Source organism: Triplophysa rosa, linkage group LG22 (genome assembly GCF_024868665.1).
Source record: "Triplophysa rosa linkage group LG22, Trosa_1v2, whole genome shotgun sequence".
Taxonomy (NCBI): domain Eukaryota; kingdom Metazoa; phylum Chordata; class Actinopteri; order Cypriniformes; family Nemacheilidae; genus Triplophysa; species Triplophysa rosa.
Window position 1 is genome coordinate 8517634 of NC_079911.1, and position 72089 is coordinate 8589722.

The window sequence follows — 72089 nt, forward strand, 5'->3', positions numbered from 1 at the left end:
AAATCAAATGTAAAAAAGCCCCCACACAAAAAAAAACTTGTTTATTCAACTTTGGATCAAGTAGTTTATCCCAACTAAATTTTCTAAATCAGTTGAACCAATTTGAAATAACTGGACAGCAAGCAAATTTGTGAGTTCACTCAACTATTGATTTAAGTCCACACAACCCAAAATATTAAGTTTTCTTATATTATTTCTATTACATGTCAAACATGGGTCTAATCAGGGCTTTGCACAGGGGGGTGGGCTGGTGGCTAGAGCCACTGTCCCGCTGCCCTCATCGTCTGAGGTGCCCCTCTCAACCCCACCCCCGGGCAGGCATCCATTCAAAATCCCTGCTAAAAGACTTTAACACTCCGCTAAAGAGCCACTAATTCCGCCAGAGCGGACTGGCCATCTGGCGTACCGGGCGTTTTCCCGGTGGGCCGCTAACGTATGGGGCCGTAACGGACGTGTTTGCCGCTAACGTATGGGGCCGTAACGGACGTGTTTGCCGCTAACGTATGGGGCAGTAACGGAGGCGTTGGCCGCTTATACGGACGTATTATAAATGCGAATGCACGCAACGCGAATGCAAAAGACACGTATGCATGCACACGCGTATGCAAATTTGACAGTAGATAACTGTCAAAAAATAACCCAACATTGGGTAATTTTTAACCCAGCAGTGTGTTCTGTCCAATATTTACTCGGCATGGGTCAAAAACAACCCAGCACTTTTTAGAGTGCACTGGAATAATGCCCAAAATGAATTATATAAAGAATTTTGTTATGGTTTTAATGGAAAAACCCATGGTTCATAATTGTATTAAGAATTTGAATTTCTGTGGTGATTTCTATATGAGTTTCTATTGTTTCTTTCAGGAGGGCCAGCAGCTGGGTTTGTCCCTTTTTGACCCACTGCTGGGTTTGACCTGTGTAACTCGTCTCAATATCATCACAATTAAAACAACATTCAAAATAAGAGTTGTATAACGGTCAACAAATGCATGCCTAAAATGCTCATAGAAAAATGTTCCATATCGAAATGGTGCATTAATAAAACATGACATAACTAAATAAAACGTGAAGGCAGATGCCTCCAAAACAAACAAATATGAGAAAATTTAGATGGTAGAGAGAACTAAATTTTGCACAGGCTGTTTTACATACAATATTGATGATAAGCAAGAAACGAAAACATTCTGAGGTGCCCATGTCAGCGTGTTTAATAATGATTGTTTTATAATGAATCGTGTTCCAAATAATTTACCATTTTATTTGTGCAGAACGCTCACATTATTGTGTGCAATGTTTGTGTTTAACAGTAAAGTTAACTTGTAATTGCCCAAACCAGTTCCAAACCGTTGTGGAAAAAAAACAGAAATGCTGTGCAGCATTGTGTGTAGTGTTTGTGTCTGACAGTTTGCCTGTAATTGGCCCAACAACTGTTCCAAACATCCAAATGCAACGTCATCCAAAATGGACAATGCTCCCTTTAAGAGATCAAAAATCGACTAGCTAAGCCTATTAGTAGTCTTTGTGCTAAAACCATACCACAAAACAACATCTTCGGTATTAGCAAACCCCAACATCTCTCTCGTAAACAAAAACACATAAACCAAAAGAATACAAGTGAATCATGCGTCAAGCATCGATGAAACTGCAGTAGCTTTCCATGATTATTAGAAGTCAGGTTTTCTCAGACATAAATTTAGGCTGATGAAAATCTCTTGGCTCCGACTTTTGTCCTTTGGAAGGTCACATGTTGGTCTCTCTTGCTTTCCATATTAATGCATTTACCTTTAATCACGTCGAGCCCATAAGCGCGGCTCATTCCGGGGACGAGCAAGAGGGCAGACAACATTAGTAATTAAGCCTTTGACAGGTGACTATTAGGTCATGTACAGGTGACTCTCATTTCGCTCCCTTCAGCTTTGTTTTCCATCCTTGCATCTTTTTTTGCTATTATTTGATTAGCATCAGAGTTATTGCTTTCACAGTGTGGTATGGAGGGTGTTACGTTTGCTTGATCAATACGTACAAGACAGCAACAGAGCAATGCAATTAATGTCTTCCGTGCTATTTCAGCAAGCTGTTGAGAGCTGTAAATATCCTCCTTTTTCCTCTGCCAAGTTTAGTTACCCCTCACAGCCCGTGATAATTTGTGTGCGCTTGCGAGCTTGCTTTTACACTGCGAAGGCGGAATAGAGGCTGCGTTGGGTGTCATAAGCTTATTTACACTGATAACTGCACTTGCAGAACATTGCTGTAAAATCAATGTTAAGGAAAATATGAATTACAAATTTAGAAACATGGAGTGAAAAATACATTATGAGCTATAAGAGTGGTTTACAAACTTCTTGATTCTTGGGAGTGGAAATTCCTGCAGATGATTTCCTGACAAGGTGCACATTAAAAAACACAGGCGCAATATCTCATTCCCATATGATCAACGCAATCTACTATGACCAGCGCAAATTAGTACAGGGTTTAAGACATGCTTTTTTTGGCGTTAAATAAAGCTGCAAATACTGGTACAACGACAAGCGCAAACCTTTGTATATCACATTGCGTGATTCATTTAAATACTCTCCTTCCATAAAGTTTGTGTCTGAAGAGAAAACTCATACTAATGCATAAGCAGTAAGATCGGTCACAAAAACAGCTGTGTCCACGCCTTTTCAGCGCTAATTTTCGGTGCATGTCTTAGTAAATACAGATAGTAGTTTTTTACGACTTCAGTAAACAGACTTTATTGCAGCCGCGCAAACACCACTTTTGGCGTGCCACTCGGCGGCCATTTTTGCAACGTCTCTGGGCAATTATTTATGTCATAGCAATTCCACAGTCCAATCTACCTGAATTAGGGAAGGCAGATATTTTTGAAATCTCTGGCAAAAATCACAATAATTATCAATGTATCAATAATTACACCTGACATGATCTGTCCCATAACTGGTTTTCTAAGCTTAAATTGCGCTAAAAATCACCTTTTTCAAGGCCGCTTCATCTACTGCGCATACGAACAGGCTGGCAAGCGCCTCACGAGAGCCCCGCCCCAGAAAATCGTTCATTTCACTGTAAGGCGGAACTTCCTTCGCTACAGCGGCCATATTGAGCGTTGCATTCGAGTATTGACACCAATAGGTGTTGTGTGTATATGTAGTGTTATATGTTACACTTAATTTTTATTTCTGTGTGTCAGGTAGCTGCTCCCACAGGGAACTTTTCCTGGTTCAAACTTCCATTCCGGATAACCGTAAGTTAAAGGGATACTTCACCCAAAAATGAAAATTCTGTCATCTACTCACCTTCGAGTTGTTCCAAATCTGTATAAATTTCTTTGTTCTGATGAACACAGAGAAATATTTGGAAGAATGCTTATAACCACACAGCAATATGAACAAAAAAGCATGTTCGCTTCTTGAATCGATCTTTGCTGTTTGGGTGAGAAAAGTTTCACGGGCGTCGAGGGGTCAGTCTTTTTATGTTATTTGACTAAAACTAATAATATTTTAAAGCCACAATATGGAATATTTGGACCGCTAGATGGTGCACTTTCGAAACGACAACAAAAGTCGAAGCTAAATGATGTTATGTAGGAGAGTGGAATTATGGGACATGTCTTTTTTACCATCCAGAGGCGTATGTAGATCGCCCTTCATGTTCACGTACGATGTAATGAATGAATTTTATTTTATGTCATCGTAATGAACTAGAACATATTCTAGTGCAAAGTATAATACAGTTTACTATAGTAAATACAAAATGTTTAATCTAAATCTGTGTTTTTTGTATATATTTGAATTATATGGCACAGCATCATGATACTACTTGGATACTTCAGCTGGTATAGTATCTTAAGACATGTTTATGGTACCGTGACAACCCTACTTTAAAGTACTATTATTACAGTATTTACAGTAGAGTGGCTTCAAAACAGTTATCAAAACACTGGATAAACAGGTTATTCTGTTTTTATCATCCTCCAAATTAAAATGATAAATTCAGTTTTTTTGTTATCATTATCATTTAAAAAAATGAATAAATTTAGAAGAGGGTTAGAAGATAATTATATTTATATTTTATTAATTTAAGCTCAGGTGGTTGTAAACCTCTGAAAATGTTTTTGGTGTAAATTGTTTATATTTAATTTCCTGAGAAACATATATGTATTTTTATAGCTTCTGAAAGACATTACTAAATGAAAAAAAAAGATATATAAACAAAACAATAACAATTTACACCAGTTGTCATTTTCAGAGGTTTACACCCACCTTTGAATGAATCGCGTTGCCTTCATGAGCATCACTGAATGTTTCTTTCTATTGTAATAGTTGTGTATCAGTCTCTTGATTGATGTAAAAAGTTGAATCTCAACATTTAGCAGACGCTTTTATCCAAAGCGACGTACAAAGTAGGGAAAACAATGGAAGCAATTTGTGCAACAAAAGAACAACAATGCATAGGTGCAGTAAAAAACTGGTCTCAGTCAGCCTATCATAGTATACTAAGCTAAGACTTTTTTGGGGGTAGATAGGAAAGTAGAAAAGAAGTAGAAGACTGTACTACTGGGTCAGATGTTGACGGAAGAGATGTGTTTTTAGCCGATTCTTAAAGACAGCTACAGAATCTGCTAATATTGTGGCAATAGGGAGATCGTTCCAGAGTTGTGGAACACATCCGGAGAAAGTGCGTGAGAGTGATTTTTTTCCCTTTCTGGGGTCGAGCAGTTCTGAACGAGCAGTTCAGTTTTTGCAAGGTTCAGCTGCAGGTGATGGTCTTTCATCCAGAGTGAGTTATCATTCAGGAATGCTGAGATGCGCTCAGAAATTGTTGGATCATTAGGCTGAAATGACAGGTGGATTTGTGTGTCATCCTCATAGCAGTGATAGTAAAAGCCATGTTTCCGAATGACAGAACCTAGGGATGTTGTGTATATGGAGAAGAGCAGCGGTCCAAGAACTGAGCCCTGGGGTACCCCTGTACTGAGATGCTGGGACTCAGATACCTCACCTCACCTCCCCTGGATACCCTGAATGACCTATCCGACAGGTAAGACTCGAACCACCGTAGCGCCGCTTCAGAGACACCCATAGTCTTGAGGGTTGACAGGAGGATGTGGTGGTTGACAGTTTCGAAAGCGGCAGATAGATCCAGGAGGATGATTGCAGATGATTTAGAGGCCAAATCTGGCCTCAACATTATACAGTTACTGCTGGACATGAGTCAAAAACACATGAGCGCGCACACAGACCAGAAGTTGTTGGATCAGTTCCAGTGAAGTCATGTCACATTCACCGGTGATAAAACATTACAGTACAAAGTGAATTACATTACTACAATAACGAAACATCTCCAGGTACCTGCTCTCTGTCCGCCATTCTCCCGCTGCCTGCACATCGCACATGAACGCGCTGATGACATATGATGTCTGTGTGAACAGGGTGCACAGTGGGATTCAAAATACGCTGACTGAAAATGTATACATGATGTATCATTGTCCTCGGACCGAGGACAATAATTGGGTCCAACGTTTTTTGACCCTACGCCTTTCACAGAAGATATATAATTATAAAAATACCAATGTTTCGCTTTACTTATTGATTGCTATCAGGATGTTAAGAGACTTCCAACCAGCATGACAAAAAAAACGTTTCTGGACAGGATTGCCTACTCAGCCTTTAATAATGAGGGGAGTGTAAACTTTTGACCTGGGCTAATTTTAGAAATTATTGTTCATATAGTGAACTTTGTTAACATTTCTTTCGTAAAATAACTTGTTCAGGCGGGACTAAATAAACTTAAAAATAAACCTTAATTTTCAAAATTCCTCTTATTTTTCCCCAAATTTTCAGCATTTTCCAGATTCTGCAAGGGGGATGTACACTTTTGACTTCACCTGTAAGTGCAAATAAAATATTTTAAACTTTTAAACAATAGAGGGTATGCACGTGTCGTCACTTTCCCACATGAACTCGCCGGAACGCGCCTGCTTGAGTGGTAGAACACTGGGCAAAATGAATGGTTACAATATCAGGAAACGCAATTCCACGCAACATTTGAGTGTCTAAGAACCCCTGATTCCTTTGTAAGTAAGGATCACCGTCGAGTCCAGCTGCTTGTAGTTTCAGCAAATAATTGCATGTTTTAGTCCCGGTTCTTGTTCCTCCTATTGAATGCAGCCATTTTGCCTTAGTTTTACCACTCAAGGGAGCGTGTCCCTGCGTGTTCACGTGGGAAAGTGACGTCAATGCATACCCTCTATAGAATGGTCTTTTATGTTCTGTTTCTTTTTCAAAACTGCATCATGGCATCATGGCATTTGCTGCTGTATCAATACAGAAGCATCCGTGTTGATACACGTATCGGCAAGGAATGCATCACGATATACAGAATTGCTTTATTGTTTTGAGCTCAGCCCTATTTAAAGCCTTGTTCCATGTGCCCCTTTTATACTTGAGCACCTGCCCCTTTAAAGGTCTCTGCACGGCCCTGAACTCTAAGGTGAGTAAATGATGACAGAATTTTCATTTTTGGGTGAAGTATCCCTTTAAATACGCTCCGACTGTGTCAAGACAGACAATCTGCTTGTCGCTGGAATCACATTGCATTGCCAGGTGAGGACGATGTGTTTCATAGAATATGAACTGGCGCAGAGCCTGCTTAGAGCAGCATTACCTCAGCTGGATAAGAACGCCTTAGGGGCTTTTTGCATGATATAGTGTGTGTTGCAGTATACAGTATATATGTCATTCTGCAGTTTATAACACAATTTCCACGAGTCCACAGACGGTGTTTGTTAAAAAGAGATAGTCACTCATATGGAGCAGACAGAAATGACCAGTTATGAGAGCTTTGGTTTGATCACTTTTAAAATGTCACAGGCTTATTGAATGGATCCTCAAGGGAATAGATGTTTTAATCTCCGAACAAAGAAAATCACAGGCTCAAACTTCTGGCGAAATTGCAGCAATGCTATTTTAATGTGCAAACTTTGAATCCCGTCACCTGTTATGACGAGTTGTAATCATGCAATATTTATGATGCCCGGAGAATTACGGAGAGGAAAGTAATTGGCTTACATCAGCTTATCCGAAGCTATGCTGTTGTTTCAAGACAAATGGTTGTCAATTGCTTTTCGTGTCTGGGCTGAGTTTCCAAACACTGATTATCACATCCGCTCACTTTCTTAATAGGGTTATAGACACCAAATGCTGGCAATTTGCATTACATAAATCAAAAACTAGTCATGACAGGACATTTTTTAACTATGAACCAAATGTGCTTAATGGTCCCTTTATGAGGATGCAAAACTCATGGGTTTGACTATAGGGAACACACATGGAAAAATTGTATTGCTTGAAAGCTTAGTATAATAGCGACTGTGAGCATGAAATGCGATGTTAAATGTATTCAGGATATAGATTGTAGTTATATAATAAACATTTAGCGATTATGTATTAGGTGAATTACATTGACTCATGTGTATTATCTTAAATAGCAGTCTAATTACAAGACTTAAAGGGATACTCCCCCCCCCAAAAAATGAAAATTCTGTCTTCATTTTCTTATCCTCAAGTTGTTCAAAATCTGTATAAATTTCTCTGTTTTGTTGAAAGACATTTGAAAGAATGTTAGTAACTGGCAGTTCTGGGGCACCATTGACTACCATAGCAGAAGAAAATTATTGTATCAATTATTTGTTCTGTTGAACACTAAATAAGATATTTTGAAGAATGTAGCAAAGCAAACAGCTCTGGGGCACCTTTGACTACCATTTTAATATTTCCTATTATGTCAATGGTGCCCCAGAACTGTGAGTAACATTCTTCCAAATATATTTCTTTGTGTTCAACCGAACACACAAATTTATACCGGTTTGGAACGACTAGAGGGTGAGTAATTCAACTTTAACCCTTTAACTTTCATCTTAACGAAATTTTTATCCTGCCTCTCAAACTAAAATACATTTATTTAATGCCTCTCCAACTACAGTACAAAGCTGTCTGGGAATTTGAACATTTCTTTTTAAAGTCGTCTTGAAGTCGGTCTGTTATTCAATTTGTGAAAACATTTTTCTTTCTACCCAGCACTCCACACCATGATATAAATAAGCGGTTCTACTTGCAAATGTGACCTTGTTGAGTCTTTGTCCATTTCTTACATTGCCACCAGCTACTAACTGTTTGTGCCTAACTGTACTTGCACTGTTTAAACTGCTGGAATTCATTTCATTGCTTAAAATGATCTGCATGTCTTCAATGCGGTATGAGATCAAATAGAGCCAAATCGTCTTCTGTCCACTCATATCAAGACTGCCAGTGTGCAGAAGCTCCAAGAATTTGCTTATTATTGTGAAAGTCTTGTCTGAGACAGCCAAGATGGAGCTATTAACTAAGTTGTGAACAAATTATAGGCGCAAAAAATATTTAATTGCTCTACAGAAAGACCCACAGTCTGATAAACAGCACAAAAACCACATCGAAAATGTCAAGTTAACAGAGCATGTGACAAAAATAATTGACTTGCAGAGCATAAAATGAGACGGATTCTTGGGTTAGGGCTGAAGAAACCTTATCAAAATGCATTTCATGAACATGCATTCATGTCGTTTACCCACAAGGTAAAAAGCATCGAAATATTACATTCAGAGCGTTATATTTCTTTTAATCAAATTATTCACAGTCGTGAGTAGAGGGCACAGGTTTTTCTTTGTGGCTTTTCAGTCCTACATTCAATCTTGTAAAGTACACTATGGTAGATAAGTCCAGATCACATGAACATGAACAAACCAGCTTGTCAAACCAGAAGATGAATCAGAATAATTGGTTTCTTTAGTTTGTCAAATGGCAATGGAGTTGTGTGTTAGATGTTTTCTCTGTACATTCAGTGTACAGTCCTATAAGACACAGCAGGATAGTTTGAAAATTGTAATACCAACAACTTAATTCTCCACTATAACCACTTCACAGATACAATTTATGGACCGTCCATTATCCAAAACTCCAGCTTTTGCTCCAATTAAGGTCATTTACAGGGACAATTGCCGTCTTGAGACTTCATGAAGAACCAGGAGTACCAAAAATGAGGAGCTGCTGTGTTGTTTACTGTTGAAGAAAATGAAGTGCAAGAAAATGATTTTTGCATCCTTGCAGTGGACTCTTGATATGTTGCAAGCACTCTGGATCACCTTTACTTTTTCTTGGATTTTATTTTTTTATTATAGTCTGTCAGACATTTTCCAAAAAATGTACGGAATACCTGGACTCATACAATATAAATGCACCTTTTTAAAGGTGCTACAATAGATTCTTCATAGCGATGCCACAAAAAAACAACGAATTTAGTCAAAGGTTCTTGTAAGAACAATTTCTTTGGATTTTAAAGGTTCTTTATGGAACCATTCAGCCAAAAAATAGTTCTTCAATGGCATCGTGAAGCACCTTTTCTTTTTAAATAATTCATGACATTGGGTGGAGTATCCCTTTAAAACACAAAATGTAGAATAAGTAAAATATAAATTTAAATACTATATACCATCATTCGAATGTCTTGTAGGGGTTGTTCACAATCTCTACAATGTATGTACTGCATTCTGTGCTTTAAAAAATAAAAGAGAGAGAGGAAATGGCATTTAGGAAAGATGCATTTCTATCTACAACACTTATTTAAGAAAACAAAACGTTCCTACATTAAGTTATAGCAATAAATAAGCTTTTACTTGAATAATAAAACCATTTCATTTAGATGTTATTATCACATGAGGCATTAATAGTCCCCCACACACACTGAATTGCTGTCACCACTATATAGTGATAGTCAGCATGTCATTTACATTCATCAACAGTGTTGAGTTGACTATGCAGGGCAGTTGGGCAGGGGGTTGTGCTGGCATCCTGCTTAGTGTTTACCGCTGCAGGTTTGCCTTCAGCTTACCTCTATTACTGTGGAAGACCTGGGGGCGGGAGCGCGCAATCTCTATAATATTTCTCAGGGACTGAATGTGCTGCGGCGGGTGACACACATTTCCTCTCGCGCAAAGCTCACAGATGTAGTCTTAGGGCTCTTTCTTTTCTTTGCCTACCCCTGGTAGTATCGGAGGGTCGATACGCATGTGCATGAATTAAAGATTTTTTTCTCCAATTATGCATACGAGTACAACTTTTGCTGGCGTCTTCTGAGACTTGAGAATTTCACCGTATTCTGTGTGAACGACGGATGGCCGTCAGGTTATTAAATGCTGCGGGATGTTTACCGATGCGCCTTGTCGGATTAAGTTGGAGTGCCAGCAAATAACGCGTTTTGAAGTGTTTTCCGCCACGGAGCCAAATCTGAACCGATGATGGTTTTAGTTCGTCTGTAATACTGCTCGGACTACAGGTAAAAGTCTTTGTCCACCCTGGTGCCGTGGAGTGGATCCTGACAGACTGAAGCTGCGCGGTTACCGCAGGGATCAAGTGCGCGCAGCTGATATGGGTAATCGCACGATATAGGCTACTGGAAAGTTTATCGATTGCTAATCACATGAATTCATAAAAAATGTTCCCAATCGATTTTATGCGATTCACTGAAATTGACGATAAACGAAACGCGGTTTAAAAAATGGAGCTTATTTAAATCTGTCTATAACGTTAAAACGAGTTGATTTTTGTCTTTTATTCGTTACGGAGGCTATAGTTCACGAGAGTGAAATCGTCTTAAGCAAATGCATTCGCAAAACCCACTCGCTGATGTTTTGGACTGACTTATGAAACGACTGTTATTTCTTATAACGAAGTGAAATGAAAGCGCAAAACTCAATTGCTGGTGCTCGCCAGCAAGAAATGTCCAGAAATTGTTTGGTTTTGTGATGTTTCAGTGGACTGTCGAGGAAATTTGGCAGATTTGACTTTGCTGTGAATGCAAAGAAACGTCTTGCACTGTCAGATTCGGGCTGTCGGGTCAGAAGGAAGATAGATTTGATTAAACCTATACAAGCTATAAGCATGCATTTCGTTATTAAAACTATTTAATATTTTGTCTGAAAGGCTCTTTTTTCTTGTTCTTTAACTGTAAGCAAGTGTGATTTTTAGATGAAGTCACCCTTCTGAAGATCTAGCATATCAAATCATGACCTAAACAATTCCTCCTGTAGCCCAAGGACTAGTGTGCTTGCAACATAATGTTCATGGGTTCGAAACCCCAGAGAATCCATATACTGACAAAAATGTATAGCTTGAATGCATATTTTTGACAAAAGCATCGTCATGTAACGTCAACTTTTGTATGTTACCGCATGAAGCTCAGTTGTTTACATGGCACACATTTTTCTACAGTCCATGATTTACAGAAATACTCTTATAAAAGTGCATGCTTAGTTGCACAATATACTTAACATTTTAAACATGTCTGTTGTAATTCATCATGATTTCCTTCATTGAAACTCAAATGCGGATCTGTTTCATGTCTATTCCTATTCTATGTTGAACCTTGCTAGTCTGATTTTATATTTATTTCTGTTGAATGAAGATCACATCGGCAATGACAGGGCGGAATGATGGATTGCACTAAGAAATTGCCAGTTGTCATGAATTTTGTTTACATCAAATTCATTTTGAGGCTATTTGATCAGTAGTCTGGGCTTCAAGAGCCTGCCAGGGATATCTGATATTACAACTGCTTTATCATAAAAGTCAGCTTTTGATACATTTTATCTTGGGTTCATATGAAGACATGTTAATCCAAGACTAAAATCCAGGTAATGACCAAAGATCTACTGTAAAAAACCCTGAGAGATACAAAAAAAAGATAAAGTGTACCACATCCATTACTTTCAATACTTGAACTTGTGGTTTGAGCAGATATTCTCGAGACTGGAAATTTCACTTGATCACATCAACACAGGTTTATTAATCAGTGTGATAACTAAACTAAATGTAGTCTAATTAAAAAAGGTGTTAAAATGGCCATAAGCACAATAAACACTTTGGCTAAAGTATGTGCAAAGTGCCTTTTGTTAACTCGAATGAAGGAAGCTAACTGAGCTAGGGCTGAAACGATTCCTCGAGTTACTCGAGTAATTCGAATACAAAAAATCATCGAGGCAAATTTTGTTGCCTCGAAGCTTTGTTTAATCCATTTAACTACAGTACACACGGACCGTTATTACTGACGCACAGCCCGCTAAACTCTGTTCATGTTACAGGGCTTTCAAGTCTCATGCATTCACCGTGAGAAACACTCATTTTAGTTTGTTCACACGCTCACACGTATTTCTCATGCTGACAAATAAGTGATAGCTTATTGAAATGGTGAACTGCTATTTTACTGTTTTAGTCTATTTTGCGAGTTAAACTTGTTTTCCGGCTGCATTGAGTCCATAAAACTAGATGCGGACTAGTGGACGCCAGATCCTGTTATTTACACATGTCATCTGGCTGTTTTGTGTGTCTGAGTGAATGAACTGCACAGTTTAACTTGCTACACGCGTGATGCTCATAAATTTGTCTCCGTCTGCGCTCTATTAGGACATGAACACATGAACTTCATCTCCAGTTGCTCTGAGAGTGAAGAAACAGACATACTAAAAAATAAGCGTCTTCCGACAACCTGCCAAAATAAAAGTCATAGGCTACATATTACTATTTAATAGTAAAAACAAGAAACTAAAACTAATTTATATAAACTAAATGCATCATGCATAAGCTGAAGTTATTTGATTACTTTTGAAATTATTCTTTCTATTTTTATTCATGTTTCTTATTTATATATTTGTATTATATTGCATTTTGAATGTAATATGGTAATGGAATGTACTAAATGGTACATTTTGATAAATATGTACACAATGATAAATTTTCACAGGTATTAATGTATGCAATTTCAGCAATAAAAATTGTTTCTAAAAAGGAAACAAATTAGTTGTTTTACTCATTTTAAGAGACCTGTCTTATTTTCTCTTGCATATTTAGTATTGCTTTTTAATAAAGAAAAATTATTTATTATCCGAATACCCAATTAATCGATGGAAAAACAGTAGAATACTCGATTAGTAAAAGAATCGATAGCTGCAGCCCTAAACTGAACTGTGTGTGTGTGTGTGTGTGTGTGTGTGTGTGTGCGTGCGTGTGTGTGTGTGTGTGTGTGCGTGTGTGTGTGCGTGCGTTAGTGTAGTCCAGTGTAAATTCATGTGTTCTGTATGATATTAATTCACACATATTTGCTTTCGCTATCAACAAGCAACCAAGACTATCATACAGTAGCTCTGTATGAATAATGTTCAAATACCAAATAATTAAGTCTTTTGATGTTATCATTTTTTAGTAATACAAAAACAAACATTTAATGCATCCTGTTACTACTAACTGTTAGTCAGATATTGTTCTTCTTTCATCATTTAATCCAAACTTGTATGACTTTCTTCTGCAGAACACAAAAGTAGATATTTTAAAGAATGTTGGTAACCAAACAACATTGGCCCCCATTGACTTCCACCGTATGGATACAAAACCACTGAGACATTTTCGAAATATCTTCTTTTGTGTTTCACAGAGGAAAGAGTCATTATACAGGTGATGTCATTAAATTGGGTGAACTATTTCTTTAATAGTCAACCTTCTATTAAAAACAATCTGTGTAAACAGTGCAGGTGTAATAAAAGATCACTGACAACTAGTGTACTCGCAGATTGTATGATTTTATGTTTAATTCTAATTCATTTCAGTTAAAACCGGATCTGAATGTTGTGACCCAGTATGACTGACTTTTCTGTAAAAAATACAAAAAGTGTCATTAAGCAAAACGTTAGTGTCTGTCAGCCACAGTTGGCATTCACTTTCTGTCTTTTGAGAGCGACTTAAGATTGAGTAAACGATAGCAGAAATTGTCAAATGTTTTCAAGTGCAATTCACATGTATATTTGGATTCCGCACCTGCAGTTTTTTTAGCTAAAAGACTTTCCTGCATCTACTTCATTCATTACTGTGGACAAAGCTGATTTTACAATCACAACTGCTATAAATAAAGCTTTTAGTATAAATCACCCTTTCTGTTCTGCTCTCCACATCCTTTGTAAGACACAGTTACGACACTCGTAAGTCTCAGAATGAATGTGCGAAATAATGCTCACAGGAGGTCCGTTGTTTCACAGCTTCGGTTTAACCGAGTAAACTGTCCTCCACCTGCGGCCTTGTGCGGTTACTGTCAATGTTTAAAAACGGGATGGGGTCCATTCTGCTGAGTGATCAATGCACATTTAAGCACCCTTAAATTACATTACCCTAAACTTTTTAAGATCTTGGACCACCGTTAAGAGCTGCCGACATTGTTATTAAAGAGCTAGTGTGTCCTTCATCCAAACGAGAGTCCGCTTGCAGATGTCCCAGATGTAATCAGAAACAAGTTAACAATGCATGAGTTGTTTTATAATATAAAGATGTCTGTGAGTTACAATAGCTCATACTTAAAATTTTAAGTATAATAGCATGGAAATAAATTGTACATTCTTTTGAGTGATGACACAAATTATTCATTGAGTCTAACTCGTGTGTCAATTCACTAGAATAGATAGTTTGAACTGATTTATTAAAATAAATCATGCTTACATGTATGCATTTGGTGTATACTTTCATCCAAATCAACTTATAGGGCGTTTAAAGGGATAGTTCACCCAAAAATAAAAATTATTTTATCATTTACTCACCCTCTTGTCATTTCAAACCTGTATGACTTTTCTTTCTTCTACGGAACACATAAGAAGATATTTTGAAGAATGTTGCTAACCGATCAATGGTGCTACCCATTCACTTCTCAGTGGTTTTGTGTCCATACAATAGAAATGAATAGAATGAAAAGAATATTTCTTCGAAATACAGAAGTGAGTACACCCCTCACATTTTAGTAAATATTTTATTATATCTTTTCATGTGACAACACTGAAGAAATGACACTTTGCTACAATGTAAAGTAGTGAGTGTACAGCTTGTATAACAGTGTAAATTTGCTGTCCCCTCAAAATAACTCAACACACCGCCATTAATGTCTAAACCGCTGGCAACAAAAGTGAGTACACCCCTAAGTGAAAATGTCCTGTAGACATGTAGAAAATGTTCTGTAGAAAGAAAGTCATACAGGTTTGAAATGACACGTGTGTTCCTTAGTGATCAAACCCATGACCTTTGTGTTGCTAGCGCAATGCTCCGCCAACTGAGCTACAGGAACACAACTTAGCATGGTAAACACGTTTGATAGACATCTTTATCCAAAGTGACATACAAGTGATCTTGACACTGCTAGTGCTATATTAGCTGATCTGTAGGAACTACTAAAGATTACAGATATTAATACAATATCACAGTTCTGTCCGCTTGTTACAGTAAGTCTGAAAAATTTTACTACACTCATGACGTGCTGTCAAACTACTGAAACCCACAATCCTAACCTCCACAACGAAATCCCAGATGGTCAGACAGCGATTCATTTTTAATCAACTATTAAAATATCGATGTCGGAGATTCAGTGACAGAAGACTTTTTATAAAGTTTATAAAGGTTTAGCTTAAATGTGTAATAGGAATAAACAGTGCTCATGTCTGTTTAAATGGTAACCACACTTGGAATGAGTGGAGGTCTTGGACCTGGAAATGGTACTCCTTACGCCACAAAACAAGTGGATTACTGTGAATGGAGAAAAGCCCAACGCTCAGTAAGGGTTCCGTATTGATTGTTGTGAACTGTTGTGATTGTTGTGAAACAATCTTGGCTTATGAAACAACATTTATGGTACAGTTGGTTTTAGGTATAACTTTTGGTTGTGGATATGTTTTTTTACCTTAGCAAGCAATATTAAAGATATCACCTATTCAAGTAGAAAAAACTTGATCTTGCGAGACTGAAATAGCTGCCCGGAGGCTTTGCAAATATGGACTTTGAGTAGGATGACTTGCCTCAAAGTGACTTTGAAACTACCTTGAATCAGCTACCAACTTATTGTATACCACAGCAATTACGTATTTTTGTAGGCCAACCCAGGAGTTAGCACCACACTGGTTCCCTGGTAAGTAATTACTCCGTGAAAGAATCTCCATTCTCCTTTTTATAGATTTGTGCCTATGTAACTTTATGTGTGAGATTTATATGCGTGATGACTTCTACCTTCCCCGCCAGAGGATGCAGTCTCTTTTAGCAACTTGTTGGCAACTTCTGTTTTTAAGGCGTAATAAAGCTTTAAAAATTCATGAGCGGATCATGTTTTATGTCATAGATTAAAACATGAAAATATTTAGAGGTTTTGTTAACCACAGATCTTATTTCAGGCGATTTACCAGAAACCCGTTTTAAAAAAGCATAGACTTTGGGGCGATGGAACCGGCTGTGCTAAAATGCTAACTCGCTTCCAGGGTTTGCATACAAAAATGCGTCAAAAAAGAATATTGCAAAAGTTTAAGCTGTTAAAACATATCACTCTAATTTCCATGGGTCGCTAAACAGGGAGGATCATGAATCTGAACTATTGACGTAGTCTTTACGAGACTTCGAAATCTTTCCTATATTTACATAGTTGTGACTAACTCGACAACCAAATCATCGCATATATTATAAATCATACATTTGATATACTGTATCGACCAGCCCTAATTTACTCTTGACAATTTTCCACCTTCAGTAGTTTAGACTAGAGAGATGGGACATTTTGAGTGCAGTCATTAAACATTTATCCAAACTGTCAAGCTGACTGCATTCAAATTTGTGTTGACCTGACAGCTGATTTGTGCGCACGGTGGGATGCCGGTTATAGATTTTTCCTTAGCCGTAACCTCTAAGTGAAATTGATATACAGTAAAGGGGTGTATTCGTGGGTTAAAACCATTTGATTTCATCTTGAGCATTGCTCTTACACATGTTCACATTTTTTCTCAGGTTATGCCATTATCTTGGTACTTTGGGTAATAGCTTAAGCTTCAGCACACTGTAACAGAGTAGCATTTAAATGAAATATCAACTTGTCACCGTGCCAACCAACACAGCAGCTGACTCTGCTGTAAGTGCCAACGTCCTAGAACCTGTTTGAAAGGGGCCCGCCATAGTCATACAGTTTTTTTAAATGAGTGGCTTTTAAATGAACTAACCTTGGATGAGCTATGGCACTTTGGCCATTAATGTATTTTAGTCAGCAAAGTAAGAAAGTAGTGTCCGGATCAATTTTTATTTGCGGTATTAGTCACATCTACCGCTCTGCAATAGATCTTTGATATATTCTACTTTGAATGAAGTTTGCAGTCAGATGCTGTGGCGATACCTTGGTAAAGTGCACTCGTATTTGTTTTCTTGGTTTATGAGTCATAAGATGACATGCGGTGCAGGGATTTGGCCTAGGACGAGCGATCTAACATGTGTCAAAATATTTCGACATCATTGCTGCTGATTGGCAGTGCCTCTGTAGATACGGATTACGCATTAGAGAGTTATTGCTATCAGCAGTCTTCAACCGGCAGTTTGTTGGTTTGAATGCCAAGTGTTGCACCTGGAATATGGAATTCTGTGATACCAAAATGCTGCGAAATCAGATCGAGGTTTATTTGTGAACCTTCCCAAAACCTCTGTGCTGCTCTTATCCTTTCATGATGGGTTAAAATGTCCATTTTTCTAGGACCGTGCTTTTTCACCTGTAAAAAAATCCTGATGGTGAGTGAGTTATATAGATGTAAATAAATACAACGATTGTAATTAATAAAAAATGAACTACAATCATGAATTGAAATAATTCATTAACCCATAACCAGTGTTGAGGGAAGTCATTAAATTACAATTAATAAATGATAACCTTAAAAGTTGTAGTAAAGTTAAAAGTAAAGTATTGTAATTTTTTACGCTTTTTAGTATTACTGTAAAATCTGACTAGATATATGCATGTCTCTTAACATTACAGGTTTTACACACTTTAAAACTTTTTTTGAAAGTTTGAAGTATGTGAAAATGTGTTTTGTTACCTTTTTTTGGTAGGCTATGGCCTCGAGATTGCATTTTAGAGGTTTATTTAAAATATAAAACACAAAAACCCCTGTGTGGTTGATAAGCGCAATTGTCTGTTACCGGTGTTGTAAATAATGTTGCTGTATAAGCTTTCCCGTGGGCAGTGCAATACACGTGAATTTATTTCCTAAGCAACCGGCAAATGCAGAAACGCCATTTGGAAACCATCTCGCATTCTTCCTCAGGCAGGGGATGGGCGGGGCTGTGTGTACCGACCCAAACACAGAACTTACAGAGTGTGGTTGTAGCCGCTATGAGGCTGCTCAGGTTGCAGTAGGAGTAGAGTTCATCCAGTTAAGAGTTGTTCTTCCACTGAAATAATTTTAGAGACATTATTTTAATGTCGAAAAACTACAAAGTGTTGCTTTAATGAAGTTATGTTTGACAAAATATGGCAAATAGAGATATTTTCATCAAATGTAAAGCTCAGGGTCCTCATGTACAAAGACTTGCGTTGATTCCATACTAAAACATTGCGTACGGACAAAGCTGTAAATGTGCGTACGCACAAAAAAAACTCATGCCTGACATGAAGTTGTCATGGAGGAACGCACATTCTCACATTAATTTCACTGTTAGTACATCCGACCGTGAGCGTGAAAGCTGGCGTACGCAACGTTTTTGTGCTTATGCAGCGTTGATACATGAGGCCCCAGACCTTCAACAATAAGGACTGCCCAATGGCCTGGGGCCAGCATGAGAGATCCTCGTGTTGGGCCATTGCTCTATCATAACGAAAGTTTGAGAATATTTAAATAGGCAAGGCATAAAAAACGCGCAAATTATAAAAAGACGCAACAGAGAACTCGATTCTGTTTTCACGGTGTGTTAAATATGCGCGCAGCCGGGAAGCCATAACTCGGACAACATGCAAAATACTGGACTGAGTTCTCTTTCACGTCGTCTTACTCTTTTACAGACATATGCACATAAAATGATGCCAAAATTCCCATATAAGCAAGTATCCTTGTAAAGGTAATACATTGTCTTAAATGAACGTGAACCATTTGGAAACAAAACGCATGTGTTACAGTATATTAAATCTGTGCATCTCTTAAAGGGGCAGTTGGATAATTAAGATCTTTTCAATGTTTATCAAACAACAATGAACGACGACAAAAACACTCGTGATCGAGTGTCATGATTTAGTTAGAACAGCTCCTGACTGATTAAATTATAATTTATAATAAAATATAGTAAGATCTAATCTACATTTCATCCAAAACATTGATTATTTGTATTTGTATATTTGCTACAGAATTCTTTGATTACTTTTTCTTATTTTATCGCTTACGGGTTGTCCTCACCAATATTAGAAATTTCTGTGAGTTAGGCTATTGTTTTTATGGTATAATAACATTATTTATGGAATGATACTGCGGACTATATTAAAAAGGAATTGCAAACTGCATTTGCAAATGCGTTTTCTATTTGTTCGTGTCAAAATTGTGACATAATTCAAACGCAATTGCAAACCGTTTTCATTTGCATTTACGCGAACGTACAATGTCTGCCAAATTTCAAAAGGAAAAGCAAAGTCTATTTGCAAATGAATTACCTGTGTCTTACGAGTTACGACCCTGCCAAATTTAAATCGCAATAGCAATTCCCCATATGCTATTTCACTTCCTCTGGTGTCGCGTATTAAGCCTGCCAAAACTCAAATGAAATCGCAAATTCCTTTGCATTTGCGTTTCCTCTGACTTGTACAGAAACCTGTCAATCAATGGCGGGGGTGGGCTTATTCAACGGGGTGTGTTTGTATCGGGAAGTGACATCATTCACCGTCGACTGGAACTTAAGTAGATACATACATGTGATACAGCTAAACACATTAGGAGTGAAGTTACAACTGCACTCACAATCGGCGTTGAAAACAGTGCAGTTTTCAGTTTTTTTTGTTTGGAAATAACTGCGCTGGAACTCTGGGCTCAGAGCGGCATCACTTAGCATGTGAAACTTCGGTGCAGGATGGATAATCATCACCTTCTGCAACATTCCTCTAAACATGTTTGTTTATGATATTCGTTTTCACAGTACTCCGAGGACATGACATTTCTTGACAACACTGTGACCGTATTTTGCATCATGATTAATACGTGTTGTAAACCATAACAAAACATGTTCACTTTGTACAAACCCGATTCCAAAAAAGTTGGGACACTGTACAAATTGTGAATAAAAAAGGAATGCAATAATTTACGAATCTCATAAACTTATATTTTATTCACAATAGAATATAGATAACATATCAAATGTTGAAAGTGAGACATTTTGAAATGTCATGCCAAATATTGGCTCATTTTGGATTTCATGAGAGCTACACATTCCAAAAAAGTTGGGACAGGTAGCAATAAGAGGCCGGAAAAGTTAAATGTACATATAAGGAACAGCTGGAGGACCAATTTGCAACTTATTAGGTCAATTGGCAACATGATTGGGTATAAAAAGAGCCTCTCAGAGTGGCAGTGTCTCTCAGAAGTCAAGATGGGCAGAGGATCACCAATTCCCCCAATGCTGCGGCGAAAAATAGTGGAGCAATATCAGAAAGGAGTTTCTCAGAGAAAAATTGCAAAGAGTTTGAAGTTATCATCATCTACAGTGCATAATATCATCCAAAGATTCAGAGAATCTGGAACAATCTCTGTGCGTAAGGGTCAAGGCCGGAAAACCATACTGGATGCCCGTGATCTTCGGGCCCTTAGACGGCACTGCATCACATACAGGAATGCTACTGTAATGGAAATCACAACATGGGCTCAGGAATACTTCCAGAAAACATTGTCGGTGAACACAATCCACCGTGCCATTCGCCGTTGCCGGCTAAAACTCTATAGGTCAAAAAAGAAGCCATATCTAAACATGATCCAGAAGCGCAGGCGTTTTCTCTGGGCCAAGGCTCATTTAAAATGGACTGTGGCAAAGTGGAAAACTGTTCTGTGGTCAGACGAATCAAAATTTGAAGTTCTTTTTGGAAAACTGGGACGCCATGTCATCCGGACTAAAGAGGACAAGGACAACCCAAGTTGTTATCAGCGCTCAGTTCAGAAGCCTGCATCTCTGATGGTATGGGGTTGCATGAGTGCGTGTGGCATGGGCAGCTTACACATCTGGAAAGGCACCATCAATGCTGAAAGGTATATCCAAGTTCTAGAACAACATATGCTCCCATCCAGACGTCGTCTCTTTCAGGGAAGACCTTGCATTTTCCAACATGACAATGCCAGACCACATACTGCATCAATTACAACATCATGGCTGCGTAGAAGAAGGATCCGGGTACTGAAATGGCCAGCCTGCAGTCCAGATCTTTCACCCATAGAAAACATTTGGCGCATCATAAAGAGGAAGATGCGACAAAGAAGACCTAAGACAGTCGAGCAACTAGAAGCCTGTATTAGACAAGAATGGGACAACATTCCTATTCCTAAACTTGAGCAACTTGTCTCCTCAGTCCCCAGACGTTTGCAGACTGTTATAAAAAGAAGAGGGGATGCCACACAGTGGTAAACATGGCCTTGTCCCAACTTTTTTGAGATGTGTTGATGCCATGAAATTTAAAATCAACTTATTTTTCCCTTAAAATGATACATTCTCTCAGTTTAAACATTTGATATGTCATCTATGTTGTATTCTGAATAAAATATTGAAATTTGAAACTTCCACATCATTGCATTCTGTTTTTATTCACAATTTGTACAGTGTCCCAACTTTTTTGGAATCGGGTTTGTATAATAAACAGCATCCTGCATTATCATTGTTGTTCATTATGCATATAACAAGTTAATAATAAATTACAAAAGTACGTGAATTCTACATCTCTTTATTTGTGTATCATAACATAGTGAGACAAAGACAAACTTGTGCTCCAGTGTTTTAGTGAGTTTGCTGGACACAGAAGTAGCTGTCATCTACAAATTACTGGATGGAGTTGTTGCTGTATTTAAAATTTAATTTCCGAACAGCCTTTTCAACAACATGTGCAGTAAATGAGCCCATCAGTGATGCACCACCTGAGAAATAATGTAATTATGATGAATCCACACGGCTTCAATATGACTTTTATTGGTAGCTCATTGAATCACCAGACCACTGTTTGTGTTCATCTGTTTATCAAGCCCGTTGAACTTCTTTAAATTATACTTGTTAAATACCGCAATTGTGATTCATTGTAAAGATTTTCTCTATATGAAACTTTCATCTGATCCTCATTTGTTCCATTATTGTTATTTTGGCTTTTAGCTGTAGCTGAAACCCTTTTAGCCACAACCGGTGTCACCTTAGTGTTGGACTGACTGCCACCACTGCGACAGTGAATGACGTCACTTCCCGATACAAACACACCCCGTTGAATAAGCCCACCCCCGCCATTGATTGACAGGTTTCTGTACAAGTCAGAGGAAACGCAAATGCAAAGGGATTTGCGATTTCATTTGAGTTTTGGCAGGCTTAATACGCGACACCAGAGGAAGTGAAATAGCATATGGGGAATTGCTATTGCGATTTAAATTTGGCAGGGTCGTATCTCTTAAGACACTGGTAATTCATTTGCAAATAGACTTTGCTTTTCCTTTTGAAATTTGGCAGACATTGTACGTTCGCGTAAATGCAAATGAATACGGTTTGCATTTGCGTTTGAATTATGTCACAATTTTGACACGACAAATAGAAAACGCATTTGCAAATGCAGTTTGCAATTCCTTTTTAATATAGTCCGCAGAATAACTCCATAATTATTTATTAAGACCACATATTTAGAACAACAAACAAACAAATAACTAGACAATATTATTTATTTATTTTATATGTGGTGGTGCCAGTGAAAAATGTAATCACTTGCCCGACCGGGCCAGTAGAAAGAATCCTTAGCGTTGAGCTCTGATTTCATGTCTAAAAATGTGGAAAACGCAAGCCGTGCCGCTTTGTAATTTCTGTTGATCTCTATTTAACCGCGCTTGACATGCCTCTACATTTAAGATAGCAATCTTGCGCTATAACATTTGAGGCTTTACATATCTCTTAGCCCACCCCTAGTGCCACCCCTTACTTTGGGTAATGCATTACAAAATTTAATAAGAAAGTGTGGCTGTTTACATAACTCATAATGTGTGTGTGTGTGTGTTCAGACTGTTCTAAGTGAACAGTCAGCTCATTTAAACTCATTAGCTAAAAGTAGCAGTTAATTTCAATGACATAAGAATACAGTAATCAGCAAAATTATGGATCTGTGGCTCATGACAGGATCATTTAAAGGTCATCTAATGAGGTCTACTAATAAGATTCCGGGTGTTTTTTAGCCATCTACAGCCTGAAATAGGACCACTGCTGTAGGATGATGAAAACATGTTTCCTTTGTATTAAACCGTATTTTTCTAGGAGCTTCGGACTGCAGGACAGCACAGCACACTTGCACAGCCTTGTTTAAAATGGGTTTCTGCTTCTAACCAGCGCTAATTCAGTACACATTTCATTTTTCTTGTATCGCGTCAGCTCTCGTGGATTAGTGGGGCACCTTGAGGGACATATAGACATTTCACAGACAGATGTGTGTGCATTAACAAGCAGAAAGTAATATCTGTAATGGACTAGCAGTGAACCATACCAACCTAACACATTAATTGGAAAGACACTGACATGTTTCCATGCTTTTTTTCTTCAGAAATAGTCCCAGGATACAGGCAATTGCAAGCTTGTCGGTTTTCATTGCCACGTGTTTACTTGGAAATCTGTAGAGGACCACTGCACACTCTGCAATGTGAGATTATGAGATTAAAGGGATAGTTCACTCAAAAATGAAAATTCTTTCTTCATTTACTCCCCCTTTTGTCATTTTAAAACTGTATGACTTTCTTCTGCAGAACACAAATGAAAATATTTTGAAGAATGTTGGTAACCAAAAACGGTTGGTCCCCATTGACTTCTATTGTACGGAAACAAAACAATGCAAGTCGACTATAGCGGTTTTCTGTTACCAACATTTTTCAAAATATCTTTGTGTTCTGCAGAATAAAAATCCATACAGATTTGAAATGTCAAGAGGGTGATTCAATGATGACAGAATTTTCGTTTTTGTGTGAACTATCCCTTTCCCTAAGTCTGTGTTGAGTTTTGGAAAGCACTTTGAAAGATGTATTGATTGTGGTGATCTGTTTTTTTTCTTTCTTTAACATTTTCTTAATAGCACCGATGCGATTACAGTTTATGTGAAACTGATGACTCTGTAATTTGCCGTGTACGCTCGGATGGCCGCTGTCCTGTTCTTTCTGCTGGAGCCGGCTGTGAGCGCATAGAACACGCGATACGAGACTTCAGCCGTAGGGCTGTACATTAAGACTCCAATCAATTTCTTCTTTGTTACGTACCTCGCTGTATTCTTTTCCCTGGCAATGGAAAGTCCTGTTTAAAATGTTTCTGAGGCAAAAGATTGTAATGAAATTGCTCACTTGCTCAATTGCTCAATTGCTCGTGTCATCTTTTTTGGCACGGACGACACTGTATGGAACAAATTGGTTCGGAGTAATTACGTTTGATGTAATGATTCAGCCCTAAATTGTCTAATTAATTCCCATGGACACAGTATAAAAATATAGTACTAAATATATTGCCGGACATTAGTCACAGCTTAAAGTTGATTACCTCGTAGGTGATAATTACTAAAAAATCTCCTTGTCTAAATTAGTGTTTACGTCTAATTCAACAGAAATGCTAGGAACTGCTCTGTTCACAGTTTTCATTTAAACTTGAGAACTTTGTAATTGCATTATTGTACAGTAATAAAACGTTATGAGCAAAGAGTACTTTGTAGGACTACAGACATAAAAGTGAGTCCATATCTATTAGATCTATTAATCCTCAGTTTGTGGAGACAGAACACCACAATTTAAATTTACTTTGTATTGTTTTACTATATCTTTTAGTTTGTGTTTGCATAATGTGACCATTTTATCAACATTATCAACTTTTTTATTAAAATGTATACTATTCTATAAAAGATCATATATCTCTGGGAACTACTGTAAGTATTTTTACTCATGTACGATTTCAAATTTCATGTTGATTTTACTTTTACTCTCTATTTTACTTTGGAAAATTTTTACTTCATTACATATTTAATACCTTCTACTCCACTACATTTGATAATACATGTTAGTTTTTGTACATTTAATATTTAAGTAGATAAAAAATGTCATAGTCATACTCAAAATCAAAAAAGTCAAAAAAGAACATAGATTTTTAATGTACTTGAGTCTTACAGGTAAGAAACACGTAAAACATGTATATAAATGTAGTGGAGGACAAAGTATAATATATGCTTTATAATGTAGTAAATTATGTTTTTAACAAAAGGTACATATACTTGAAAAATGTTCTTGAGTAGAGTAAAATTACTCACTTAAGTATTTCCCAACTCTGCTTGTCACACAACAAAAGCTCTAATGTGAAAGTATTCTTGAATTTAGCATCCTTTGCTTAAAGATATGTTGGAATGTAAAAAGTAAATATTGCTGAATTGCAGTCCTTCTGAAATCCTGTTTCTCCATATTTCATGATTTTTATTTATTGCCATAAATCATTATTATTAGTCACTATTTATGTATGTCACTAGGTTTTGCAAATATCTAACTGATAAAAGTATTAAAAAGTTAAAAAGACAAATGGTGTTCAATCATTTTAAAAGTACAGGTTTTTTCCATTTCCTGAAAAACAACAAATTTGGACATCCAATATGGTTTGTGTTATTGAGGTTTATAGTGACTGCCTGTCACGATTATAAAAACTTGACTGATGACTAATTGTTAATAACTTAATACGCTGAATTGTAAATTGTCTGTTTCAGTCAAAGCTAAATGACATCTAAAGCCTAAATAACCTAAGTGTTTGCCCAAATGTTTGTCATGTAAAGTGATCGTGTATCTTTAGAAGATTATGTATTGTTGTAGTGTGAATGCTAGCTATATTTTCTCAGATGAGCATGAATATTTCCAAATTTGACCTATTGTTAAATGTGATAAGCTGATAGTGTTCTGTTATCCCCTGCAGGTCCTGTTGTGTGTGACAAGAGATTAGCGGGCCTCATCTTTCTCCAAGCCTCTTCGCTTCTGCTGTTTGGTTCTGGTGAAAGGATGTGCCCCTATAGCTGCAACTGCGAGGGAAAGATCGTCCATTGTGAGTCATCCGGCTTCCAGGACATCCCTGAAAACATTTCTGTTGCTTGCCAAGGTCTGTCCCTGCGCTACAATAACCTGCACACAATGCTCCCCTACCAGTTTGCCCATCTCAACCAGCTGCTCTGGCTCTACCTGGACCACAACCAAATTGAATTTGTGGATAGCCGTGCTTTTCAGGGGGTGCGTCGGTTGAAAGAGTTGATCTTGAGCTCTAACCGGATATCACAGCTGCACAACGTCACTTTTCACGGAGCACCAAACCTCCGCAGTCTCGATCTCTCTTATAACAAGTTGCAGGAGCTGCAGCCAGGCCAGTTTTTTGGTCTTCGAAAACTGCAGAATCTGCACTTGCGTTCCAACGGGCTCACTACCATCCCTGTCCGGGCGTTTCTGGAGTGCAGGAGTTTGGAGTTTCTGGATTTGGGCTACAATCGGCTTCGTGTTGTCACTCGCACGGCATTCCTGGGGTTATCGCGACTAATGGAACTCCACCTGGAGCACAATCAGTTTTCAAGAATCAACTTCTTTCTCTTTCCTCGTCTGGTTAACCTTCGCTCCCTGTATCTGCAATGGAACCGCATTCGAGCTGTCAATCAAGGTCTTCCGTGGAGCTGGTACACCTTGCAGAAGCTTGATATTTCTGGCAACGAGATACAGACACTCGATCCTGTAGTGTTTCAATGCCTTCCCAATCTTCAGGTTCTCAACTTGGAGTCTAACAAACTGGCAAATGTGTCCCATCAAGTTGTGGCCGCTTGGATTTCCCTGACAACTATTAGTCTCGCTGGTAATATGTGGGACTGTGGGCTGGGCATTTGTCCTCTTGTCGTATGGCTCAAGAATTTTAGAGGCACTAAAGACACTAGTATAATCTGCAGCAGTCCCAAGCACCTTCAAGGGGAGAAGGTTATGGAGGCCACAAAAAACTTTATTGACTGTGATGATTATGAAATCACCGCTCAGTCACCGTTGTATCTCCAAACCTTCGAGCCAAGTTTTGAGCTCACTGTTGAACCCACAATGGCTCCTACAACATCCCCTCCACCCCTGCCTTCACCCGCTTCCGAGGCGCCCATTCCTCCTCCCCAACCACAACCTCCTCAACGGCCCACCTTTCATAGCCGTACACACACACACCCCAGGGACTCCCATCACTGGACACCCTCATCCTCCAACAGTTTATTAGTGACCGCAGCTCCTGATCCGGACAACGTTTCATTCCACAAAGTGGTGATGGGAGGCGTAGCGCTGTTTTTCTCCGTATTGTTCATCTTGTCAGTTATTTACGTGTCCTGGAAACGATACCCCGGTGCAACCAGGCTGCTTCAGCAGAATTCAGTTGTGGGTCGAAAACGGAGGAAAAAGAGTCAGGAGCCAGAACAGAACCTGAGCTCCCAGCTCCAGGAATATTACATGAGCTACAACCCGGCCGCCTCACCGGAAGCCATGGAGGTGCTGGGCAATGGGACTGGTACCTGCACCTGCACCATATCCGGCTCCAGGGAATGTGAGGTATGACATGTGAAAGGCAGCCTAAAAACAAATCAGATCAAAACAAATGAACGACTCAGGACATAGAGGTAAATTCTTCATTGTGCATGCTGCAAATATTCATAAGAGCAGGGAAAAGTACCCTTGACTCCTCAGGTCCTTCATATAATGGCTGATCTAAAGGATATTCCATTTAGTCCACATTTCATAACTTCACCCTTTGTAAAAAAACGAAAACCAGGAGTCAATGGTTCCCTTAACAAAAAGCTATGCACTGCTGAACACATTTACACGTTTTATTTAAGAACTGCACTCGTGCAAGTTTTCACAGTTATTTGGTCATGCTAATAATATTGAATACGAGTCAGTAATAATGGTTTGTGAAAACTATCTTGATTGTTTCACGAATGCGAAACAGTAAATCGTATCCATGCCAGTTGCGTTTGGAATGGGTTTGCTTCATTTAACTTGTAAATGTACGGCAGAAATAACATCCAAATGGAAAAGGAAAAACAAATGAGGGCTAATGATATATTGATTGTCACAATCCATTAGAGCGCCCAAAAGGGCCTTTTCTTCTGTATCTAATGTGATGGGTTTAAAAGCATCTTTTCATCTCTCCAATCGCGTAACTGATGTACTCGGCTTTAAATTTTAAAGCCTAGATGTGCCATTTTCGATGACGACTGTGGATGAGAGTATTTTTACCTGTTGATTATAGATGATGACTGGTGTTGATGAAATATAGTTTTCTACCCAAGATTCATAGCTTAGTTTTAGGATCGCGAGGTTGCTGGTTTTAACAGTCATGCAAAATCCCATTATATGGCTCGACTTCAGGAAATGATCAGAATAGTTACCATAACCTTCCTACAATCTCGCGCTCTCTGTTCCCGCTTTGATGTCACGAAGCACAGTTAACCAAAAAGATGTAAATCTTATCAATGGATGCGCACCGGGCATGTTCAAACAAAAGAGATTATTTACACTTGAAAGAAGAGCCGTATGTCGAAAGGAGACCAAAATAGTTAACTGGAGGTAATCTACTTGCTCGGCCGAGCCAATGGGGGGAACCAAAAATCAGACGATAAAAAAGCTGTTAAACTCCAAAGGATGATTGAATTACTCAAAAGCATTTACAAAATGTAGTATAAGTAACAACAGCACACAGTACTTCCCACTGTTTCTTTAACTAAAGGGGTTGTGATACTTGCGAAGAACGATAGCACTGTTTATCCCAAGGAGAAATGTACGTGTTATAGCAGGTAGAACAGATGTATTGGCATAAGATTCGGCAGATAGTTGCACACCTGGATTTCAGCGGGAAGGAAGGAGCCCCGTGGAGTCTGTGATGCTTTTCACGATGGCTGAAAGCCTAGACAGCATTTTTCTTCAGCTACCAACTCTAAGGGATTAAGGTTCCATTTCTATCCATTTATTTTCTCCTTTTTTTACTAAAAGACCATTTTGTGAAACGGGAACATTCTTTAAATGTTCAAGGTTCCTTATGGTTTCAGGTTTTCTTCAAACATGAAGGGCTCAAGTCAGTTTTTGGTTGAAATATTTGTTTTATTTCTGTTTGATATGAAATGTTATATCTTACAGTATATAACAGTGGTTACTGTATGCAGTGCACTTTCTTTGTTTCTAAGAACATATTGAGATGAAATTATGAACTAATTGCAGCGATTGAATATTTTGCTGTCATGAACAACAAAGCCGCACATTTCGTCTTTGTGAGCATTGCCATAGAAACGAATGAGTTCCAAGGACACACGCCCGGGCAGACATCTCGTAATTACAGTAATTCAGACAAGACATGAACGCGGCATTAGTGAATTAGTGAATATCATCAGGCTGAAAATATGTAGTACAACTTCACCCTGGATTTTCACTCTTTGGTGAAAATCCTTTAAAAAATGTCTTTATTGCTGTACTAAAATGACTTCAGATTCAGAGAAATGTGGCTAAATATTAAATCTGTGTCGATTTTCGTTGACTCCTCTGAGAGTAAAAAAATGACAGTATCGCTTACCAACTGTTCAATTCTTTACCAGCTACTAACTAAAGGTGACAGCAAACTTCTTTTGTTTACTCTCCTTTCCTCTGTTTTTGTTATTGTACCAGTTTCTGGCTATGCTTAATAATGAAAGAGCAGGCATCCACTCTGCTTACGATTATGAAAGCACAGAGCTGCTGTGCAGGGCGCAGAACTTTTCATTTCATCCTCGCTCAGTGGAGGCCGTCCCTGTGGATGCTGGTGAGACGTGCTGATGATGAGCAGGACGCCCGAATCGCAGTGTGCATAGGCTTTTGCTCTGCGATGGAATCGACGCTGGTGAGGAGGAAGGGAGAGAGGAATGAAAGCCAGAGCTGCTCTTTGGACTTGAATGACCTTATTCATCCTTATTCACTTTTCCACAGAGTGCATGAGTGAGATTCAGATTTGGTGCGTCTCAATTAGCTCTACGTGGAAATAAAATTCCAGTGTAAATCATTAGAGTTCAAAACGGTATTCGAACATTGGAACTTCAAAACCCCTCTGGATGAAGATATAATAGTTAAGCAATACCACCCACAAGCAAAAGTGCACAGCATATCAGCACATATGTTAAGCTTTAGTAATCACAGACATCCAGATGCTGTTATAAAAAGTCACGTTTTTTCACTTATATTCATAAAGCACTGAATTGATTCCGGCGAACGTAAAATATAAACTGAGCGCTGACACCATACAATATCACGACCCTGATGTTTTAGAAAAAAATTGTCTTCATTTATTCACTCTGTCGTTAAAAACATGTATATGACACTTTATTCTGCAGAACACAAAATAAGATATTTTGAGAAATGTCTCAGTGGTTTTGTGTCCATACAATGGAAGTCAATGGGAGGCAATGTTGTTTGGTTACCAACAATCTTCTTTAAAACACAAAATGTCATATAGGTTTAGAAATGACGTAATGACACGCGAGTAAGTAAATGATTTATTTTTGGGTGAACCATCCCTTTAACTGTGATTTTACATTGAGCCTGAATGGCTGCGTAATCCGTCAATTTCTACAGAACAATTTTGTGATTCATCATTCATCCATTTTATGACTTCATACTTTTGAACCGATTACAGCATATGATGTGAGGGAGTGCCTTATCAGATTAAAGTGGCCATTAAAGACTTAATGCCACTGCATGTCAAAGAGAGCCTCATTACGAATGCTATGAAATTCACGAGTTATAATTTGAAAGGCGATCTTTTAAAAGCAGATTTCGGCCACGCCTCACCAAATTCCCCATTATAAATGTATTAATCCATCCTTTGTGAAGAAAGCAGATTGGCCTTTAAAGGCACAATATGTAAAAATAAGGAAGTAAGAAGGTTGGTTCAAAGTAATGTATGATTATCCTTTTACAGGCCATAGACAATGACAGGGGACGTTAATATATTCAGTTAAGCCCAAAGTAAAGAATTTACATTTTTGTTCCACTGAACTATGTTTGAACTTGACTCAGCAGGTAGATTGTCTTTTTTTAGGTGTAAATGACTGTAGGCGTATGCCGAATGGATGTTTTTTGTACAAAACATCTCGCTTATGCTTTATTAAAATCTCCAGCTGGAGCCACGTATAGCCTTCAGGCGAAGGCAAGTGAGGGAGTCCTATTTTTTTCATTTTGTAGGGCGTTAAAATAAATGTAAGACGGAAGAGAGTTGGAAATGCCTCTGATCCACTGCAGAGACAGGATAAAATGAGGATATTGACACTTTGCTTTCACTCTGAGCATGCTGCAATATTTCAAGTTTCTCAAAACTGCATTAAAGTTTTCAATTGATGAGTACACACACATACATCCTTTCATCTAACAGCCCTATCATGGCAATCTGACAGGCAGGCAAATTAGCTTTGACGACACCGTGTACGCTCTGTGTTTGGTCAGTGCCTGATTAAAACCGTCATTTTAATCTTCTGTAGACTGTCTTGGAGAAAATGTTAAGTTTGAAAGGTCATGATTGCTTTGAACAACCTGGGGTTAAAGGAAGGTTACTTAGAAAGTTGTGAATGGTTGGAAAATGGAAGATGCATTGGTTTAGCTTGTAGGCACACAGGTGCATGTCTCACATATGGAGTCATAGCACTCCACTGAAATGAACCGTACACATACTCCTAGGTCTCCTCCTCTTTCTCATTGTGCCATGAGGGACAGACGTACTTTTATGAAGGATCTTATTTTGCAGCTCTTCTTATGCTGCATATAGTTCAAAGAAGCTGAAAGGAAATAATCCTGTTTCTAAATGGCTTTATTATATTTGTCTTTTGGGATTAATTACTACGTATGTGTATATGTGCAAAAAGTCTTTCTCAGGGTTCTGCTGCTTTTAATTGGAATTTTTGGTGTTTTTTTTAGCATTTATCGAACAGGTCTACTCGTTAAAAAAATATTTTTATGGTATTAACCATGATATCTATGGGATTTATATACACACAAATTGCTCTTGTCAAGGACTGTAATTATTTTCATTCATAAATAATAATAACAACTTATTTGTAATGCAGTCATGGAGTACTCGTATATATTAATGTGTGTGAATGTGTTGGAGTTTGTTAGCATCTGTTGAAGTTTGTTGCCATCTGTTGGAGTTTGTTGGCATCTGTTGGAGGTTGTTGGCATCTGTTGGAGGTTGTTGGTATCTGTTGGAGGTTGTTGGTATCTGTTGGAGTTTGTCGGTGTTTATTGGAGTTTGTTGTTTGTTGGCATTTGTTGGGGTTTGTTGTTTGTTGGCATCTGTTGGAGTTTGTTGGTGTCTGTTGGATAGGGCTGGGACGATATATCATGTCATTTTTTTATGCTCAGTTTCTCAATGAATTACAGTTAAATGCCGCCACATCCTAAAGCCAGAGGGCGCTCTCATGCAGAAACTCTGAATATGGGACACAGAAGAAGAACGATTTACACACATAGTTCCAGGAAATGCCAATGGTTATATTCTATCACTGTTCTTCAAACCTTTTCTGGTATTTTCATGATAATAAAGTATATTTATAATTATGATGTTTGACGAGTGTTGCTTTTTCAAATGCACATTATAAACGATTCAATCTCGTAGTGATTTTAGATCGAGCAGTACTTCCTACTGATCAAAGAGCCGTAGTTCAAGGAAGAGTTGTGCATAAAACACAGAATCGATTTCGGAATCAACCTAGACAGATATAATCAGTGTGAATCGCGATATATATATCGTCACAGCCCTACTGTTGGAGTTGGTTGTTTGTTGGCATGTGTGGTTTGTTGGAGTTTGTTGGCTTCTTTTGGAGTTTGTTGGCATCTGTCGGAGTTTGTTGTTTGTTGGCATCTGTTGGAGTTTGTTGGCATTGGAGTTTGTTGCATCAGTGTGAATTATCCTATAGGTACATATTGGTACCAAATGTATACCCTTTAAAGCAGTGGTCACCAACCTTTTTAAACCTATGATCCCCGACCTCGGAATTGTTGAAGGCAAGATCTACCACTCAAAATGTTGAAAATAAAAACAGCCCAGATTGAACCTCCAGCTTGAGGCCTTTTATTTAGCCTATAATTGTGGGTCTATTTGAATGACCTGAAATTCTTTGTTCCTCTTTTCAGATGTAACTAAGCAAATTCTGTAACATGTAGAGTTGCCACTTTCAGTGTTCCAAAATGAGGTGAAAAACACCAATTCAAACACCGGTTCAAGGACTTTAATTCACTCTAGGGTTGGGCCGATAGACGATGACATCGTCCATCGTTCCCCTGCATGATGCAATTTTCGTCATCAGGAGGGTCCGCGGTCGTCCGTACATCCCGTATATGAAAGGACATCATTCTAAATACAATTTTTCTCTCATTCAGAAAAAATTTTTTATTGTCATATTTCTGTTTCCCTAGACAGTACTGAGATTATATTGAGAGCAACTTGAATTACCTTTAGTTAATTATTATAATTATTATTTTTGCTTAGATCTCCTCTTGTGAATTTTCTCCTTTGAAAAAAGAAATCTGTTTCTTTCAGTTTCTCTGTAATGTCACAAATTAGGCTGAGATTTTCCAAAGAGCTCAATATGAACCCAAATGTTTCTTAAAACATTCCACCAAGTCTACATGGCTATACTCTTTTTATACCACTTTAAGTTGTAAAGTTATGAAATAGCAATACTAAATCAATATTGGTTTCCTCCAGGGTTCGCTGTCAATTAACATTACAGTTGTTAGCTGAGGAAAAATGTATCCAGTTATTCAAATAATAACTTCAGTGAATTTTAATATTGCCTTTCTAGAGATTAGGGAACAATGATTAGCAATATCCAACTTGAAGTGAATAATGTCTCGCATGTGGCTCAGCCTTAATGACTTCAGTAATGAAAAAATGAACAAACATGGCTCCAGGGTTTTAAACAGACCTCCGCTGTCCTACATTTACATGGAGTCAAGGCTGGTAAAGCCCTGCTTCATGTGATTTGTCATAAGTCAGTAAAAAACACTGGAACTGAACATTCAAATATTTACAATATACTTACATTATGTCTCTGTGTGCATCAGCTGTCATGTTTTTTATTTCGATTCATGTATTTTCTATTTAGTTCATGATGTCACGTCCTGTTCTGAGTAGTCCCGCCCTATTGTTTCCAGGTGTTCCTTGTTTTCCCTCATTAGTCTGTTTTTATATACAGCTGTGGGATTTGTTGGTGGTTTTGTAGTTTACATGTGCTGTTTTGTTCATTATGTCAGCCTTTAGTTTTTTACTACATTTTCAGACTAAATCTCTCTGCATATATAGACTATTACAGCAATAGCAACATAAACAAACGTCATAAAACCCTAATTCCGGTAGACCTCCACAAAAAAAAAAAAAATAACTGTTGAGTAGTTTTAATTTAATTTAATACAATTAATTAACAATAAAATATTAATATAAAATAAATATATATATATATTTTTATATATTATAACTATACACAGTCATGGGCCAGGCGTGTGCGTCTGATGAAAACGCCTATAGATCCTGTCTCTCTTCCTTTGTTTGGACAGTTTGTTACACAGATTTTCTGGGGATATATTACTAAGCAACATATTACGATAAGGTTGTATCTGTTGACATGAGTTAATGCATCAGTTAACATAAACTAACAATGAACCCTATCGGTTTTAAGCATTTATTTATCTTGTAAATTTGAGCATTTACTAATCCATTTTTAAAACTTAATTTATGCTACTTAATTAATGCTAGTTGACCAATGAGCATCATTAATGATCATATTGGCATTAACTAACATTAAAAATGCAATTAATTAATGCTGAAAAATGATATAGTTCCAAACACTCGACTTCCTTCTGAAAAATGCTGCTCTGTTTTTTTCAAGTCTTTTCAAAGCGTTTATATATTGTACAGTAAATGACTATCTTGGAAATACCACTAAAATGAATACAATTTTGATACATCCACTCGTCACCAAAGAGAGTTTTTTTCAAAGCCAGCAATTCACTGAAAGCAAAACTCTAACTGAAAGGTTGGAACGGTTTTCAAAAGCACCCTTTATCGTGCCATTTGAAACTTTGTTCCTTTCATTTTTTTCCATAAAAGAGAGAAACGGCGTACAGTCATTGACCTCCTATTGTTTGGAAGACACGACGAGATAATTGGAGCTCTGGCCTGGAAGTGAAGAGGGAAGCAGCATGGATTTGCTAACAGGTTGAGCCTGACATACTCCTGACACTATCCAGTATAATTATAGCATCTTTCTGCTCTTAATTAAACCTCACTAATATAATCTAAGTACAGCTCTGCCCACAGAGAAGTGAGGTTAATTTTACTTTCTTGAACGGAGATGAGGAAAACGGAGGCCTGTGTGTGAAGCGGAAGTCGCTCATCCATTATTTAACTTGGCTCTTAACCAGTGTGTGCTAATTGGAGGTGCTGAGGTTCAGCCAGACGAGACTTATTAGCACACTAATTAGTTAAGTCAGCTTACTGCCAGGGGTTTCTGTGCACCTCGGTGTTAAAATTTACAGTCACATGCGTCTCCGTTAATCTAACGGTGTTAAATGTCTTTCACCTTGTCCGTTTCATCGACATCTGTTGTCGCTTTGTTATTAGCTAGTGGCAGCTCTTTGGCTCTTTGGTTTTATCTGCCCTGTAATTTCACCTTTCACTGTTGTGGATGTTAGCATTAGCATGTTACTACTAGCTGTTACTGCTAATATTTGTATCTTGGGCCATTTAAAATACTCTGAACTTCTAGATAACCTATTCAAATAGTTGGTCACTTTTCTCTATAATCGCATTGGTAACATTTTACTTAAAGCATAATGCTTTATAAAAGTAGTTTTAATGTATTAATTATGCCTTGTTATGCACCTTATAATGCATTGTAATGTCTCATGAATAATTGTAACTACAGTTAATACAATATAACACTTATCAATTCATTTTTATGCTTTGTATTGTTTATTTGGTTATAATTATTTACAACAACATTTAATGTATTACAACACACATTATGAACTATTATAATGTATCATACCCTTTAATAACCCTTTATAATGCATTATACATAAAGGCTTTAAACAAAGCATTACAGACTGTTTTAATTTTTTGCCATAAATCATCATTATTATTAGTCACTCTTTATGTTTGTCACTGTTTGGCAAATATCTAACCAATGAAAAGTATTAAAACGTGCTTGTCGGCTTTGACAACGCAGTATTTATTCATTTAAAAAGTACAGTGTTACTCCCTGAAAAGCAGCGAATTTGGATATCCAAGGTTTCGGAAGGACAAAAACGATATGAAAGCGTTGCTATTGGCGATGGTGAAAATAAACGGCAATGAAGTGCAACGTAATACCGTGATAATATAGCACATCACGATGATAGCAATTACTGTTTTGTAAAAATTCAATACTGTCACATTATTTGATTTATTTACTAGATATTTAATACATATTATATATCAACAAGCTGCAAATATCTATATCCATTACAGATATCCATATCCAGTGTCTAAGGTAACTAGATGGTAACTGAAAAGGTAATGAGACAACAATGTAGCATACTATTGTCTGAAATGAATAAAGTTCCATATCATTGGTCTGTTTCAAATACATAAAAAAAATTCGAAATAAAAATCGGATTTCGCATGTATACAGTGTATTTAGAGAATTGGGGGGAAAATGTGATTATTAATAACACATCCACTGAAAAGCTCAGACTGCGTCAGTCAAGCACTCATGTGAATATTCAATTATGAACATAGGCCATAACAAATGTGTCTGTCTGTTGTATTAATATTTCAGAACACGAAACACTGATTGAACGCTGCATCATACGTGTCAGGTATTTATCGTTTTCCTTCAACCTCTCGATGTACCCAGTTACAGAGCTCAAGGATATGTACTGTATGCTATTATGCTTGTGTTTGAGCATCTGCTTTGAGCGTTCGTTTTGAGTGCATTGAAGTGCCTGTGCACCCTCTTTTGTTCTGCAAGGCAAGGTTGTTTCATTTTCGTAGTTCTAAGTTAAGGTATTTTCAACGTCTTGTAAAAGTTCACCTGAGTTCGAAATATGGGCTTCACCTTGTGTCAGCCGGTTTGACTACAAGAAAATCAAAGCTCACCCTTAGGCATCTGGAATGTAGTCTTGGAACAGTGGAAAACTGTCCTTTCTTAGTTATCTTTGCTGTTAGACACAAAAAGCAACTTTCCAGATTCTCTTACTTGAGCAGATTGAGAATCTGCGGTTTGGAAGATTGTGGTGTGCTGTGCAAAAAATACATTTTCATACTGTACAAAAGATATATTCCATTTCCTAATATCAACCTCACAGAATACGTGCTGCATTTTTATGTTTCCCCAAAAACATCAAAAAAATCATTTAGTAGGATTTAAACGGTTTACCTACAAGGCTAAAAATGACTTGGTATCATTATCTTTATAGGATTTACCAGGACAACACTCACACACTCTTAAAATAAAGGTGCTTGAAGGGTTCTTCACATCGATGAACCATTTTTGGTTCCACAGAGAACCATTCAATAAAAGGTTCTTTGAAGAACCATCTCTTTCTTACCCTTTTATAATCTGAAGAACCCTTTTTCTTCACAAAGAACCTTTTGTGAAACAGAAAGGTTCTTCAGATGTTAATGGGAACCATTTAGACAAAAAAAAAGTTCTTCAATGGCATTGCGAAGTACATTTCTTTTTAAGAGTGCACTTAAACAAGATCACTATACTCACGTTTTAAGACAACCGCAGTGTCCGAACCCTGAAAAACAACCTCATGTTAGTGCTCATTTGACACAACCGTGCATCAATTAATCACATATGTTGCATGTTAAGACAATAAAATGTAATGAAATTTAATTTAATTCTTCATTTCAGGGGATAAATGTCACAACTTCAATTGTGCAACCTTTATATTGCATTACTTCATTGCAAAGGACATATTGTCTTGAGCCGTCACCAGTTGTAAGGATACAAACGAAAATACAGGAAAAATGTGCCCCGTTCTGTGAAATCCACAATCACAAAATCAAAATGATTAGCTGGGTTTTCACAGACATGGTTACGTACAAGACAAAAATGACTTGTTCAGGCAAATGTCAGTATTAAGTGTGACCTTCCATTGCACTAAGCACATTCTGCATACACAATTTTTATTTTTTGGTTGTATTCTAATAAAGAAACAAGATAATTATATATGGCCATTATAACATTTGCTAAAACACCGCTGCTGAACTTTCGCACAGTACTATATATGAATTAATGAACTAGCATTGGCCCCTTATATGGGGGGTTTTGTCACGTTAATTATGTACCCCCCTTTTTCTGCTCGGCTGTGAAGGTGTGAAACTCACAGGGCTTCCCCCCGCAGTGCAAATGTCACTTCAGTAATATGGAAGAATTACTGGACCCTTCAATTTTTTTGTTGTGATGTTGCACGGTGTACAGTGTAACTTCATTATTCATTTTGGTAGACAATGTAAATCCGATTGAGGTATCATTTGATGTTGCTTATTGTTGTTTATAGTGATTTATTAAATTCATAAGCTTTTCATTCGAACAATTGCTTGAAGTTTGGTGTCCCTGTTTTTGCTTGCATTCTCTCTTAAGGGTTTGAAGGGTCTGACTGCATGGCTCAGTTATTTCATCGTTATCTCTGCCAGAACTTGGATTTAATTGGAGAATTTCCCAAGCAAAAACATAATTCACACCAATGTTTGCTGTTTTTCTTTCCGTCTAAGATTAATTCACAGTTTGGGGCATCAAATCTGCACTAAGATTTAGCAGCTACCTAGTAAGGCGAAGCAGAAGTTGACAAGCGTCGCGTTTCCTGCGTTTGAAAACAAGCAAGATTTCATCCCTCTGACAGGGAAGATTTTCATTCTTATGCATAGAAAAGGCAAGCTGTCGTCTCCTCAATTTATCAAACAATTTCTCAGATCTTGATAGCGTAAGATGTTTTCAAAGCGGTTTTCCCTTTGGTTTTCACGTTTAAGGAACCCTTGCTGCACTTGAGTATAATTCAGATAATCAATGTACTAATTCGTATGCATTTGTTTAATCCGTTTAAGTCAAAGTGCTCACGTGCGCTGGGTAAATGTCGTCGTCCAAACTCTTAATGTCTTAACAATAATAGCACACAATGTGCTGCCATAATTTGATTTTTAACTCAGATTTTGATTGCATCTTAATTGATGGCATAGCTGCCAAATGACTGCTGCTTCGCCAACTTTAAAACTTTTCTTTTGCTTTTAAAGAAACGATTCACCTGAAAAATGAAAATTCAGCACTCGTATACTCACCCTCGTTTCATTCCAAACCAGCGTGACTGGCTTTCTTCAACTCTCATTTACATGTCAAGGAGAGCTGGGGTGTCCATTTTTGTGTGAAAAATGAACTGAATGTGGTCTACAGTATGTCGCTCACAAAAGCTATCATCTTGGAATATAATGAACATAAAGTCCATAAAGTTTCGAACTACGCTCATGAAATTTTTATAGCTCTAGTCCTCATTTACTTGCTTTATTTATAAAAAGCGGATTTAAAAAAAATCAGTTGAGCAAGTACAGTACATGAAACTGTCTCCTTACGTAACCAATTCACAACGGTAAGCTTATAATGATAACTAGATGAAGAAAATATTAGTGGCGTTTTAACATGCCAACATGTTTTAACAGAGCATAACATAACATGATTAAACATGTTAGCATTAGAGCCCTGCAAGGGACCCGAGACGCTCAGGCCCTAGCCCGGCCCTTGTCCGACAGCTTGTCAGAATTCTTGTCAGAGTCCGCCTGAAGCCCATGTTTTTTACCTCCCCATTACACAGCCTATCGCAGCCTTAAAAGTAGTTTAGTTTTGTTTTTAATGGCAAATTATTCATATTTCATTTAGTTTCTTAAGTAAAATGTTTGGAGCATTTTTTATTTGTTGCTCAAGTGCTGAACGCAGTTTGATTGCCAACCGCGCCAGAGACACGTATTTAAACGCAAGGCGGGCATGAGACCGTTTAAACTGTTGCAGCTATTTAAATAGTTTAGTTTTGTTTTCAACGGTAAATTAGATGTATTTTGTTTCATTTCTGTATTATGTTATTTTAGAAAAACGTTTTGAGTCTTTCTTGTTTGTTGCTCAGGCAAAGAGCTCAGTTTGATTGCCAATCGCGCCAGAGACGCGGATTTAAACTCATGACGTGCATGAGTCTGTTAAAATTCCTCATTCAGCTTCACCTGGCACCGTAAGAAAAAACTTTGGATACGTGTGACATAGTGACATGCAACCTGTGTCCTTACCGCATCCCAAACTGCTCTATTAGGTTTGTCGGACATCATGCAGCACTGCACAGATGATCGGCGCAAAGCATCTTTCATTAATTGCTTGTGTTATTTTGATATCATAAGCGGATGGGTCTCTGCAACGCACACATTAAGTTGAACACATAATAAATCACAAACTTAACATTACTCTGTAGTGCTAAAGAAGTCGGAGAGTGCACTTTTCTTACCGTTTACCTCAAAACAGTCGCATCATAATAATTTAAGTATGCTCCGGTCCGGATCGTAAGGTGATGCCCTGCAGGGGAGCAGGGACAATGGCACCGTGAAAAAGGCCCGATACTCGGCCCGCGTTTTGACTATGACTTGAAAGCCCAGCCCTAGGAGCATAAATTTATCGGGGCCCGTTGGGCATTTTTCTAGCTTGTTTCCTGGCTACTTTGACTGGTGTGTACTGTATGTGTTTCTAGTGTGTTTTAGCTGGTTACTATGGTGTTATCTGGTTGCTAGGCATTGTTAGCGTCTATAAGCGGTTTAATGTGTAAAGGTATTCTTGCATGATGCTAGCATATTTTGTCTCCTAGGGTGTTTTAGCTGTTTACTAGAGTGATCCATCTGGTTGCTGGGCAATGTTAGGGTCAGTAAGAGAGTGAGAGAGATTGAAAAAGGGGCTTATGGGCTGTTTGTGACATTTGACTGTTGGAATTTGACTATTTAAACATTACATTCCAACCTCTCCATTGTAAGTCTATGGGAATTCTTTTAACAACTTTAAGCGTTGTAATTCCAATCACTTAGAAAAGTCATGGCACACTTCTCTGTAGTAAGCCGGTTGATTTGAGCCATCCTTCATGACTCTACGGTATGTCAAACGGTGCGGGACGAGTTGCAGGCCATAGTTTTATTCAGAATAAGTATACAAGAGCACAATCATTTATTATACATTTTTAATAATATTACTATAATTATTATGACTTATAATAGAAAAAATATAATATAGAGCACTAATTTATCATTTTACCTGTTGGATCAGAGTTTGCAGGAAATGTTATATTTAAACACATTTAAAGATTTGTACGCCAGGTAACCTGCTATTTTGTTTCAAAGAGAGATGGCGATATAGAGGCAAAAGTTACAGATTGCAGCTTTAGAAAGTCACCTGTGTTTTAGAAAGAACACGTTTGGGAGTTTATGAGTAAACAATGACAGAATTGTTGAGTGAACTGTTCCTTTAATGTTCATGCATGACTGTTTTGCTTCACGTCAGGTTGCATGTTGCTAAACTAATGCGTTCCTTGCATTATTAACAAATCAGATCCCTCTTCAATTGACGTTTTGGGCTGTTCATTGGATCAATACCAAAGTGAACCATCTGCTGTATGATGCTAATCTTCTTATCTCTTGTTTGTTACCTGCAGAATGAATACACCTGTCCGAGACCATTACCTGGAGCTTGGATTGGAGACATGCCCACCATACACTAACGGGAATGTTTTGTTCACCACAAAGTAATCCACAGGTGGATTTTTGTGCCTACCTGCATTCTAACAATCACATCAACTTTTGTTCCCGTCATGCCACTCATTTTGTCACTGCTTCGAGATCGTTCCGCATATCCCTGAATCATCACAAATTGGACATTTGAGAGACAGAACAGATGCGGCAAATCCTCAGATGCATATTTGACAACAATTCTCTTTGGATGGCCCACTTTGTACTTTGTCTAATTCAACTGGACGGACTTGACCAAACAGGTGGGTGTGTAGTTCATTGGGGTTGCGATAAAGCCTCCAGACGGACCATATGAAACAGGGTCACAGCGCTCAAATAAAGAGCAATGAAACATATCCAGCCTTTTATGAAATACCCAGCGCCAAAATGAACTTTTGATTGAAACTGTATGTGGGATCTTCACATAAACTCTAAATGTGACTGAACCACAGTCTTTGTTCATACACCCTCGAATATAAAGCCCATCCTTTGTTATTTAATGGAAATCCTCAAAATTTGTGTTTCAGAATATCTCATAATAAAAATGACTTTGAGGTAAACCTCTTATGTTTGCTGTCTAATACTGGATTTGTTTTGCAGGTCCACTGGATTTACTCTGTACAGTTTTGTTTTATTGAGAGCCCTTTATAACAGCAATAGACTTTGTGCTGTTATGCAGACTTTAAACATGGCCTATGAACTCTGACTATGCCAACACTGATGTAATGTCATTTTATTGGTCAGTGTGTAAACGTTGGGATGTTTGTAAGCAAATGTGTGTGTACATGTCAAGATTTAAAATAAGAATAACACATTTTGAAAGCAAGTGTGTAATTTTGTACCATGTTAAAATGCTGTATTTTTCTTTATCCTGGGTTAATAAGCAGCTATAAGGAAGCACTAACGCTAAATTTTCCCTGTGTCTGAAATCGCCTACTTTCATCGGACACGCATGCCTGGCCCTAAGTTAACTTCTGATCTGTGTTTGGTTAGAATATATAATTAAATATTTTACATTTAATTTATATAAATATTAATTTATATTCATACGTTGTTGTATATTAATTGTATTAAATTAAAACTACCCAACAGTTATTGATTCTTTGCGGAGGTCTACCGGAAGTTACGTTTGGGCCACATAACATTTGTTTATGTTGTTGCCGCTGAAACCGTCTGTAGTAGGCAAAAAAACATTTTGTGAAAAAATACCCAGATGGGCTATGGCTTCTGCTGAGATTTGAGAGTTGGCATTACGTATTCTATTCTACGGACACTATTCTATCCCATGATGCCACGGGAGCTGAGCAACCACCGATTTCAAAGAGTCAAAATAAAAAATAGCTGGTGTTTGTTTTCAAGTGCAAGTACCGATAAATGTATTCCTCATGATTAAATTACGTTCGTTTATCAACAGCTACTTATATTATTTTTGCGCCGTTGTTAATACGTCATATACGCGTCACATGACAATGAAAACATGGCGGGTGCAGTATGTCCGAATTGTATTCATACTGCACCCACACCTATAAACACACTGTTTTAATGGTTGATATCTAAATGATCCGAATCAGTACGTACTGTCACAGTATGCGATTTCAGACGCGGTGACTGGCTTAAACTATGTTTTAGGGCGGGGCTATTTGTTCGCTCAACCAATAGAAAACAGGTGGCGTAAATATTTCATTGCAGTATTAGGAATGATTTCATTATTATCTATTCATTATTTATTTTTTACAAAGCTGACACAGTGGTACAGAAATTACACACTTTACCTGTCAAATGTGTGTTAAGGATGAGAGTGCTTGTTTGTGTGTGTTCAGATTTTTCATCAACTGATTGAATAGATGACCTGTTCAGTCTTTTATTCAGGGTCCATCTGCCCCTGAATCCTGCAGTATTGCCATTTAAAAGTACAGCTGTTCTGTAAAATATCTTTGCTGCCCACTTTTAATTTATTAATTACATTTTGTAACACAATATATAAATTGTACACCACCAATTTCTGTTTTCTAATGAGAACTTTGTCAAAATCAATGGTGAGAAATACACATTTGTCAAATGGAAATGAGCATCGATTGACTTTTTCCATTTTTTATGAATATGTGATTAATATATGCTCATATTTTACTCAACAATATAGATTTTCCAGCAAGAAGAAATGGAATTACTGTGAAAACACGAGTGGGCTGGACGACATGCTTTTGATTGAACTCGCAGGACACTTAATGCAGCTGATTTATATATAGGGTTACACTTTAAAGAGAAAGTTCACCCAAAAAAAGAAATATTCTGTCATCATTTACTCATCCTCTTGTTTTTTCAAACCTGTATGACTTTCTTTCTTCCGCAGAACACAAAAAATATATTTTGAATTATGTTGTTAACTGTCCCCCCATTCACTTGCATTGTTTTTTTGTCCATACAATAGAAATGAATGGGGGCCAGTGCTGTTTGGTTACAAACTTTCTTCAAAATATGCTCTTTTGCGTTCTGTGAAAGAAAGAAAGTCATACAGGTTTGAGTGTGAGTAAATTATGACAGAATTTTCATTTTTGGGTGAACAATCACTTTGTGTCTTGTGTTCCAGTGTAATTAAATATTTAAGTATTGAGTAATGATAATTAACTACATGTACTGTACTTACTATAGGGTTAGGGTGTGGTTAACATTTACATTTAGTCATTTAGCAGAAGCTTTTATCCAAAGCAACTTACAAATGAGGTAACAAGGACAAGGTTATCAAGAACTGCAAGCAGTACTACGGGGCCAAGCCCACAAGGTTCACCCACAAGTTCAAGTCCGTGACCTCTTGTACCCCAGACTTGCGGTTTATCAGGTGAGCCAGTCAGTTGATGTGCTTGAGCCAGCAGCGTTCAAGGGTTATAAGCAATTATATAAAAGAGTAATATCTCATGAACGCTAGGTGGCTAGTCTTGAAACTTTAAGGGTACGTTTGCGACTATAAGTTGGTGATGCGTGTCAAATTTGGTGGCCTCATATCATATGGTTCAAAATATATCACGATTGATGAAAAATTTCAAAATGGCGGACAGGCCGATCATCCGATCGTGACAGAATCATAATCGTACGATCCGACATGACACGAGGAATCCGTAGACACCGAGAAGTTACGAGCAAAAATAGCAATTTTTCAAATCTCGCGACCCATAGGTGGCGCTGTTCCCCATTTTGGCAAGGACCCCCAGTTCGAGGTGTCGATGAAGGGTACCAAGTTTCGTACCGATAGATCGATAAATGTTTGAGATACGGCCTAAGATTCCATTTATGGGTCAACTTTGAAAAGTTTGCGGTGTCGTAACTTTTGAGCAACAGCGAAAATCTAAATTCCGCAGCATCTCTTCTATTTGGCTCATTCAAAAGATCATCTCAGCCGATTTTCGTGACAATCGGTCACAATTTCTAGGACTATTAGCGAAAAAACGCAATATTGTACTTTTCAAGATGGCCGCTACTGTAATGGGCGGAGTCTTGGTGTAACACATGGAATGCGATGAGTGTGACGAGTGCATGACGTGTGCCGAGAATAATTTTTGTACATCAATGGGTTCAAAATTTACAGCCGTTTGAAAAGTGCATATTTGAACTGTTGGTGGCGCTATAGAGTGAGTGCTAGAGACCCCATACTTGGTCACGTGACTAATGAGTACCACCTCTATGAGTGTGCCAATTTTCACCATTTTCCTAAGTACGGTTCATAGGGCTACCATAGACTCCCATTGGAGAAGAAGAAGAATACTAAGAGAAACAATAAGGACTAATAACAAGGACATAATATAAAGTGTTGCCATATATAGAAAGTACAATGAAACAACTGTTGAGCTGTAATCAAGTTACAAAATGTAACTAAGTTTCTAACATTTCTATTTGGGTTATAGTGTTAGTGAGTCCCAATAAAACTTCGGCACTTGTGTGACTACAGGGCTGTTCACATGAACAGAAATCTGTAGTGACAAAGTGACCCGAAAGTTCATTTATTTTTGATGAGTGTTGGGGATTTTCAGCATCATGGGTGACAGTGACAGTTGCCGATGTGATGTGGTCCAACAACACTAAGTTGGGAACGTTTAATATGCAAATTTGAGAATTATAAAGTCAGTATCTGCAAGAAAGCTGATTTCCTTGTCGAGCAACACATTCCTACGGCATCATATTCAGGTCCTGCGGCAGGAATTCATACGACCCACATCAACCCGGTGACCTCAAGGGCTAAAATCACTGTCAGTGTGAATAGAAAAAAAGTCAGAAAGCGAAAGTCTGGGCTAATTCTCCTGCGTCTGTACGCTTACAGTCTTTCTTTAAGTGTAGCCTCTTTGTGATACTGTCAGATCAATATAAGTCTCATAAACCTGAAAGTCTGTCCGATGCATGCCAGCTCCGGTCACGGCCAAAGAAAGAAATCGTTTCTAGTTCAAATCTCATCCCTGTGTGACATAATTGGTCATTTCTCAAGAGGGGGTTAACGTGAAGAGCATGCCCCGCGTAAAGTCCTCCAGGAACGCGTCAAGCTGTCTTACACGACGTCCAGATGGCAAATCAGCTCTGATGTTTTCCTGCCCCGTTCTAGCTCCCCCATCGTCTCTCTCGCCCACCGAGGCGACAGCTAAACAGACTCAGCACTGTGTTCGACCTAACTATCCCCATGAATTATTCACTAGCTTCTTTCCCTTCACGTTCAGCAAGAAGCCCTGACATTTAGCCCAGTGTCTTTCTGGACGAGGCCTGCGTTCAGAAGACCTGACCGCATCTAGATATTGGCTGTTATGTGCTCTATTAACCTCAATCATGACATCCCGAGAGTACAGCGCTCAGACACAAAAGACCAACTAAATCGGATTTGCAAAACAGACCGGATGGATTCAAGGGCATATGTGTTAAATGTCAAATAGAAACTTGGACTAATGAATGTACTTCGTTCAATTTGTGCATTAGTATGATTTCTTTTTCTTCATAGGTGACCCAGTAAGCTGTTGTGGGCTTTCAGTCTCTCAAGGTATTTTTTAAAGCATTTTCTTTCGATAAACACTTTGCCTAGATGGTTAGCCATTAGTAGGTGCATAGGATATTGACTGATGCTAAAAAATGATCAGAAAAGAGAAAATGATCTTATTGTATCAATTATTGTTTTTATTTACAGCCGCAGAAACGATTAAACGAAGAGACTATTTCGAAATTTAAAAACAGTTTTTCTGAATTTACTACATAGGTTTTTTATTTTGTGAACTACTAACAATAATAACCAAACGGTTCTGGAGCACCATTGACTGCTATAGGAGAAAACTACTATTTTGGTAGTGAATGGTGCCCCATAACTGTTTGATTACAAACATTTTTCCAAGTATCTTTCTATGTATTCATCAGAATAAAATCTGGTTAGTGGGTTTGGGTACATAAATGTAACTTGAGGGTGAGTAAATGATGGCAGAATTTTCATTACTGGGTGAACTGTCCCTTTAATGCATTTTAACAATTGTGTCTCATATGTTTCTGTTTTTATTTCTTCTGAGCAATTGTAGGAGAAACATCTGAGATTGAGAAGTTTATTTCTCCCCAAAAGAGCACAACTGCGAACTCCATCAAATCCCATGAGCTGAGAAAGAGCAACATCTGAGCAACAACATTTTTCTCTGGGTAGGATGTTTATTGATTTTAGCCATTCAAGTTTTATAGTCGGAAATAATTGTAGCATTTTAAAAATCCTACATTTGTTATTTTATACTAGTTAAATAAAATGTTAGGGTCACGGGATCAATGTGTACAAGAAGTTTTGAGTTGTGATAAATGTATTCCATAAAGAACAGGCATGATCCTTCAAACGAGGTTTTTAGGCTATCAGGGATTATAAAAAGTGTGATTGCATCACGGATGATTGACAGACTAATTTAAAATCTCTCACCAAAAAGTATGTTATTTATAGTTATAGCTACTGTACTGGTATATGTAGATGTTTGAACAAAAAATTCTGTATAATCCTACTCTTAAATGATTTCATTACGCTGAAACAACTGTATCAAACATGGGTCATTTAACCTCTTTTATGTAGGTTTCCAGGTTCATGCATTCAGTAATTTGCATCCAGGCCTGAAAACACATTTCAAAATAACCTGACATTTACAGTTTTTCTAAAACATTAGAAACCGCTGACTACACCTGTTTCTTTGGGATGCATGTTTAGTTAGCAATATTCTGTCTTTTGTCTTTTCTGGATACCTTTGAGACTTTTCAACATTAAAGTCTACATTCACCACTCATCCACAATGCAAAGTTAATTTGTAAGGGGTATTTTTTAGTACCTTGCTGCCTCTCACCGAGTCGTTCCTCCCTGCTGCAAGATGTCACTTCTGTGTTAATTTACTTTTGCTTACAATTAATTCAGTTATACCCATAAATAGTCCACTTACTGTAGGAAATACAGATTTTTTTAACATTATCCTTTATTATCTCCTAACTATCTCCTTTATTTTAAAATAATATTTTGGAACATAACTCCGCCAACTCACCAGCAAACCCATAGTCAAATTTGATTTTTTTTAAACTGATCTATAAATGAACTGTAAAATAACTAAATGTATCTACCAATATATATATATATATATTTGGAAAAAAAATGTATCTAAAATGTATCTAAACCAATATATAGCTGAACAAACAGATGTATCCGAACCAATACATAACTGAACGAACCGATGTATCTGAATCAATACATAACTGAACGAACCGATGTATCTGAATCAATACATAACTGAACGAACCGATGTATCCGAATCAATACATAACTGAAAGAACCAATGTATCTGACCGAGGACATGACAAAAATCACATGCTTCATTTATCCCGTGCGAATGCGCCACATGAAATACAGATGTGGGTAGGTAATTTCTAAATCACACGAGGTCCCCAGATAATACTAATCCCATGCGAATAGGGCTAAAGACAGCTCTGTCCCACTTTTGATCTTCGGTGTGGGTTTACATCCTCGAGGGACCATGGGATTGATGCAACACCCAAGCAGAACATCTCTTTTAGGCACACATCTTGAGGCTAATTAAAAGTTAAGAGATGACAGAGCACTCAGATTCATATATAGTACAAGGTCTGGATGGAAAAGAGCAATGACTTGTTAATGAATATGAAAGCAGTGGTCTGTTTTATCATGTAGATGAGGTTCCCATTGCAATTAGAAACGCAAAATAAAAAGCCACAAAGAAAAACAGTTCAAACAGAGAGCAAACCGAGACTTTCGCTTTAGTCTGATGGCTCTCTGATTTGTCTGCTGGGACAATATGACATATCGGTGCACATACTCTACTTTTAGGTCAAACATTTAATACAAAGTTAAAACCTTAATGAAATACAGCTGAGAGCAACTTGTAAGGGAATGTATTGCTTTACTTGAATGCTGCCTTAGAATAAAATGGTGATGAAATATTGGGTGCCAGGATTTTTTTTATACTGTATGTTGAAAGATGACTGTATAACACTATCTTTAGTAGGGAGACTGCGTAGACAAAATGTTCCCATGGGAGCCAAATCCTTTTAACTGATAAGGGGGCTTTCTTTAAAATGATGGTATAAATAGTGGTTAAAATGATTGAGACTTCTTTTCTCGAGAGGAATCGTTATATGAACTCTTTCTCAGCCGAGAATAAACTTCCCAGAGGGAAATTTGGGTTCTCAGATGTGGCTCTTTCAGGTTGCTTATAGACGGTTTCATAGTGACAACATAAACAAACGTTACTGCGAATGCGCACGTTCGTGGGTTGCAGTTAGAGACCGAGTCTAAAGAGGTTTGAGTCCAAGTCAAGACCGAGTCCAAATGAGACAGAGACAGAGAAAAGAATCCACTTCAAGATCACATGCTTTATTTGTAATGACCAAAAAGCGGATCGAATTAGGTCATTTTATTTACTTTAGGTATAGCAATTTCACCAAAGTCACAAAGCCGAAGTGCAACTTCAGGTTTTGAGTCTTTTTATTGTAGTGTAACAATCACATTCTGGGCTGCCAATTGACAGAAAATACAAAAAAAAAAAAAACTTTGAATTGCTTAATCAATCAGACATCAAGAATCAGTGTGTGAAACTCAACATTCAACAAAAGAAAGCTTTATGCTGCAATGCATACTGGGTAACGTCATAGTACAAAACTCATTCATGACTCCCAGCATGCATTGCTGTTGATCTGTTCATCTGAATTCGTTTGATGATACTCACTATTGATGAGGTTTGTATGATGAGTGTTACTTTGTACGTCACTTTTGATAAAAGCGTCTGCTAAATGACTAAAATGTGATGATTAAGTGCGTCAGGAAAACTTTTGGTTTAATTTGGAGGAAACTGATGAGCACGAGCAGCTCTCGTTCTCCAGTCAAGAATTGGTTGCAACAGTTTTCGGATGACCTGTTTTCAGATCACAACAAGCATGCTTCATCAATGGTTTTGTTTGGACGGAGAAAAATCATCGGACTCGGTCGAGACCAACTAGAACAGTCCGGGACAAGTCCAAGTGCAGATTGTCACGGTTGTGTTCAGGGAGAGAACCCAATTGCAGGCAGCGGGTAAGGGGTTAATGAAATAATTTATTAAACACAAAACAAAGACCCACGATGGGGGTAAAACAAGAAAACAGGATGATACAAACTCGACAGAACATAGATAAACAGAAACTGGACTAAACTAGAACATACGTGACATAAACTATAACCAAACAATTTACTAAGACTTGACTTGACTTGACTGAATAATCCAAAGGGCAAGGAATGATGAAACGTCAACAAGTAAACAGCAAATTGTACAAAACAAATGAGCACAGGACAATAGACATGAGGGCATTTAAAGGGGAAACTAACAGCGAGATAACAATGAGCAGGTGTGGGTAATGAGACACAGGCGGGAAGCTAAACGAGAGAACGAGAGGGGCGGGGCCATAGACGAGACCGGAGAGAGCACATGTTATGTCATGATCACAATAACATGTCTCTCTCTCCACACAAAACAAGAGGTTCTGTCATGATTCTGCCACTAAATCAAGAAAAGCAAGACAAGATGGGACAGAACCATGACACATATACCAACGAGTCCAAGACAAGTCTGAGACTACTGAAAACTGTCTCGAGACTGGACTCAAGTACTACAGCACTGCTGTTGAGTAGTTTTAATTTAATTTAACACAATTGACATACAATAAAATATTAATACTAATATAAATTAAATATAAAACAAATTATAAAAAATTATATTATAACCAAATACAGACCGGGAGTTAAAGGGATACTTTACCCAAAAATGAAAATTCTTTCATCATTTAATCACCTTCGAGTTGTTCCAAATCTGTATAAATGTCTTTGTTCTGATGAACAGAGTGAAAGATATTTGGAAGAATGCTTATAACCAGGTACATTTTGCCCCCCATTGATTACCATAGTAGGAAAAAATACAATGGTAGTCAAAAGTGCCCCAGAACTGTTTACTGTCCTACATTCTTCAAACTATTTTCTTTTGTGTTAAGCAGAACAAAAAAATGAAAAAATAAATGTTCCTACTATGGTAGTCAATGGGGTCCAAGAACTGTTTGGTTATAAGCATTCTTCCAAATATCTTTATCTGTGTTCATCAGAACAAAGATATTTGTACAGATTTGGAACAACACGAAGGTGAGTAAATGATGACAGAATTTTCATTTTTGGGTGAAGCACCTTTAACTTCGGCCCAGCTCCTGAGTCTGATGAAACCAGAATAATCTATTTTTGAAAACCAGATTTGCAATCAGTTTTTGTGGAAAATGAATAAAAGCCATCTGTCATGCTGAATTAAAAAGGTAACGTGTACAAATCGACCTTACGTTATGAATCTTTCCACTCTGGCAAAAGACAGAAATTTCTGAAATATGACGTAACATTTTATGAAACGTACTGAAATATTCATTTGCATGATTTATATTGAACTTGTCAAAGCCTGTTCCATCACAAAAACCTAAAATCAGACAGAACAGTCTGTGATTTGCTCGATTTCTGCGATAGTTCTGCATGTCTTTTTCCATACGGAAGTGCATTTAAATACAGACAGGCGATTTCAACTCCCCAGGCCTAAGTTGTTTTCAATATTACAGATTCGCAGTGTGACGCCACACATCTTATCACAAGAGAAGGACGCTGTTGACTTTCTCGTCCATTCTAGCTCTATAATAGTATGCATATTACCCGCAGGTGTGCTGCCTTCCATCTTGGCACGACTGTGAAGTCGGAGCGTCGCTCTGAATCAGATATCTCAAACCGCAAACTGACGCAGGCAGTCTGCCAATGCTTGGGACAAGTTGTTACATTATGCAATCTTTAGGCGGTGGATTCCAAACGTTTCCTGTGAGAGCCATTGAACTGGGCGTGAGACGCCCAAAATAATAGCCAATCCCAACTGTGGAACTGCTCTAAATGAAGACGTGTGGCTATCCGACAGGACGCGGAGGTAATCTAGCAAATGGAATGGAAAATCAGACTCACAATAGCGAGAGACTCATCTTCCCTGTGGCTTCTGGCCAGAGTCCGTAAGACGTGCTGTGCTGGCTACAGTATGTCATCTCGACTGGAGCTTGTAAATCGGACACATACAAAAACACGTTGGTCAGGGTTTTGATCTTGATGGGGGTCACACGGGAGGAAAAAGAATACCCCATGAGATCAACCTAATGAAGTCAAATATGGCCGGGGGCGACCAAGTCCGATCCCCTGCTGTCTACAGAACACTAGAGGAGTCAAACAGCCCCCTTGAAGAGCATGCGAGCTTGACGGGAGGTTTCTCCATCATTCGTGTTATCAAGCACCAGCGATTAAATCACTTTCACAGGGACGTGAGCTCGGTATGGCTCATTCATCTCACCCTTCCAGAGCCGTGGAGTCCGTGCGACGTGTGGGCGGCCACACGTGTGTATCCACAAGTGCGCGAGATACAGTTCAGTATGTATGGCTACAGTATATTTTACATTTGAATTGACATGCCAACTGCAGACGAGACGTGCAAAACTAGGGGCCTTGATAAAAAAGGACATGCATTGGAAAAGTTTTTATAGGCAGATATGTCTTTTTATATTTGATACCCAGGGATAGATTACTGACCGGGCCAATAGGGCCAGGGGCCCTTGACTACCATGAGCAGGGGCTTCAAAGTTGCGCCATCCAGTTTGGTACAGAAAACCCAACAACAATGAAAACAAATGTTTATCTGTCTTTAATATATGGGTCCCATAGCCTATACAAGGCCTCTGTGGACACCCGAAAAAAATGAAATGATCAACAAATCATGGCAAAATATGTTTTTATGTTATCTTTAATTTACTAGATTATATTTAATTGATTAACTAAATTACAGCACGTTTAAATAGCATTTTCTGGATCTTTTGCTTGATGATTTGATGTGTGCAGATATGTGTCACAGGGGCATTTTATGGTGAGAAATCATTTTTATTTATGTGATGCATTAAATACGTGTATATTTGACAATAAATTAAAGATGTTTTTCATACGCCTTAATGTTGTCATTGTTGATTTTTCGCTGTGTAGATAATATTAGACTTCTATAAACCATGTACAGATCATTTTTAGCGTAGCACAAGCATTTGACGCAGAGCGAGAAGGGTTTTGATATTCATTATCATCTTAACTTTCACTTTCTATAACTGTGAATGCGCAGCTCAGGGAAAGAACGGAAAAATTGTGGGAGAGGGGCCCTTGGAGGTAACTGGCCCCGGGGCCCTCGTCAGCTGTTGTTCATTTGTGGTTTTATTAATACTTTAAATTATATTTGATTTTAATATTTTTTAGTTTGCATGTTAACTTTTAGCTATGTTAGTAATTTTTATATTGCCGGGTCTTTTATTTTTTAGGTCAGCTTAGGCGGGTCACAATATACCTGTATCGACAATTACCGTGATACCACGATGATCGATATCGTGGTTATACTGCACATTATAATATCAAATTACTTAGCGCCAGTTTAACATTTTGCCTTAAGAGTCACAATGGTTACAGACTCTCTGCCTCCCTAAACAAATGAAAATATATCAAGCTAAGGAACCCAAGAATTTGGTGAAAAATATAAAAAGCCGTTGTTTATTCATTAAAAACAAGCAACAAGTAACCACACACGGACACTTTGTGGCTAATAAGCCTTCATCTGGGTGTTTATTCTACAAAATAAACAAAAAAAGATTAATTTCACTGATAGCATTATTTATTTGTTTGTTATTTATATACATGTCAACAGACATTGTGAATTATCTTGAAACAACTGTGAAAAATCTAATACTGTGACAGCCTTAGTTAAGTTTTAGTTTAGTTTCTATTTATTTGCGTTAGTGTTAGTGCCTCAATTTGAACTAAAATACTATTATGGCCTGTATTTTAATTGATTTAATTGATATTTTTTAATGATAACAACCCTGCAAGTTGGTTACCAGTGCAGAGGTTGTGGGTTTGATTTCCAGGGAACACACACACTAACTTAGTGATAGTTCACCCAAAAATAAAAATTCTGTCATCATTTGTCAACATATTGTTGCCTTAGTTAAATTTGGGATATTTAAGTTGTTTTAAAAAAACATACCTTACAAAAAACATTACTCGAGACAAAACAATGGCAATGATCTTTTTTAAGATATGTCAGTGTAGTTGTTTTCGATCAAGACATCTTTAACATTAAGTTAGTCTGAGACTAGTCTTAAACCCTGTCTGGGAAACCGTACAAGCATACTGTATGGATTATAAGCAACTAAAAAAAACAACAAGTGCAATTGCATACTTGCTAGTTAAAACATGAAAGATATGTTAACTTAAAATATGTAAGAAAAAATCTTGTCAAGCTCACTATTAATAATTGACTTGTCTGTTGCTGGTTAACTAGTCGACCAGCGTGGCCAACCGCCATTTCATATCCACTCTCTCTTTGTTTTTCTGCCTGCCTAACTCCTCAACGAGAGAGCCATTACACAACCTGAGCAGCATGTTTAAAGAAACCTTGACAAAGTTGAGCATCCGCGAGCATTTTATTCTTCTAAAGCACCGGGACAAATTGAGATGTCCCACAGGCTTGACAAACAGAGAGGCACTTACTGTGCATGACAATAACGTTTACAGCTCACAGTGTGTCTGCTTCAATTCTCTGCTTTGATCTTTCATACTCCTCTTACACACATCACCTAATAATAATACAGCACAGTTTCAAAAGCAGCTTTAAAGATTAAATATAGAAATGTAATGATTCACATTCATCATTCATCTTAGTCACATAAAATCATCGTATAATACTATATTATATAGTAGACATACTGTATAACACTAAATTAATACTAAGGATGACTAAGTCATTATTACGCAACCTCACTATTACGAGGTGGCTAGTGTATGAATTTGTATGATTTTATTGGTATGTTTTAGTACAGTTCGCTTTCATCCTAGTGAGGTTAGGTTTAGGGGAGGGCTTCAGTATTGTTTCTTTCTAATAATCATACGTTTTTGTGTGATTCACATAGTACTGTTTTATACAAATTACCCACGTTGTAAAATAGTTACAATTCCCGTGAGATCAGGTTGGTATGTTTTTTGCTTCAGTGACACAAAAAGAGAATCTTCACATAGCTTTTTTGAATACAATTGTTTATATGACATTTTTGTCAAACTCCTGAAAGGATAGAAAACAACAACAAAAACTATTCCCTATGACTACTAGCGTGCTATTATGAGTCCTCTGAACACAACCGATTAAATCCCGTTTATTGGATGTCAATTACATCTGAAGTCATTGGTCGACAGGTGTCTAGTGCCCAAACCTCACTGATGTCAAACCACATTTGATCTGATAGCTGCACGTTTTCAGTGAATAGCGACTTACATTTCAGTCTGGTTACATAAACAATTTTAATTTTAGCACAAAGCTCATTTAAACTGCATATGACTCTTATGTCTCCTTTATTTTCTATGGTAGAAATAACGTAAGGCTTTGAAACAACATGGATGCAGAGAATTTAATGACAGAATCATTTTTTAAATTGAACTACAATCAATGTTCCCCAACCATCCCGATTTAATGTAAGCTCTAAATTACCACGTCTTCCAGGACACAAATTAGTGGCATTTCCAAAAAAAGAAGCAAATCCCATCAAATCCATTCGAGTCCCAGTTGGGGCCTGGCCAAGAGGTAAGCAGTCACCAGTGTAGCTGCAGTCATAACCACAGCCAGGATGCGGCACGAGGTAGACGACCTGCATTCGGAATTCTTTTTCAGGTCACGGGATATCTGAGAAGCCCGTGCTGCCAATAGCTCTTCCTGAGACAGAGTGGATGGACTGATCTGAGCCAGGACCTCTACGGATGCCCGCTGACCAGACTGAATCGCCCCGCTGAGGTAGCCACACCACTGGGTCGCTGTTTCCGTGCCTGCCCAATGAATCCTAACAACAGAGGTAAGGACAGTTGAAAATGAACTCTTATGCTGCATCTACACCAAACGCGAATTAAGCAATTTGCGTGAGTAAATTACAAACAAAGTCAATGCAAAGACGCAAATAGACGCAAACTCACTGTGGGCGACGCGAAACGGGCGAATGGCCATCGATTGATAAACTTGAACTGGTTACTACTACCTGTATGCACGTCAAAATAAATAATGGCTAACTTAGTTTAGTAAAAACAACGGAGTTAGATGTGATCTTTGCGCTGTCAGTTATGATGTTGACTAAAAATGTCATTTCGAGCTTAAAGGCCTGGGTTGTGACCCAAAAACAAAGCTAAGAGCCATGAAATGTAACCTGTAACAGAAACATAAAGAGTTAAAGAGACAGTTCACCTAAAACTGAAATTCTTTCATCATTTATTCATCCTCATGTCATTCCAAACCTGCATGACCTTCTTTCTTGTACATAACACAAAAGAAGATTTTTTTGAAGAACATTGGTAACCAAACAATACTGGCACCCATTGACTTCCAACACAAAACCACTGAGACTGTTTTCTGAAAATACCTTTTGTGTTTTGAATGACATCAGGGTGAATGTTGACAATGACATGACGACAGAATTTTTATTTTTGGATGAACTATCCCTTTAACCCTTTATCGGGCAAGTTACCATATTTGGTATTCATATTCGATCATACGCCCGTTTCAGGTAAATGACAAAGTGTCCATTTTTAGACATACGCCCGATAAGTATAGTAAGTCATACTTTTACTAATAATGCATTAACATAGGTCAATCGTATTTATGAATGCATTGAATGTTGCCACAGGTTTGTACAACATTATACAGTGATCCAGTGGGAAACTTACACTTATTACAGTTTGTATTATACCTAAATGGCATATATTTGTGCTTATTTTTACTGTGAGCCTTATTGCTGCTAAAATAAGTAGCACCATAAGTACTCAGTGCTATTTTTCACTTCTTATTATTTATTTACAATATTCTTTGTTTTCAATAGATCTGCACTTCACTGTCACGGTTTTGAGTGTGTGTTTGTGTTCCTAAATGTTCCTACATAAAATATTCATAATAAATAAATATTCTATGAAGTTTATATATGTTTTATGCATTTATTTATATTTTATATATGCGTCTTATATTTTTAAATATATAAACGTTTTGGGAAAAAAACGACCATAGACCAGCGAGGAACCATGAATGGTAACTTCATTGACCTTGATTTTCAACATAAAAACGTTATTTTTTCTTTTAAGTCACAAAAGTTCAAAAGTCTTGTGATAACCTCCCATAACACTCCAGGGTTGACATTTTGAATTTCTAAGTATTTCAATGAGTGCCCTATAGCAAAATAAAAAGGGAGGAAAAAAGTGCTTTCCAAAACTTTGTTGTTGACGTCAAAGCTTGTGCGCCTAATGCAACTAAATATTTCATCATGTCATTTTAAAAACCTTTTGTTTACGTTTGTAAATGAACAAATTTTGGAGCTGTATCGGGCGTCGAAGCTGAATTTCAAATTGGGATCCCGAAGCAAAACCAGCAGAGAAGTGCTTCTTTAATCCCAGCAGATGCTTGTTTGTCTAACTTCATGCAGGATTCTTTCTTCTGCATGTATAAAAATTGTATAAACGGTAGACGATCTGTCTGTTTATAATTTACCTACAAGAGCTCCCTGATTGGTTTCCTGCATACAATTTTTTTTTTATTTTTGTAGTTTGGCATTTCGCATCAAATTCTCTATGCATGACCGTGTCCCATCCACCGCACTGTTTACTCTTTATGCATTATGGATGCTTGGACTTGTGCATGAAACCCCTCAGGGATCTCTTTTACCCACAGTGCTCTTCACCTATGCTTTTTTTCTGTGTGAAGACATGAAAGGGTGGATTCTGTTCCACAGTCTATGGCGAGCAAGAGTTGTACTTCTAACTCTTCGTGTGTGGATCAAAAGCAGTCAGGTACATAATCTCTTACAGCCTGGTGCTTTGCTAAAACTCGAACCGGCCTCTCTCGAGACTTCTCAAGCAAGACGCTTCCTTAGAACCGTGTGCTAGGGGACCAGACATCATTTCATAATTCATTGCTTTAATTATTTACATCTATTTAAATGTCTCGTAAATATTCAGCGTACGAATAGATAAATGCGTTTAAATGACGACGTGTTCAGTCTAGCATCCGTCCGATTCCAATTGGGTCAAGGACAGATTACAGGCGTCCTTAAGGATACAGCGCCCTGCCCGCACAGGTATCAGACAGAATGAGAAGTCTGTACATGCCTCGACCACGTTTATATGATGAGCTCATTCACTTCTCTATGGGTTTAATTCTATTATGGAAATTTCCCCATCGACTGCATCCGGCTTGCGCTCGCTCTCTTCGTTCTCCTTGGGCGAGCATTAGTTCAGCCCTGTCAATCGCATAACAGGCCAATTTCAAATAGGCTTGAGATGTTTTTCCCCCAAGAGCGTCGTCCTTCTGACATTTAGTCATGCGGTTTGGAAGCGCTTGTGCTTCTGGGTTAAAGGAGCATTTATACACTCACTTTTACCCTGCGCATCGGCAGGTGATGTCAAGCGGGTCGATGGTTGAAGGGACAGATCACCCAAGAAATGACATTTCTGTTGTCATTTACTCACGCTTGTGTCGTTCATACTCTTTGTTCCTAAAACACACAGCAAAAACGTAACTATTTTATGAGGTGGCTAATTTTGGCTAATTCGTTTTCATTCGTACGATCTCATTTTAGTAAGATTTGCTTTCGCACCAGTGACCTTAGGTTTAGGGGCGGGGCTTCAGTATTGCTTTTTTCTAGTAATCGTACGTTTTACGATTCACACGTACAAATTCATAGGAATTAGTGAACTCGTAAAATATTTACGAATTCCTGTGAGATCAGGTTGAAAATTTTAAAGAATCTTGTACGCCAGTGGTTCCCCACCTTTTTTCCTTGGGTCCCCCCACGTACATATGACAATCGGAGCCCCCCCAACCCTCAAATATGTGTGTGTGTATACACACATAATTGCTACTCACACACACACACACATATATATAGATAGTAAATATAAATAAATGAAATGAAATAATTTAATAATAAATTAAATTAAATGGTTAAATATGAGTAATATAAAAGATTTTAATGACATTTTTACTTGAATACTCAAATAAATGTTCAGGTTATTTTTCAGGTTTCAGTCTATTTTCAGGTTATTGTATAAACATACAGAGTATACTGAACGTTATGAAAGAACTGTTAAACATTAACATTGCTGTACTTGCATAAAGAGATGTAGGCTACTGTCAATTACTGCGCATTTTTACAAGGTGTCTTTTCATTTTGCTTGGTTTCATGCTGTCGTTTACCACATTTTCACCACAGAACACACATTCTTGCGAGCCTTGTCTTGTCCTTCAATAAAACCTAAATTTACGTAGGTTTTGTCATAGCGTCTAAACTTTTTCCTTTATTTCTGACGAAGAATCACCGCATTTATGTTTCTCTGCTATTTTTCCTTTTGATTTTTATGTTAACACGAACGTTGACGCCTGACAGAGGATGTTTCTCATGTGAGTCTCATAGCGAGAACAGCCAATGACAGTGCTTCCGGCTACCACGAAGCCCCGTGTGAATGTCTGCCGATGGAGCCGGAAAAATTGAAATAATTATTTTATACAAGATATAACTATTTTTGGCTGCATTGTCTTGGCATTGTAAGCACATGATTTTTTTAAAACATACAAAAATATTTTTATTTAAAATGATTAGTGGAACATTTTATGCAGCTTTATTTAACCTCAAAGCATGTCAGCTCCCGCGCCCCTCATGTGAACTCTGGCGCCCCCCTAAGGGGGTCGCGGACCCCAGGCTGGGAACCACTGTTCTACGCGACCTGTTTCCAAAAATGACGCTTTATAATGACCAGTATGTCAAGTTCCAAAATAACATCAAATAAATTACCAACACATTTATTGACCTGCAGTTAAATGAAAAAAGGGTTGCGTGAAGATTCTTACAAATTCTAAACTGAAATAATAACAGCGTTCGAGTTTGGAAAGACAAAAGAGTATTCGTGGTTCTGGATGTCTCTTTAATCTAACAAACAGCTCATCGGGAGAGATTATCACCTAAATTGGTTTCAGAAAGAAGAAACATTGAGAGTTTCATTTGTGGTGAACTGTCCCTTTAAGAAGAGCAGATGTAAAATGGAGCACATAGGATTTAAAACAGGCTTTGGTAAACATTTTTAAGAGTACCTGCCGAAGGGCTTTCGAAGACTGGGGTGGTAATACGTTAGCATCCCGGGGGCCATCACATTCACAGGACATCCTCCACTGTATTCCTCCTTGGCCCAGTCCTGAACACATCACAATGCACAAAAACAAGCATTAACATTTTGCATCGGTCAGTGTCAGTGTAACTTCCAATTTCTGGCTAATAAATAAGCTGAAAAACATTTGCTAATTGGGACTGTGATGTAGCCTGTGCTTTATTTTCCTGAAGAGGTGAATTTAATATGCAGGTGCCTTTTGTGTTGACACTGACAAAACTTTTGGATGTCTGGCAAACAACATTTGGCAGACAGTCGGATTGTTTGTCTTAAATGAACCAAACAACATCAAGTGGGTTTTTATTTATGTAGCTTCACATCGTCCTAAACGTCCTGCTTATTGACTGTCTCACTTTTTTAAGGTCACTTCTGAAGTTTGTGAGAATTCTGTGTGGTTCCCACTAGTTGTTGCCTATATTCATAATTAGATTATGTATGAAGTACATAAAAGATGTTATTAAAGACATTAATGTATGGTAATTTATCTCATATGGAGTAATTTATCTCATTATTTATTTATAATCTATACAAGGTTTTTTGTTTGCTTTGGTATTGCAAGCAGCAGTGCATTATTTAGCATGCTGACATCATGCTGTTCCTTACAAGAAGTATACTGCATGTTCATTTAATTAAGCATACTAAAGTAAAGTTCAAGTATATTTTAAATATGCTGTAATTTACAGTATTTAAATATACCATAATATACGGTAAGTTACTGTACTATAAGTATACTAACAACAATGTTCTAGTAGTCATTTGTAAGTGTACTATTTCTCAATACTACACTATGTGGTATTGAGTAAACTTTGAGTACACAAATAGTATACAACTACGTCTTTTATTTATACCGCGATTCTACTAGAAGTGAACTTAGATGTGTACTGATAGTATACTAGTTCAATACTTGTAGCTCATTAAATGCATTTTATTACTTTTTGAAAGTACACTTTGAAGTACACTCTCAGTAAGTAGGTTTTTATAATACTGCAAGTACAGTATACGTGTAAGTAGAGATGCACCGATATATCGGCCAATAATCAGTATTGGTCAATAAAAGCAATTTATCAAGCTATCTGCTATCGGCTGATAGTTTAAAAACAGCCGACGATCAGGTCCAATATATATTGTCAATCAAAAGAGGACCGAAAAATGCAATGAATTTGTGCTCTGCATATAGAAAATGTTAAGAAACATCACCAGTTTGATGTTCAATATTAATAGTCGATATATGAATCAATAACATTCAGAAAGTTAAGAAATATCTTTAATCTTTAGAATTGGTATCGGCAGACACGTGCTCATTTTTATTTAAAGAAGTAATACGTTTCTTTTAAAGGAACTGCTTTAGTGGTTAGACAAGCTGCATCTATAAGAATATACAAATGTTGGTTAGGTGAAATATTTCCACTGTTTATTAAATAATGTGTACATACTCTGAATTACATAATGGAGGCTAAACAGTTAATAACATGCTGCTGTACACCGTACGCACTCAATGCCATCTGGAGTGTTCAATCCAAGATGTTGCAGTATGCAGAGGCCACGCTCACGTCGAAGGAAAAATTGAACACATCTGCTTTGTTGCTGGGCTTTGCACACCTCGCCCTTGAGCATGGCACGTGAGACGTTTACCCGCTCTGTGGGTAATTCTGCAGATAAAAAGATTGCACGCTTCCTTTCACTGCTGCTGATCACCTCAAAAGAAGACTTGCCATCAGCAGAAACACAGAACATTCTCTCTCTCTCCATCTTCAGTCCGATAACTGCCCGAGGCTATTCACCCTTTTCACTTAGTGCTAAAGCGATCCGCCACCCTTTTCACACCACGGCAAAAAATGTTACAACACTGTCAGTGTCAAAGGCAAACCAATCTGCCCGTTTGTCAATCTCAATTACGCCTTGTGCACATCTTTTTCCCTCCTCGGGGGGAATAAATTCACATTTCCTTTGTGAAATGGTGCATTAAGATGCCAGGAGTCTGGTTCTCGGTTTCAGCTGAAGAGGAAAAGTGTCGAGAGATTTCCATTTCAGTTAGCGCCCTTGGTGACAGTCACCCTTTGACTCGTCGGAGCTGTGTGGCTTTGAGGGAAGTGTGGTATAGGTGATGAACTCTGGGGATTCTTAATAGGTTTCCTGCGACTGGACAATGTGTTTTCCTTTCACATGCTGACTCATTCAGCTGTGATTTATGCTTCAAGTGGGATTTCTTTGAAGCAGCTGAGAGCTTTGACATTTGGATCTATTGAAGATGGTGAAATGTTGTCATTTGTAAGTGTGGTTGTAATTACACACAATATATTAGAGTTGAAATTGAGTTAATAGTGTATGAGGTGATTGAATTGCTTTAGGGTTGTCAAGTACAACACCAGTGCCACTACACCGATATCATACTAGTCAAGGTACATATTTACTCTATAGCCTGGTTTAAGGCCGTTTAAAAGGGTCCTTTACCCAAACATGAAAATCTGTCAACATGTACTCACCCTCTTTTCATTTCAAACCTGTATGACTTTCTTCTGCAGAACACAAAAGGAGATATTTTGAAGAATGTTGGTAAGCAAAACTCATTGGTCCCCATTCACTTCTATTGTATGGACACAAAACCAATGCAAGTCAATGGGGACCAACAGTTTTTGGTTACCAATATTCTTTAAAATATCTGCTTTTTCTGCAGAAGAAGGTCATACAGGTTTGACATGACAAATGGGTGAGTAAATGATGATAGAATTTTCATTTTTGGGTGAACAATCCCTTTAAGGCTCAAGTCTCAGACTAAAAAGCATGCTGTTTAAGCTGTTCTAAAGGTGAGACTTAGGTGGATCTATTGACAGAAATGCAATATAATATACACGACTATGTCTTTAGAGGTGTATAAAGACCTTACATAATGAAGCGTTATGTTTTTATTACTTTAGAATGAGCTATCTTTATCTACTTGCACCGCGGGTCCCCTTACATGGATTTCTCCATGTTGTTTCTACAGTAGCCCTAAAAGGACAAACTTCTCTACAGAGTGCGTTTCGTAAATACGTTATCTCCTGCGGCAAAGAAGCAAAAACATGACGACATCTTAGTCCTGTGTCAGCCTTAAGAAGGAGGGGTGGAGTGAGTCGTTGGTTGCAATTCGCAACCTCACCGCTAGATGCCACTAAATCTACACACAGGACCTATAACTGAAGACAACTTTCACTGATATATATTAAAAGTTTTATCCAAGGCATGTTCATATACACTGCTTAAATGTCCTTATTTCACTATTTAATGTTTAAAATAATTTAAGTAACTATTTATTGAAGCAGGATATTTTTCTTATGAAGAAAGACGAAATATTTTAAAAAGCAAAAGTCAGACTTCAGATTAGTCAGACAAACCTCCACAGACCCAAAAGTGTCCTAAAAGTTATCCATGAAAAAAGTATTAGTCCCAAAACACAAAATAGCACAAAATATTTTTAGCAGATGTCCCTGAACACCGCTCACATCAAAACTAAAAGCGCTAGAAAAGATATTTTTAAGTTTGAGTTACCATGCACTGACAGCCGTTACGACCTGAACTAACACCTTCCCACCTCAACAGTTTTGACCACCACTGGTGTCACTGTATACTGTGCACTTCTGCATCTCAAACTTCTACGTGATGATGATGACTGTACATTCTATGACTCAATGCACCTTTTGGCTGAATTCACTTCATACCTTCTCCTGGTAGTGAATGTAGGTGGACGCCTCAGGGCCGAGATACTTCACCAGACTGGAAATGACAGCAGCTCTTCTCTCCTTCATCTGAAATAAGCAAAGACATGTTTGTTTATAAGCTGTCGGTTAAAATAGAATGAGGAAAACTTTACAATAAGGTTGTATTTTTTAACATTAATAAATGCGTTATTTAACATGAACAGTATAGTTTTTTTAGCTTTTATTACATTTATTTCATTCAAAACCTGCCTAAAGCCGGGTCTCCACCCAAAGTTGTGAATTTAGCTTATGCGCAAAATTGGAATATCGCAACATTTGCGAATAAGCACAGTTTCCATCCAACTAGTCAACCGTAACTTCCTAGTAAACTGGCACTAAATATCAGTAAGAATAGTAAGAGAAGATAATTTTCATAATAATTACTTGCGCAAGCAGACGAAATGCAATAAATGCGGTGCTTTTGTGGATGCCTGCTGTTTGGGAGATGCAAGGGGCCATTCAGAACGTGTTTTTCCATTCTTTTTCTATGTAAACACCCGTTTGAAGGACGTGCATGACCGTACGCTTGCATCTCGCGCTTTCTGCAGCGCCTCTCACATGAGCGCCACGTTTTTAAGCCACCGTGTCAAGTTAAAATAATTTCAACTTTATCATGCAGAGCTGCTCATCAATGTCAGTTCCAAAGCAGTGGACCAATCAGAAGAATTTGGAGGCGGGGCAAGCTTCTGTTTACAGTAGCAAGTTGGCATGACATGGCAACATGGCGGAGACGTCTCGAGACCCTCGCGCTATACGCTTCGCTTTTAAAAAAAACATTCCTGAGCGCTGCGTCTCGCGTTTTTAGATGCAAAGACGCGTTCTGTGTGAATGGCCCCTTACTCAGGCATTTAAGAATGAGCATAACAACATTTCAGATGCTGTGTAACCAGATCAGTATTCTGGTTAGTCAGGTTACGCCGTCTCATAGTGCATTTACATGACTTTTTGGAGGAATTTATTCCGCAAATGCGTTTCCATCTCCCATTATTCACATTAACTCTTACGCAAAAAAACAAACACCTAAAGCGAGCGTAAAAATCTTTTTGCGAATTAACGTTTTTTATGTAGAAATTTGGCATTTCCATCACTTGTTTCTGATGTGAAAATTCTAAATGCACATAAAACCAGGGTGATGGAAACCCGGCTTATGACTCTTTCTTCTGTGCAACCCAGAAGAAGATATTTTGAGATATGTGTCCTATGTGTGTAGTTTGTGTCCATACAATTGATGTCAATGGGGGTCAATTTTGTTTGGTTACCTAAATTTTTCCAAATACCTTCTTTTGTGTTCGGCAGAAGAAAATGGGTCATACAGGTATGGGGTGACACGAGGGTGAGTAAATGATCGTTTTTGGATGAACTAATTCATTTGATAAGTTAACATCATAAATGAATTGACAGCTCTACTGTAGATCATTCCCATCACACCCTTCAATCACCATTAAAATATAACTGTGCTTCCCAGAAAAGGTCTATGACCAGAGAGCAATCGAACTAGGGTTCGGAGTCGGACCAGGCAATCGAACTAAATGTGAAACCACCCTTAATTACACATTTGTATAAAGATCCAGACCTAATGACTATTGCTCTGTGTTTTAGAAGACAAAACCAAACTGGCCATGTCTATTGATTCGTCCTAAAATGCACCATAAACAAACGCTCTTTTTAAAATGCATAAATGCAATAAACCAGCCTTTCTCAAAGATGAGCTGCTTTGGGGCTCATGGATTTTAGCTTTAGAAAGGCTTTTTCTTCCTCAGACACAGGATGTGTGGGCATCTTTGATTGAGCGATGGGTGACAAATAAATCAATATTTTGTCACATTAACAGTCGGTGGAAGAGCCTTTGAAGGCTCGAAGCGGCAAGTGTTTGTTTTCAGAGATAAAGCATTCAGTTAAACGCTACCACTTTAACGCTTGACATTTTAGTAAATATGAAATACTTAGTTTGCTTATTGGAAAGGGTTCTTTCTCAAGTAAATGCATTTATTATTGCACTAATACAAACACACAGAGTATTAGTTAAAAAACAACTTGTTTTTTAAGATGGTCAGGCTGGTTTATGCCAAAGTTTGGTTAGATTCATGCCGTAGGTTACAAAGTCCCCTCCACTGACGACCATTTACAAATGAATATATTTATTTATTATAGTTATCAATAGTATCATCATTTTATTATAGTAGATGTTTTTCCAGTCACAGATTCTTTTAGAGAGCTCATGGTAAGTGTCAAACCTACTTTTTTTTATTTTTCCATGTCTGCCTCCTTTTGATGTCAAGATAATTGTTAGTGAAAGTCATGGGACTGTGTATATTATTGTGTTGCCGTCAGCCAATCAGATCTGCCGATTTCATTATTATATTTTTCGTGCTGCACCAATGTGATTAGTCACATAACATTTACTGCTCAAGGTTTTTGGCTCAAAAAAATTCTGTGGTTTCATTTGCAAAGATGTCAGATTTAAAACCGTGTACTTGTGCCAGCTGACCAATTGTTGTTCACCCTTACAAAAAAGAGGTTCACTTGTAAATAGTATGCTTCTTTTAAACGTGACAAAACAAGTATACTTTCAATACTTCTCAGAAATATACTTAAAGTGACAGTTAAGTACACTTGACTTAAACTGCGTGTATAAAGTACTGTATACTTGGCTTACTTGTACTCAAACTTTTGATCAAGATATACTTTAAATGGATATTTCACAGGCAAAATGAAGTTTCCCCATGTTTTACTCACCCTCAAGGCATCCTGACTGAATATAACTTTCTTCTTGAAGAATAATGCAGTCGGAGTTATAATACCACGTATCATTTTACTTCCAAGCGGTAGAATGGGAGTGAATGGGCGTCGACTTTTTGAAGCTCCAAAAAGTGCATCCATCGATCAAAGAACTGCTCGACCCGGCTCCGTGGTCTTAACAAAGGTCTTCTGAAGCGAATCGATGCGTTTTGCCTGTGAAATATCCCTTTAAAGTATAATTAAGTATTCAAAACTTGGCTTGTACTTTAGTTAATTACTCATTTGATCGAGTAGGTTACGAAATACTTTTTCACCTAGTGTTACATACTTTTTTATAAACGTACATGTTCAAGTTTATAGAGTAACTATATAATATATAATAGTAAAGTTTAAGTATAATGTTAGGTTCGCTTACTAAAAACTTGTATACTTGCAGTGTAAAAACTAATAGTTGACTGAGTGTATTAAATGATCAGTACACATACAGTTCACTTGTAGTATAGTTGCAGTACAAACAAAAAACCTTAGTCGTAAACTAGTTGTACTCAACAGTTACACTTAAAGTACTAATTGTTACACTGAGAGGCAGGATAAGAGATTTCTGAAAACTGTTTTTGTTATGTGAAATCAACAACAAAACAAAACACATTACTACGCAACAAGAACACGCCCCTTCCTGCATTGCTCCGCCCTCAAACGTGCTGTATAACGCAGGCATGAAATGCTTAGCTTTATCATAGCTTAGACCACGCGAATAATAATGCAAATGCAAACAACAAGCGAAGACGACACGAGTATGTACAAGCAGCACATTGGTTCCAGATAAACAACAACAACATATCTTGGTTCTGACAAACAGCAAAACCAATGTTACTCACATACTGATCCCTGAAAGTGTGAAACTGAGAATAGACCTAACACTGGAGCATATTATACTTCTTTCTCCATAATATCTCACTCCTTCTTTCCATTTCTCACCCCGTCATACAGCTCACTGTATGCTATTAAAATAGTATGTATGTATGTATGTATCTATCTATGTATCTATCTATCTATCTATCTATCTATCTATCTATCTATCTATCTATCTATCTATCTATCTATCTATCTATCTATCTATCTATCTATCTATCTATCTATCTATCTATCTATCTATCTATCTATCTATCTATCTATCTATCTATCTATCTATCTATCTCTATCTCTCTCTCTCTCTCTCTCTCTCTCTCTATATCACACACACATTCTCTGTCCCTCACCTCTCTTCCACACCAGTCACGTGCTTGTACGCCAGCGATGAACCCCACAAGTGCAGGATTGCCTCTGGGGCTGGTGGCATCAAATGTGACGCTTAAAGGGCAATCCTCAGAGGGACGAGTCACGATTTCCCCAGAGAATCCCTTGTTCCTCCAAAACGCCTGACAAGTCAAAACAAACAAGAAACAAACTGTCTCAAAAATGCCATAAAAAACATTAATGACATTCTTTATTTAAAGGAACACCCCGCCAAAACAATTTAAAGTGGTCATGATGTATACAGTATACCCTCATGTCATTCCAACCTAGTATTATTTTCAATCATTTTTTTAATATCTCCGGTCACCATTCACTTTCATTGCATTGAAAGCAGCATAAACATTCTGTCTAAAATTTACCTTTGCAACTGATGAATTTCATACAGGTTTGGAACTACATGAGGGTGAGTAAATTCTTACATAATTTCATTTTTAAGCTTATATGCGCATATCAAATTAGAAATAAATTGCCGGTTAATATTTCAGATTTTTCCCTACAGCAACCGACTGCTTTGCATACTCACAAGGCTGCCATATGCAACGCACACATAAAAAGCATATAAAATGTGTTATGCATAATCCATGAATATATGCAATTAGAGCCAATAAAGCATGACTACAATATGTATTTGCATCCACTCAGGCAGGGACATTATCTAAATGTATGGAATGTAGAAAAGGGCGGTTAAAGCTTCAAGAAAAGCATTTCATAGTTCGATTATACACACAATCCTTTCATAATTCAATTAAAGTAGCATTGCAGTCACTTCAGAGCTAAGACTGAAAATTAAATTAAAATGTGCACTGAAATAGAATGCGGTACACTGAACAGAGAAGTCTTCATGTCTTTGCGCATCTTAACTTCATTATGGTATTTAATGCTTAGGAGCTCTAGGTGAAAGTGACTGCGCTTTTCTATATTGAGAAAGTTGGTTAAGCCGGCTGTGGGTAAACGGATGGGTTCCGCGTGTCACTCACGGTGGGATACGTGATGATAAACTTCAGCATGTGGCCGACGGGTGCGCACTGGGCGAGACGCTGGCGCTCGGCTGGCAGGGGGGGCTCGTAGTGGATTTGGGCTGCAAGAGGATGAAATTAGGTTAAATTAGACAAAGTCAGGGTAAAAAGTGAATTTAAATAATAAAAGCAAAAAGTAGGTATATTGGGTTCAAAATACTTTTTTGGAATATTACAGAACCATTTGTTGCAACAAAACTGTTTCAGTGTGTATCTTAAAGGGATAGTTCCCCCAAATAACAATTCTGTCCAAATGTATTTACATCGTTCATGTGTGACTCTTTCTCTTCTGTGCAACACAAAAAAATATATTTGGAGAAATGTCTCAGTGGTTTTGCACATACAATGGAAGTCAATAGAAGCTTTAAATACATCATTACATTACAACGGTTCATTTCGGGCTAGAAACAATATTGTTAATATACAGTATTGCTGCTGTTCTTCTGAAACCTCTCATCTCCATGTTTCGTGATTTTTATTTTTTGCCATAAATCATCATTATTGGTCACCCTTTATGTTTGTCACTGGGCTTTGCAAATATCTAACCAATAAAAAGTATTAAAAAGTGCTTGTCAACTTTGACTACACAGTATTTAATGGTTTAAAAAGTACTGTGTTTTTTCTATTTCTTGAAAAACAGTCCATTTAAACACCCAAGGTTTCTGAAGGACAGCGGCGATGTTACTTTTTTGCATAGAGGATTCTGGAATACAGTATGTAGGAGAGAGTACAATTAATTAAACGATGAGGTTAAAGGGTAAAAGGTGGCGCAGAAGGGGGATTATGGGATAGAATAACTCGTAGGTCTGTGATCCTCCTATGGTATTGATCCAGGTAGCTATACCTTCTAATCAAGCAGCACTCTGGGAAATTGGATCCAATGATCCAGTGACTGGCTCTCCATGAAATTGCCAATCTATAAAGAATCCCTGCGATTTAACACTACTGTCTCTTTTCTAAACGCCGTAATTAAGAGTTAGCCATTTCGCCAGTGTGAGTGTAGGGTATTCAATAATTTTATGTGTGGCCCTCAGGGCTGTCTCTACATTTGCCTGACACAAATACTGCCAGAAGGGACCCTGACCTCATTTTGTGATGAGACGACCATCTGGCAACAAGCCAACTTTTGACCTACAGTACTTTTGAGACACGCAAACACCTGAATATATTGCCTTGAAAGTCTTCTGTGATTCACAATGTAAATGTTATAATGGGATAGCCCTGGAAAAAAAATCAAATCTTAATTTAATCAGCATTTCTAGATGTACTTGGGCCATTCCAGTCCAGTGTCAGTTGAATTTCAACAAAATCAAACCTCAGGAGTGACTAAGTCCACCAACGGCAATGTGAAAGACTGAAAGCATGACAAGTCACATGAAAACTGTAATTAAAATCGAGGTTATGACATTAAAAATATGTATTTTTTTACGTTTTCAAATCAAATCAGTTTTATTGTGCCGTGGTGAGTGAAATTCGATGTGCAGGAAACAATTTACATACAGACAAATAAATACATGTACAAATATTACTGTTGTATTGCTTAAAAGTGAAACTTGTTTTCTTTCTGAAAAAATACAGAGCATCTTTTCTGTTATTTTCTTTTGTTTCAGTTTTCATTTTCTGCAAATAAAAAATGCAAATAGAACCTTTTTTTTTTAGGAAAAATATTGTAACTAACTCACAGAATGAAACAAAAGAAATACCTAAACACATACCTCTAAACCGTAAATTCAGAAAAACTGAAAATAATTTTGAAATGGTCTCTTAATTTTTTTTGTGTACATACATACAAATATTGTATGTCCTAAACATTTGTACATATTTAGGAAAAAATCATATATTTTTATGATTTTTATATGATCACAGATTTCATGTGTATTGTCATGCTGTCAGTCTTCCACATTGCTGTTGGATGACTTTGTCGCTAAGGGAGGTTTGATTTTGTTGAAATTCAACAGACACTGGATTGGAAAGAGGACAATATATCTAGAAATGCTGATTAAATGAAATGTTAGAATGATCCCTTACATTTTCATTAAGCATTTATTCATTTTTATATTTTTCTTAAATATATACATTTATGTGTATGTGTTTATAAACACACATACTAATGTAGCTCAAGTTAACCAATGTTTTCATTATTCATGTATTAATTAAAATAATAGTAAGATTATACCAACAATTACATCTCTGAAACGGTCAGTTTGGTTCAAGGCACAAAACTCTTCATTGATGAATTTTTGGAAATGCCAACAAAAAGAAATGAATGTAATAACTTCCAGAATCACACCTGTGGGCGTCCACTGTTATGTCCTGCTAAACGTGTTATGATACTTCCACCAAGCGCCTGGAAAACCGTAATATAAATGTGATTATATGTAACATTCTGAAAATACAATGCAATAAAAAACAAACATAAAAAGGTGCTTAAATACTGTTGGGAAGCAAACCAACTACATCCATCTGTGAAATGTTTAGTAAATTCCAACTTTAATCGCAGACAAGCATTTTAATTGCTGGTAAAGTTAATAAACGTTTCCATCCTGACAATAAAAGATGATCAAATGAC

At 37.6% G+C, this 72089-nt stretch overlaps 2 protein-coding genes across 4 annotated transcripts in view; one reads left to right on the top strand and one right to left on the bottom strand.

Moving 5' to 3' along the window:
- Positions 1-9994: 9994 nt before the first annotated feature.
- Positions 9995-43981, top strand: lrrtm4l1 (leucine rich repeat transmembrane neuronal 4 like 1). Of its 3 annotated transcripts, none has more exons than XR_008961682.1 (3): positions 9995-10461; positions 26034-27741; positions 41855-43981. XR_008961682.1 is itself a non-coding variant. In XM_057320259.1 (3 exons), the coding sequence occupies exons 1-3, from the start codon at positions 10458-10460 to the stop codon at positions 41918-41920; spliced, it is 1710 nt and encodes a 569-aa protein (XP_057176242.1). In that variant the 5' UTR covers positions 9995-10457; the 3' UTR covers positions 41921-43981. The 3 variants fall into 3 exon arrangements, 2 of the variants coding, with proteins under 2 accessions (XP_057176242.1, XP_057176241.1); XM_057320259.1 differs by having other exon boundaries at positions 26034-27673; XM_057320258.1 differs by lacking the exon at positions 41855-43981 and adding an exon at positions 29780-29982 and having other exon boundaries at positions 26034-27673.
- A 10966-nt stretch (positions 43982-54947) lies between these two features.
- si:ch211-127i16.2 (probable flavin-containing monoamine oxidase A) overlaps positions 54948-72089 on the bottom strand; it is a 31804-nt gene continuing 14662 nt past the window's right edge. Inside the window, exons 8-12 of the mRNA XM_057320260.1 lie at positions 69482-69582; positions 68468-68626; positions 64431-64517; positions 60662-60762; positions 54948-56381 (exon numbers count right to left, since the gene is read on the bottom strand). Of these exons, the coding sequence (XP_057176243.1) occupies positions 56090-56381; positions 60662-60762; positions 64431-64517; positions 68468-68626; positions 69482-69582 (740 nt within the window). The 3' untranslated portion in view covers positions 54948-56089. The remainder of the gene's footprint in view (positions 56382-60661; positions 60763-64430; positions 64518-68467; positions 68627-69481; positions 69583-72089) is intronic.

Excerpts from the sequence above, each read along its gene's own strand:
- lrrtm4l1 (XM_057320258.1), top strand. Across the intron at positions 27,674-29,779 it reads CCGGCTCCAGGGAATGTGAG|TTTCTGGCTATGCTTAATAA; the intron begins GTATGACATGTG and ends TTATTGTACCAG.